The sequence below is a fragment of the Cinclus cinclus genome, chromosome 2, assembly GCF_963662255.1.
Source record: "Cinclus cinclus chromosome 2, bCinCin1.1, whole genome shotgun sequence".
Lineage (NCBI taxonomy): Eukaryota > Metazoa > Chordata > Aves > Passeriformes > Cinclidae > Cinclus > Cinclus cinclus.
Window position 1 is genome coordinate 66,033,479 of NC_085047.1, and position 72,089 is coordinate 66,105,567.

The 72,089-nt window shown below is 35.9% G+C and overlaps 1 pseudogene; it reads left to right on the plus strand.

Moving 5' to 3' along the window:
• The first annotated feature begins 27,925 nt into the window (after window positions 1-27,925).
• LOC134057887 (uncharacterized) lies at window positions 27,926-31,088 on the plus strand (annotated as a pseudogene).
• The last annotated feature ends 41,001 nt before the right edge of the window (window positions 31,089-72,089 follow it).

A 72,089-nucleotide genomic window follows, 5' to 3' on the forward strand; every position in this document is an offset into this window, starting at 1 on the left:
AAAAACCAAAAACCCTCTTATCTGTTTATATAATCTGTTTATCTATGGACACATGACATTCTACTACCTTTAAATACTAAGACACACATGCATGTAGATTATACCCCAAAAATGTGGATGAAGTAGTCATACAGATAAAGCAAAGACACTTTCATCCTAGGTTTTGAAAGCAAAATAATAGAAAACTGTATCACTCAAAATATTCCAGGGAGATGATCTAAACTTCTTCAGTGTAGAAAGACTCAAGTTGCAATATATATGCTAATGCACATTAATTTGTGGCTATAATTGTCAAAAAAGACAATGACTTAGTGCCAAAAATTATGTTGACTTTGTGTTGCAGCACAACAGTAGATGTTTGTGACAAACATGTTAATGAGCTTGTACCTGGTCCTCTACGATGTGCTTAATCTATGATTTGTTCTTCATTTAGCCAATGTTACCACTGAAGTTACTACTTCTCTATTAACTACAGGAAGATCTAAGAACAGAGGTAACATTAAACTTCCGGCTGATTGAGCAAAATTAAACAAACCCATCATTTTCTATTGAAGAAACTAATAGTGCAAAAAACTTCTTGCTGGTTTTATTCACAGAGAACTCAGTGTTCAGGCAATAGATGTTTTCTCAGCAATGCCTCTGGGAAAAGGCATTCCCTGCTTTCTGTCTTTTTGTCTTCTACTTCTCATAAAATCTGGACCACTTCACTATCCCATTTTCACATAAAATAAAGGTGCTATATATTAGCCAAGTATTCTTACACTTTGATTTGCCTATTTTGTTCATTCAGATGCTAAAGATTTCTGGCTATTGAGTACCATTGGAATTCACATACAGTCTTACTCAAGAATAATAAAAATTCCCTTTTTTTATTTCCATTATACACAGCAGTTTTTTAGTTTTAAACAAAAAATAATTTTCTAATTCATTAATTCAAACCCAGAAAAAAATTAATCCCCTCTCATAGTGCGTATGATGGAAAAAAAATTTTATAAGTGATAGGATTGCAAATGCTCTGAGAACATTAACAGAAGGAGTTCACACTTAAAAATATCTCCTTCAAAGTTAAGGCAAGTAGGTAATAATAGGATTAATTATAGATTTTTAAAATAGAAAAATTACAGTTATGTGAGTGAAGTTTTTTTTTTCTGTCAGACTACTGCAAATTTGATTTACTGGTTTTTACTCTCTTATTTTCCCTGTTAGATTAATAGAATTTGTTCAGCGATTGTGTGTTCCAATATTTATTTCCATATTTCTATCCTTTCTTAAGGAAAAAAGTCCTTTCAAGGATCCTTTAAATCCTTTTTTTCTCCTTTTTAAGGAGATAAAAATTATGTAAGTCATGGACCGAAGATTAATAGTTAAGAAACTTCCAAAATTCCATCTTTTTGAAAAAATAAAAAAGAACAATGAAGTCCAAGAAAAAGAAAAAACAGATTGCAATCTTATTCATTGCTTACCATTTCAAAATGGATATCTTCAAAAAACCATCATCAATTTTTGTTTGTTTTGGGTTTTTTTTTTTTTTTAAATGAAGTTGTGTATTTGGAGGAAGTGTTTTGTAAGTCCTTGAAAATGTAATCTAAATTAATGAAAATACAAACACTACAAAACCATGAAATTGGTAACATTGTAAAAATTGTCTCATGCATAGATCTGGAAGCTGCTATGTTCTGAGAAAACCAAAAGATCTTCAGAGCACTGCAAGAAATTAGGCAGACTGCCTGCACTGATTAATGAATTTTTAGTCTCTTCTGATGCCTTAAGTTTTAGCTTTCATATTTTCCAGATTCTGTAAAGCATTAGTATATAACTCTGAACTTCATATAAAGTGTTAGCAGGTTCTCCTCACAGTTCAGTTAGACAGAACAATGCTTTTCCAGCCTGAGAACCAAGGACACCATTACAGCTCCAAGCCCAAAAAATATAAACAAGAGTGAACTGAGAGCAAACAGGGAGGATGGGACCTTCATGACCTAAAGCTGTAACTGGAGAATTGGCCCCAGTATGTAAATGGACCAAAACTTATTGAAGTTTGAAAACTTGTGACTGGGCTCCATCTTGGGTAGAGCCATGGCCAGGGTTTTGTACTGCCCAACGTGTATCCTTTGAAGGTCTTTTTAATAAGTACCTACTTTACTCCTTTAACACTGTCTAGACTCTGTTCCAGGTAGCCTCTCAAGACATCACATCAGGGAAAAGACTGCTTATATTGCTGTGAAGGGAATAACAATAAGCAAAAAGTAGAATAAAATAAAATTTAGAAAACCTTAGGGGGAAAAGAGTAAAATCAGTTAGAAACCCAGCAATGGAGTGGGCAACTTTAAGCATCAAATCCTTTTCATATACAACTAACCATCTCTCATCCAAATAACAGCATAGCAAAGCGTGAAACAAGTAGGAAAATTACCTTTTTATCATGTCACCTGGGAAATTATTAATTATAATCATTCCTTACTCATTTTTGGAGAGTACAAATATCTAATGTATTTGACAATAATAAGCTGCAAAATGTAGTTGGGAATGTCACCAGTGAGCTGGATGAAGGGGCAGAGGTACCCTCAGCAAGTGATTAAAATCTGCTTGCCACTTTAAAAATATGATTGCCACTTTAAAAACACAGCACAAACATAAATTTGACTGAGACGAAAAGAAGCAATGTTTTTAAACTGCAGGAGGAAAGATTTAGACTCACTATAAGGAAGAAATTTGTTAAAGATGGTGAGACACTGGAACAGGTTTCTCAGCTTGTTGCCTTGAGAGGCTGCCTAGGACAGAGTCTAGACAGTGTTAAAGGAATAAAATAGGTGTTTGTTAGAAATTTTCACACATGTATAAGTTTTAGTCCATTTACATGTTGGGGTCAACTGCCAATTACAACTTCAGGTTATGAAGTCCCATCCTCCCAGACTGCTCTCTGTAGGTACACAGTTTGTGGTGACTGGGGATGGGGCTGCACCCGAGCCTCATTCCTGATGGGCTACAACTGCGTAGGACTGGTGAGTAGTATTGAAGGTAAAGAAACATGGAATGCTGAGGTGTACTCACCAACCACAGAAGGGTAGAGAGGGCACACAGGTGTCATACATGTAAGAGGAATGGTATAAAAGGTTGTACTGAAGCACAATAATGTACTGAGGCTTGAAGTCTTCTTCAGTCTCAGTTGTAGTATCTCTGTGGGCTCTCTTCAGTCAGCTCTTCTTTATACTTTTTGGGCCTGGAGCTGTAACGTGGTCCTTGGTTCTCTGGTTGGAAAAGGATTGTTCTGTGAGGAGAATTTGCTACCTTCATGTGAAGTTTAGAGTTATATACTAATGCAGTACAGCATCAGGAAAATATGTAAGCTAAAACTTAAGGCAAAAAGAGAAGCTGTTTAAGCTCCATCCCTGGAAGTATCGAAGATTGGATAGGGCTTTGGGCAATCTGTTTTGATGAAAGATTTCTCTGCCCATCACAGAACCTTTGGATTAGGTGATCTTTAGAGATCCTTTCTGTTCCAAGCTATGGTATGGTTCTATGAAATTTGCTTTCTAGTGGAGAAAATTGGTGAATGCAGAAAAAAAGAAATTACCAAGGAAACAGAAGGAAAATATATTCCACTCTGAAAGTCGTTTTTTTTATTATTATCATATAATTTATCATTATTTTCCCATGCATTGTATTCTGAGTCAGCTCTAAGCAAAGCAGTAGCTGAAGGAAATATCTTAGAAGTATCAGATAGTCACTGTGAGATATATGACAGTATTTTTAGTGAAGATGCAATTCAGTATTCTATTATATCCTACCATCTCCCGAACTTACCTATATTTTTTCCCCAACCTTCCCCTAGATCTAAACGAGGTTATGTGGAGATTATGTGCTATAATTCACAGTATTAGATTAAGGTTAGAATCCAGTTCTTAACACAAAGGAAAAAAATTGTTATATGTATAAATCTACACATTATTCACATTCAGATATGATTTTCTGTTTGCAATTCCTAAGTGTTCTGACTTGCACGATATATAATTGTTTACAAGAAAAAGCATAGGTGTTAAAAATAAAGGTAGCCAAGACATAGTCATCATTGAGAGTTTGCTTCTCAGATTCCAAATCTTACGGAGTAGTCATGGCAGATTTGTTGGGCTTTAGGTATAACTTTTCATATGCTTACTAGTTTTAAAATTTTTTAGTCAAAACAAAGAAAAAAAATCTAAACTTGCAATGGAACAGATGTTCAATACAGTAGTGAGCTATTTCACTATGGATGAAAGGTTTTTACTACAGTACTACCGGGATAGTTGCTTCTGGCCTTGCTAAAGAAAAATCTCTTTTAGAGAACTTCTAGACTCTGAAGTGCATACCTATGATATGCATAGAAATTCCTATGAGCCAGATAGATCAAAAAAGTAGTACCAATGGGAAAATGGAATTGCACAAAAATTGTGTAGAACATGGCACGGAACACCTAAATAAAACACAAAAGATACATAAACATCAGCTGGATTACTTTTATGATTAGAAGCATGAAATTTATCAAGCTTGCAATGAATAAAAATATATGTGGCCTAATTTGCACAAATGTTTGTAACAGTCATAAATTTTATAAATATTATGTGCAACTTAAAGATAGGATTTAATTTCTCATTATTTTTAATGAATGCAACAAACAATTCATAAATAAATTCAATATAACTTGTTTGCTGTTTTCATCTAAAGCAATTAAAGAAAATAAAATACTTTAATTTTCCCAAATAAGCAAATTTTATATGTGAAGTTATTGTTGGACCAATAATTGAAATATTTTGCTCTTCTTCTTGCAAAAACAGGTTTCATATATAACTTTGTTAAGCATAAGCCATTTAAAATGAGAATTTCCAATTAGCATGAAATTCACCAGCTGAATTTATTAGGAAGAAACAAACATGTGGGGGAATAAAATATCAATATTTGTAAGCAGAATTTCAGTCATTTTCACTGAAGGTTTTAATGCTTTAGGTGTCGGGAGAGGAAGGTCTAGCGGAACTACCACTGACATAATTTCTGTAGACTATTAATTCACATAGGTTTGGTCACATTAAAAATACTGGGTTAAGATTTTGAGGTTTTAGGTAGTATTTACTTCAGGATTCGGAAACACCTGGATTATGTGGAAATAGCACATCCTGAGACCTCCATTTGATAAAGAGACAAAGAGTTAGGAGGCTAATCACATATTGTGCTACTGAATAGACTTTCTCAGATGGAAAAGTAAAAGCCTAGCAAGAAAGTAACCTGAAAATGGAGGCATATCCATGGAGGGGAATGTCATGGAGTATGCAGGGACATTGTGATGGCTGAGGCTGGTAACTTCAGCAGTTGAGCAGCACACACCAATGTGACTTTCCTTCTGTCTTTCCCAGACTAGCAATGATCTCCCCTGTAGAAGTATGGAAGATTATGTGGAAGTAAGTGTGCCTTTGAGGAGAGAAGGGATTCCATTGGAAGCACCTCCATAAAACGTATAAAAGACTGACCTCTCATCTGAGTGCAGATCTATAAAGCCTTCTTGAATTCATCAAATTTCTGCTCCAGAAAAACAAATCTCGATACAGCAACACAATGACTTTTTAGTCAAGGATCTCTAAGAGGACTGTGACAAATCTCATTAGGTTTTTAACCAGAATGTATGCCTTATCTTATTTGAAACAGTTTACTCATATCTTGTTCAGTAATATAAACTGTAATTTTTCACCTGATGATAGCACACTTGCTTGTCCCACTCTGACAAGGTAGAGACAGACAAAGTGCATTATTTGGAATTCAGCTGTTTTATTTTAAAATTACATGTTTCTATTAGACATTATATCATGTCAGGGCCAAATTAGTGCCTTGCCTGTGAAGTTTGTAATATGTCTTTTCTTCTTGCAAGTAAGTAAATCTGGAATAAAGCAATTGGCTTCATTGGAAGCAATCACTTTTAAAACAGAATTTCAGTGGCAGCTTTGGGGTGTTTAGGTTGGAGGGAACATTAAATGGATTACTAGCAGTTGAAGGAATAGAATTTTCTTTTCTTTCCTGTAATAGTATCTAAACAGATACTATTTATTGTTATTTATGGTACAGTAGTATTTTTCCTTCAAAATATATTATTTTATTTCTTCCTTCTCACTCATCATTTCAGAGCTTAAACAGTGACAAAATATCCTATCTAAACAGTAAGAGGCTACAGTGGGAATTTCTCTTTAATTTCAGAGAGAAAAAAAATACTTGCAGTTAATGTAGTACAAACCACACTGTTTCCTGATGAGTTTGCTGCTTTTCTGTAAATATACCTCCCTATAAATGTTACTGCATATGAACAACTTAAAACAAGACTTATCTATTAATCAAGCTGAAATTCTACTACGTAGGCAGATATCTACTACGTAGGCAGATTCATAATGCAGTAGATATAACTGTCCTCCCTTACTAGATATTACATTTCCACTTACAAATGAAATACCACAAATGCAATATCTCATACTGAATAGCCACAAACTTATTTAAATCCCAGATTTTAATTTGTCATCAATATTCCATGTTGAATTTAGACTAATTTCCAAGTGCAGTATGAAACTTAAATGAGATCAAACCAAACTACACTGTTTTTTTTCCCACTTGGAAACCTGCTGGTAGGAAATTATGTTCTTTGTATCTGACCCCAAGCATGACATGTTATATATTCCAACATACACCATGAAATTCATTAATATGGAGAGTGTGTTAGGATTAATCTTCTTATATTTTCTACCATTCCCATTGGTACACTGCTATAATTTATATATCTTTGTTCATTCAAGGGAATAAAAAATATTGTAAGCATTATGTACATTTTGTAACAGAAAACTGAACATACAGACAAGTTGCACAGAAAGCTTGAAAATACTGACAGCTAGGGAAAGTCTTGTATTTAATTTTTCATTTATCTAATTGAAATGACATCTCAAACTTTTTACATATAGCTGATATTGCTGTAATAAAAAAATGTTTTCTTGAAAATATGATTTTGCAGTCAGTGAAGGCATTTTCTTGATTTTAGTCCTGTCACATCATTTAAAAATAAAGATAACCTATTTCCATTTTCCCCTAAGATTGCATGAGGTTTAAATGAAGCTGTCATGACAGAAATGTAAAATGTGAAGAATAGTCTAAAAGATTACACAAAACTTTCACTTGTGCTGTGGCTCTGCCATCAAAGGCTATTTGTTCCAATTTTCATACTGGCAGATGATGCAGTGTATGTCACCATGAGTAGGAAAAAAAGCAAAATAGATATGAGAGTGTATGGGACAGGGAGAAGAATAATATAGTAGGACTGGTCTAAAATAAGCCCCAGTATAAGAATCCAACAAATAAATCATTAAAATACAATAACCTCCCCCAAAACTTTCCCTGCTAGCTGTCCCCAAATTGAAACAAGTAAAATTGCAACAAAAGGAGTATTTCTGTCCTCACTAGGTGACCGTCATCAGCTAAATTAATTACTCTCAAAACACACGATTACTTTTCTGACCTGTCTTTGAATTTGGGGAGTTACGATGAAGGATGAATAATACAGCTGTGCCCATCTGGGAAATTTAGCTTTCAGGATGGACTGTCTCACCAAATAGTACAATTCCTGCTTGCACCAAAATGAAACCACCTCTCTGTTCCACAAGCCAGATGCTGCTGTTCCACAGGTCATGCTGTTGTTCTAAATTTGTGAGATAGCTTCAAGCAGCCTATAATAAATATCCTTCATTCTGTGTCTGTAAAAGACACAGATCATTCTCATGCCTAAGCTATCCTCATCCTTATGGATCCAGCAACAGCAGGTAGAGTTTTCCAGGGCAATATTCAGGATCATATGGTATCAGAGGTTTTAAGAAAGAACTGTTGCTTCCTGCAGTTGTAAGGGACGTTGCAGATGGTGCCGTCTGGGACTTGCTGAAGCATCTTGGCCATTGGCATGAGTGTGGTAGTTCTGGTACCTCAGCTAAAGGAGATATTGTCTTCCTGGAGCAGTACCTGTCTTTTCAAATGAGCTCCATCTTTGGTATCTGAAGGGTGACATAAATAATATGTACAAGCCTATATTAAACCAGATTTTATTTGTTTTTCAAATATACACACTATAACTATTAGTAGTAGTTGACAGCATAATTGTTGCTACTATAAAAGTGAAATTATGAAGTGTTCCCTTAGGCCAGGTTTAGGAGGGACTATGTGTTAAGGCAGTCCTTTAAACTGTGGCTATCTTGCCTGTGAATTGAATGGTTTTAAGTTGCAGGAATTCTTAACCTGAAATGTTACATTATTAATTCCAGGTACTATATCATAGAGGATGTTTCCATGGAGACAGGTTTTGGATATTCGTTGCAAATTATACTGCTACTATTCTGTGAACTCTGTGAAAATTATCAGAATTAATTACATGGAATTTTTTTTTGTATTCCTTGATAAATGTGTTATGGTGCTGACACTATACAATTTGCAAGCCAGTATCAGCTACCTTCTTCCAGACTATGTTGATTCCTGTGATAAGTGCTAAGCAGGCACTTGAGATATTGTCTCTTTTCCTTGCTAAAATAGCATAACCAAAGCCTTTGTAGGAGTAAACACTGAGCTTCAGAGTAAGAATGACCTCTCTACAGGGTGCATGTCTAAACCTACTTCTATTAGAGTGTTAAGTTAGTGCTTTTTTTTGGCCATAAATGCCATGAAGGTGGAGAATGCAAAGTTCATCTCTGCTAAAATGGAATTCAGCCATCATATTTCAAGGGATGAAATGGAAATATGTAGCATTTGAGTCAGTGACAACTACTTTTGAGATATTAAAAGAAAAGGAATACTGCACTGTTTTCCTTTCTTTTATGTATTTTCATTTGGGTTGGCTATATAAAGAACATTTTTACTAAACTGGAAAGTCAAAGCTACAAAGGACTCTAACTGATACTTATAATACAATATCAGAGATAAACAGAGTGTTCAATAAAATTAGGAGTCTACATTCTACAAAGATATCTCTTTGCATTCTTACATATATTGAGTTCTCTATTTTGCCATACTTTTCAACTCACTAACTCAATAATTGAAAGTGGCCAAGAACAGAAATGTTTAAAATAAGTGTTGTTTCCTAACTGGTTTTGATACCACCATACATTATTGTAATGGAAATACTTATAGAACTGTGATATAATTGACACTCTTAGCAAAAGGCTCAGATGATAAAATTACCATTTTCTTGAATTTACAAAAAAGAAAAATAGTAAAATAAAACATAAAATAGTGATGTGACTGTCTCAGATGCAATAATAGTTTAATATGTCCCTTGCAAAAGGATGTCATGTCTATTTCCGGTGTCGTATGATTCTTGTCTAGCCAAAAGATTTCCTGAAATGATCATGGGAATACTGAGTAACATTGTTATCCATCAGTACTTTCATTTTATAAGCATTAGTAACCTGTAAAATCAGCTTAGAAATATGATTTATTCAGCAGGGACACTACTAAGGAGAGTAAAAACATTACTGTGAGTGAGAAGTTTTATGAAATGCTTTTTCATTGAACACCAATCTCATTAAAACTTTTGAAATTCAGACAAAAATGACATATTTTCCAGCAGAAAGATAAAAATTTCCTTCAGGATGCATCTCAAACTGAGAAAAACTAAGTATGTGTGGCTAGATTTCCCTTGTGCTTTTAAGAAAACCTAAAATCCAGAAAAAACCTTGCGGATATTTTTTGTTTTAAAATGGAATATGAAAAAAAAAAATCCAGTACAAGAAGTACAATGCAGTAGGTAGATTTAAGGGAGATTGATTGACTTACACCAAATCTAAAAATTATCACAATTAGCATGTTTAGTACTAACAATGAGAACCACATTCTTTAAATAGGACGATAGTTAAGTATACTTACATTTTGATATCTAAACCAGGATTTACTGTTCTAATTCTCTCCTTGGCAAGAAAAACTTGCAATAAATCCTGAAAGCAAGAAGCCTGAAGAAACTTCTGCTGAAATTGCAACTCAAATACATCCACAGGAAAAATAAATACCTCATTTTCACATCACACACAGTGCCCAAATAATACACTTTCCTTATTTTCCACAGGTAAACGAGTACATTTGTCTCATTAGAAGTCTTAAGTTTTGGGGTTTTTTTGTATCTCTGAACCAAGAAAAGTGGACATTAAGCAGAAGAGTGACTAGACATCAGAGCAGTGTCCTTTAATCCACAGTCTCTGTTTATTACATTACTTAAAATAAAACTTAGTAGTATCTATAGCACTTCTGGTATCATCTTCTACTGGATAGCACAGTACAAAGTGTGTCTGCTGCTTTTGTTAAACAAATGAAACAGAGGTTACTAAAAATAAAACTTTTGTGAAAGTTAATATCTATTTCAGACATTGTACTGAATAATTACAGCCTAAATTAGTCTTGATTATCCTTCAGTGTATAAATTAAAAAATGGGCCTGTCAAAAGACTACTTGCAAAATTTAAGGTAAGACTTCCAGTTCTTTTATTGAGCTCCATGTCACCTAGTGAGGACTGGCTGCATGTGTATGTATAAACAGTGTTTATATCATGGATAAAATGTATACGTATTGATTTAACTGATAAAATACAGATGGAAACATTTACCTTCTACCAAAAATTACTTTTAAAGATACAGTCTGGAAGCCTACTAGAAGATTACTCATTCAGTCCCCACAAATGCTAGATATATTTACAGTTTGAGCATGAAATTAACTACTGCAGCATTTATGTTTAATGGCAGTCATTAAATTTAAGTCTTCTAAATGCAGAAAATCACAGAACCAGTATCAGCTATAACTAAACAAGAAATCTTTTTCATACAGACTGTCTTCACAGATGGAGAGTTTGCTTCTACTTTAATGTTTTTAGTACTGTCAGATAAGAAGTGCATAATAATTAGAAGCCAACTCAACTAAATTCTAAAATTTTAACACTAGCAGTTTTAAGTGCTTTTCAGCTCCAAATCATAAACACATAAATTTACTTCCTAAGTGCAGGAAAAGAAAGACATTAAAGAAATACATTTTGCACTGTAACCAGTTGTTTTCTTGGGAAGAATTCACAAAGATAGACACTCTTCCGACATCTTCCATCCTTCTTCTTACTAAGTAACTGGCATTTCTTAGTAGTTAATATAGCTCCTAAGCTTCCTGGGACTTTAATCATACAGAATATACAGGAAATAAGCAGTGTGAAATGAGATCTGAGTTGATCATGTGTTCAGTCATTAATTTCTTCATTGCCATGAAATTAAATGGAAGTGATATTTTCAAAGTATAAAAATTATCTTCATTTAATTTTTTTATTTATTTTCCTTCAACTGGAATTCATTAGACTATAATGATGCTACAAGTCTGTTTAAAATGTATTTGGTTTCAGCAGATTAATTTCTGAAATGTGAGAAAATAGACAAATTATGTATTGTCTTTCAAATATTCTTTTTCAGGACACATTTCTGCTATTTAGATATTTTATTTTTAAAGCTCGAAGGCTGTTGATTGAAAACCTGTATTTTCTATCAGTAATTTCCAAATTCCTTTTCTTTTCTTGTTTTTGTTTATTTTGAAAAGTAATGCAATGCATGTTGAATTTCTTGTCTTTTTCTATGCTTTCCTTCATGTGCCATATTCAACACTTGTTTTTATGATTCCTCACCATTAATTTTTGACATGGAAATAGTACAGGACATGCTCTAATCAGGTTTCAAAACAAGTAGAGAATGTGAACGTAAAATATGTGAAGGAACAACATGTGAGGCATCTTGATTTAATTTATTCCAAGATAAATATATTGACTTTTCAATCAAAAGTCTGCAAAAACAAAATATTTTTAAAATTCCTAAGTTTCCAGTTTAAATAATTAAAAAATATCGCAGTGACTGTGACAGACATCTCCTGGATTAATCTCACACTGCCTTGAAAGCAAACAAGCTGACTATTTTGTCCTGTTGACTGAGTAATATCTTGTGACTATGTCCATTTAAAGCATACATTTTTAGTCACACTAATGTGCAACAGCATGAATGTAAATACATGGAAATACTACCTCAGGAGCAATTTCAACTATTAGTCCAAGTGAGAGTTAAACACAGGGTATTTGGATGTGCAGTACTGCAAGCCTAATTAAACAGACAATTGCCAATGAAGCTTTAAAACTAGTCTTACTGCACATACAAAATAATTGCATACACAATTTGGCTTTGTCTTGCATTGCGCTTCACAGATTTATTTTTAAATAACAGCTCACTTCTTATGGTACTGCTCTTCTCTGAGAAAATTACTAAACATTCAGGTTTAATTTGCTTTTGTGTATTTGGATTTATGATTTTTTTTTTCCAGTTCTTATAAGGGAGTAATTTTCTTCGCAGTTAAGAAAAAGAACTATCAGGGAAAATTTTACTAAATAACTTTTATGTGTATATTTTCACCAGTAATGTTATGACAATCTTCAAAAACCCATGTATTTAGACAGATTTTAACAACAGGTCAATAGATTTAAAAGAAAAAAAAAACAAAGAGAAAACAGCAACAAACCACAACAAAGCAACTAAAAAAATGAATCCATCTTTTTTTTTCTAAATTGGTATTTTGCTTCTATCAGAACACATATGAAAAGCCATGGAAGTAAAGGGAAAAACACAAAAACATTTCAAATCACTAGGAAAAAATAGAGTATCATCACTGAAGCAATATGGGCTCTTCTTGACAACAAAGGTTTTAGTTCAAAAGCGCAGAGTAACCTGGAGAAAGCTGTTTCAAAAAATGTCTTTTTTTGTGCTGGTACTGTGACAAACCAGCTTATCAAGGGGAATGCACCACACCTTTTGTCTTGCCATGGTCAATGCCTAATCACCATGTAATATTCACAGAGCTGGTAGACTAGACATCAGCTCCCCAGAGCTGATCCTCAGTGGAAATTCACCATTGCCCAAGCTTGACTTTTATCAACACCAATAACAATCACTGCTTCAAATTCTACTGTTTTAATATTTTAATTTAATTTGAACACAGATCCTCAGATCCTGTAGGCAATGCAAGGGAAAACAGCAACTGAGAATTCTTCACCCCTCCTTCTGTCCTCCATGGCACTTATGGCACTGATGCCAACATCTTATCACACAGATGGGGCTGCATGTCTATTTTGCTTTTCCAGTTAGATCTGGACTGTGTCTATTCCAGGTTCTGTATTCTAAAAAACAAAGTTTTTTGTTGTTGTTGTGGGTTTTTTGTTTTGTTTTGTTTTTTGTTTGTTTGTTTGTTTGGGGGGTTTTTTTGTTTGGTTTTTTTTTTTTTTTTTTTTTAGTTCTGCCTCTGGAGATCTTGTTTAAACATGAGCAAATTAATCAACCACCTTTTTAGGTAGCAAATGTTCCATTCAAAATTGCCACTGACAAATGTGTTTAAAGAAGCATGGTTGTAGTTTGGGTTGTTTTTCATTTCTTGTTACTTGCAGAAAAGGAAGACAGAGTGAATTAATTTGGGACATAGTAGATGGGAGAGATGAGATGGAGCTAATTTAGAAGCTCTGTAAAAGTGTTTCTCTCTTTTCCTTATGCCACTTATGACAGGAAAGCAAATGCATTTCCTTAGAGCCTTTTGAAGCCACAGATACATGCTCTGAATAAACACAGATATTTGATGGTTTATATCAACTTCTCATGTAGGTTGAAGTAACTTATTAAGTGGAGAAGCTTAATGTGGGGTGACTGCACCACCTCAAATCACCAGTTCTCCCACCTTCCTGCAAGTTACCTCCAAATTAATAATACTGTCTAAAATATTGTAACTCTGTTTCTATTTGAGATTTAGCATGTGCGCTGTAAAGGTTTCTGTTTTCATGATTGATATAATTTTTGTTGAAAATACAGGTTTCAAATATAGCTAAGGATTTTTATTTATTTATTTATTTATCTATGTATAAATGTAGCATTTTATTTGGATTTTATTTTTGAAACAGGAATTAAGTTGGAAAAGCTTCTGGTGGTCAGTCATGTAGGACGCTTCTGTGTTTTGAAACACTGCTAGACATCTGATCTTTACTTGAATACTGTGACACCACTGCTAACATCTCCAGAGGAAGCCATCTAGCCTTTCATCTGAACAACCAGTGCTCCCAGTGCCTCACACCACACAGCCTTCAGCAGTTGCAGCAGTAAGGTCAGGATCTCTCCGGGGTCCTTGTTGCCTCCCTCAGTTCCATGCCAGCGTACCTGGTTTGCTCCAGAGCATCCTCAATGGTACTGGAGGTTAATGTTTAGGCAGTCTGAAGAAGTGCAAATTACTAAAGAAAGGTTTGTGTACAGGAGAAGCATTTAGCTCAGGGTGGGAAATTCTAATATGTTTTGGCTAAGCAACACTGTTTGGGGTTATCTTTCTGTTTAACCCAGTTTTTCCTTATTATGTAGAAAACCTCTGCTTATATTTATTTAGACCACATTCAAAATTCTAAACTTGATGGAGTTGTAGATATTTCTCCATTTGTGTTTGTCCATCAAAGTGTTTAATTTGATCTTTTGAAGGTGATTCCATTTATTATTATTAAAGAACCCCTGGCATGTATTGATATAGTGAACATCATTTGTTTGCCTATTTGTAGTTATTTAGCTCTGTGTAAGATATTCTGTAGTATCCTGGTTTTCCATTTGACCATCAACTTCCTCTCTCTAGGTAATAAGACTTAGGTCTTAGTCTTCAATTTACCTGGGACTGTATTGACACCATTTTTGGTGACTTCCTTGTATATAAGAACATCCAGAACGGTGTGCATTTGAAAATCTACTTGTCTTCTGGTTTTTTTTTTCTTATTGGCTGATATTATATCATTATCTCCTAACTTACTGATGTTTTGTACATAATTGTAACTCTGTGAGTCAAGAAGCTAGATTTGCAGATTCCTAACAAAAGTTGATAGCTAGAAAAGAAATGCTATAGAACATGAAATCATTATTTGATTTTTGCCTTTTGCACACACTTTTCTTGACTTAAGTCTCCTATGTGGTAATATTTACCTTACATGGTAAATAAATGGTGCATTACTTGCTTGTATACAAATTGTTCTGATATCCAGAGACATAAGGATCTCTATGGCATTCCCGGATGATGAAAATCTATCCAAACTCTTTAGGATATGTATGGCAGGCTGGCATTTCAGAGACTGGATAATTATGTTAGAGTTTATCATTGTGATCCACTTAATTTTAATATTAATTTTGGACTGCAAGCTAAAAAAAAAAAAAAAGAACATTTTGTTTAAGAGCTTTAGATTTTTGGGATTTTCCATTTATAAGTAAACAGTTCTCAATGTAAAATACTTTATAAATACCTTAGCTTTCAGAAATTTTTATTTCTTAATTTTTCTCAGTCCTTCAAAATATTACAGTGAGGAATTACAATTAGTGCAGCAGAAAAATGAGTGCTTGTCAAAAAACCTGAGTATAACTCATGTCTTATTCATTCAGAAAGAGCAAGAATAAATGCATTATGTAACCTGTTGTAATAGATATTTACATTTCTTGCTTACATGAAAGTTATATTATCAGGCATTCTTACTTCTTCCAAAAGAGATCATATGTCTGCTCTATTAGAGTTGAATACTTTGAAATTCTGGATGCAAATGACTTCTTGTCAGTTAGTGACTCTGATTTTCAGTGCACTGGAATTCAAAACTATTTTACAGGAGGAATATAAAGATTTTCTAAACCTATAAATGTATGCTGTGTATGTAATTTGAAATTTCTGTCTTTTATAAAATGAAGAGAAATGCAGCTGAATAAATATCTACCACTTGAGAAGAGGAATTTTGTTGTGCCGGTCTATTTATAAGCAATGAATTCCCTGCATTCACAGAGTTACACTATATTATATCTTTGTACTACTATACAGTAATTATGAGCAGGAAAAACTATTTTTGTAAAATACTATTTTTATCAGAAACTGTCAGGAACTGCATCTCTTGCACCTTGAAATTATATTCATCACCTGGCATATTTCTAGATTTAATTCGTTCCTAATTCAATATCAAAATACACAAAAAAAGTCCTAATATTTCTACTTAACTTCTATAATTATTGGATTTTGGTATTTATGTAGCACCCATGATTATTATGAAATAAAATAATCCCAAACTCCTCATAAAAATGATTGTTAAACATTCAGGCTTGCATCAATTGTGTTCAGATGTTCATAAGTTATCCAGCTGTCTGTATGCATTTCAGTCATACCTGCAGCCACATGAGATGTTCTTGCGAGTGGGGGCACCAGCAGACCAGGATCTGCATCCAGTGCAGACAGCAAATGAAGACAAGCCAGATCCTGAAGTCCTAGCAGATTTTATCAAGTTGTATTGCTATTTCCTTTAAGATCATTGTCCAGAGACAAATTGACCCTTATATATTTTGTGCTATAACAGAATCGTGAAATAGAAAAAAAAAATTTCTTTTTACTGTACATGCATTGAAGTTTAATATATTTTCCTTCTTAAGAAGTTATTAAATGCTAGGTTGATGAAGTCGAGTATAGTAACAATTTGAAGAGGAACGCCGATTCATATTATACTACACTACTCCACTTGCATCTGTATAGGTTCAGAGTATGAGATTCACTACTTTGTACACACGTGTCTCTTCCATTGTAGTACCAATTTAAACTGTAGACCCTTGTGCAGTGTGATTAACAGGCAAAACCTTGTGCTTAAATCACACATTTTTATGGGATTCAGCAGAAGACAATTGGCACCACAAGGACAGCATTACAAAACAAATTTTAGCTGCTAAAATGAGTGATAGCTGACAAGGACTACCAGTAAAGGATCCAATCGGTCAAAGAAAAAAATCAGAAGCCAAAGAAGAGAGAACATGATGTAAAGGAAACGGTTGATAAAAGACACATTCTAGCCTTACAGGGGGACTAAAGAAGAATAGAGGAAGATAAAGGCATTTGTTGTTTCTGCTTCTGATAACAGTAGAAAGAGGAAAGTGAGTATGTCAGTACAGCATTTTCAGAAAAAAAATAAAATACAACCATGCTGGCAGCAGTCAGGCTAAGTTTGATATGTTAAGACATTTTAGAGGAGACTGCTACTGAGATTTTCAATATGTTCTTCTGCCTTACAGGGCACAGATAACGTTTTTCAGCATATTCAAACTTTGGCAGGTTTTACAAACCAAAAGGAGCTTGTGGAACTTTAGAATATTACCTGTCTCTGCTTGAATGCTCTTCTTTCAATAGGCTTTGTAACTCTATGTTGATTCCATGTCTGCAACTCAGGATTAATTCACATGGCAAATCAAGGGAACAATTTGGGCAGTGTCATGTAGTCATATGTCATGTAGAATCATTTAAATTACTAAAATGCATGCAACACCTGCATGGGGCTGGAATATATGGCACAGGACCTTCAGGAGAATTGGGAAATTTGCAGCTGGCATGTATCAGCCACATTTTAATATGTAATATCTAAGATACCACCGTGTTCAGTCACTAGAATTACACACCTTTCTTCACTTTTAGTAAGAGTCATGTAGGTAACATGTAAGCCTCAGTTGCTCCCTAAAATCTCCCTCAAAATTAGATTTTCTATCCATGCAAATAGTGACTCTGCTAGGATAGTTCTCTGTGTATTGCATGCACAAGAACGAGATGATAAGCATGCTGCAGTATACTACTAAGACCATCAGTTATCTGCCAGCAGGGTGTTTGTTTTTTTGTCTGCAAGGACCTCATAGGAAAAAAAAACCTCTCTTCAGAAAGCTGGTTGGATTTCAGCTCTAAAGCCTCTAAGGCAACCTTTCAGAGAGGCACAATGTACAGTTGATAGCATGACTTATCTCATTGCACTGTGCTTTAAAGGTGATACCACTGAAACTATTAAGGTCACACACATCCAAGCCACTGGGAGAGGAAAAAATAAAGAGATCTAATGAATTATGTAAAAACAGCATTTCTCCTGGAATTACAGTTCCTGTTTTCCAGGTTACATATTTCTCAACAAACTGCACATGCTTCAAGATTTCAGCAAACTCTGCATGTATTGTCACATACTCCCTTTCTTAGCAGAGGGAAAGAGTTTATTACTAAAAAACTATTTTGCATTCTCAGGGCTACACTGAGCAGGTTATGTGTTTTTTTTTTTTTTTTGATCCAAGCATTTTGTGTCATCTAGATAGTGTTGTAGTTTGATCTTGAAGTCCATTCTACCCCAGTTACTAATGCTGCCAATAGGATATCTCCTTTTAAAAACACTAATTTTCCCAAGAGAGTTAGAGTAATATCTTTGAAGACTGAATTTTACTGAAAAAATTAGAGTAACAAAAAGAACACAAATAAAATAATAGAAGCTTGCCAAGGTGTTTTCTAGCTATCCTAGATGGTTTAAGGATATTAATAACCTTCTGGATGTGCAATATTTGCTCTAACTTAAATCAGGAAAAAAATAAAAATTAACACCTGGTCCTCAATTAGTGAATCATGAGAAAAACCTCTTTAACAGCAGAATTTCTATCTGAAAGAGTAAAGGAAATAATTCTTCACTAGACTACTACACTATTCCTTGTTATAAGCTTTTGCTTTGCTATGACTTCTATTCACGAAGAAGCTTGGGAACAGACAGGAATTTACAAACCTAGGTTGTTAACTTTGAATTCCTTGAAAATACAAGGAATTATTTTGATGCTATCATTGGGATACAGAGAGTCTATATTGATGAGTTTGAAACTAAAATAAAACACAAAGTATATGTTAAAAACCTGTCCTCAGCATCAGGGAAACTGTCTGGGTTGTATGTGTGCTAGCAAACTAAGCTAGCACCTAGACAAACTGCAATAGAGCATCCTATGCTGATGGTCCTAAACTCTGAATTTACGAAACAACCAATGATGAAGTTGCTCTATGGTCCATGCCTAGTTCTGAATTTTACCCATGATCAAAACCCATGCTAAAGGTCCTTTTAAGAGCACAACTGGATAGATGGTCAAATTTCAGCCTGAGAAGATTCCCTGCCAATATTTAATTCATGAGTACAAAAATATCTCAGTTATTAAAATACTAAATGTCAGTGCTTTTCATTTCAATACCAGATAATTGTGAGCAGAGTCTCAAGTCCTGTAACAGTGAAGCTCATTCTGAAAATAGATCCTCAGCTCATTGTTTCAGTTTGTCAAGATCTCTTAGAGCCTTCCGCTCCTCCAGCAGATCAACACTCCCACCTAAATTTGGTGTCATCTTTGAACTTACTGAGGATGCATTTAGATCCCCTTGTCTAAGTCACCAATAAAGATCTTAGTGCTGTCCCTAATACTACATCCCAGGAACAGAACTAGTGACCAGCCACCAACCACTCTCTGGGCCCAGCCATCCTGCCAGTGTTGTGCCAAGCAAAGAGTGCACCCATCCAAGCCATGTGCAGCCGGCTTCTCCAGGACAATGCTGTGAGAGATAGTGTCACGTATTTCACGTTAGATAGACAACAGCCTTTCCCTTATCTACCGAACATGTCATTATGTCATAGAAGCAGAATTTAATACTACTTTCCCCCATAAATTAACTGAAGTATGCATTAATTGAAAGGGCCAGTTTAAGAGCTAAATTTTCATTACATTTAAACAGTTTGTTTAAGAGAAAAATATATACATTAATTAAGGCAGAATTTGCAGACAAATTAATTATATGTAGAAAGGCACAAATATTTCATAGGTTTTTCTGAAGCTAAGTCATGCCTTTTTGTGTTTTCTCTTAGATGTGAGCAGTAAAAAACCCTGGCATAAAGGAGTATGGACATAAAAGCAATGCAGTAAACAGTATAGACTGATTTGAACATAATTATCTCAGGTTTAGGTGAATGAGTTGTTTTTTTTTTTCTATTATCAATCCAGTATAAAACAGAAGAGTTCAAAGCATGGATTCACCTTTGCAAATCCAGCAAGAAAAGAGACTTTGAATTGCCTGCCAGAAGTTTCTCATATTTTTCATGAGATTTAAAACTTCCATCAAATATTTTTTTAATGAAAATCCCACCTGTATACAGCATCCAAATTTGGTCTTCTGTAGACAACCAAGCCTATATTTTCGTGGTCCCACAACTGAGTATCATCTGAAGAAACATTTTGTGAAATACTGAGTTTAGCAAAAAGAAAGAGTTATAGTGATTTTTATACCTAATAGAGTGTTTATGATTTTTTATAACAAGTAGAGGAGAATATTCAGAACTATTGGGAAAATATTATGAGCACATACCTAAAACTGAGCATGTCACTTTAGGTTTCCATATTCAAGGATGAACAGTAAACAAGTGTCACAGCACAGTCCACCCATCAGGTTTAAGGGAATATATACATATATATAAGGGATTTACTCTGGGTGATGCACAGGAAAAACAACAAAATTCTCAGGAGATTCAATAATACATTTTTCTTGCAGCCTTTATAACATTCCAACTGAATATGGCTTGTGTCAAATTTTAAATTAACAATTTTTAACTTATCCAGACACAACAAGGCACTTAACAAGGTATTGACAGGAAATTTTGGATCTGGCTTGCAATATCTTTCAAGGAGAAGATAAGAAAAAGGAAAGAGAGAAAGAGGAAAGAGAGAAAGAGAGAAAGAGAGAAAGAGAAAGAGAAAGAGAAAGAGAAAGAGAAAGAGAAAGAGAAAGAGAAAGAGAAAGAGAAAGAGAAAGAGAAAGAGAAAGAGAAAGAGAAAGAGAAAGAGAAAGAGAACAAGTCACCACTCTAGGATTCAGCATTGTGTCAGCTGTTTTCCAACCCAGAGGTAGTCAAGTGTGCCTCACAGCACACGTCACTGTCCTTTTATCTGTTCTTGTCGGCTGGGGCCCTCCTCCAGGCAAGTTTATGCTGCTTCCAGCACCAAAGTCTTGTGTTGCCTCATTTTACACAGATCCAGAATGTTCCTGGCTGGCCCCGGCAGCCGACCACCCCCATTGCAGTGGTGGTCAGGGCTGACTTTCCCAGTGCTCACACACTCCATAGAGCAGTGGAGAAGGCTCAGGGGTGCTGGGGGGAGCAGAGCGCAGTCCCACCTACACAGGGCTCGCCCTGCTCCCCACCACTTCCAAACTGGTTGTTCTGACCCAGTAGCATCTCCAGTCTCCCACAAGGAGGAACAATTGATACAGTCTATTTCAGATGCCAAATTTCAGACAAGATGGATTACATCCTTTAAGTATCCATTTTATTGTGAAGGGATTCTATGCAATTAATCCAGATGTAGGGTATTTATCTGACTTCAGGTTCTGTCATGGTGTTTATTCAGAGATGCAGATGCAGATGAAGAGGTCTGAGTATAGTAAACTGTTAATGATTCTTAGAAAGTTTATGGGGTTTTTTTTAAGCAAGTAATAATTATACTTTGATTTCAGGTGTATCTTTGAGCAAAGGATCTTTTGCTGTTATTAAGAATGATGAGGAAAGTTCAGCTTCAGCTTGTTTCTGATTGAGCAGGTAGGAGTGGAGGCATGACATGCTCTGGGATGTTAATTCTTCCTTCATATTTATGTCAAATCAAGTTAGGAAGATACTGTAAAAAATGCCTTTTCTCTGTCAGATACTGATTTCGTATGTTCCAGGAAATTAGGTCTTATTCTTTTAAATGACCTGCGTGCCCATGACTATGAATTTCACAAAGTAATTTTCTAAGGAAATAGAAAATGCTATCAACATTTAATTTCTGGATCATTTATTGCATTTTGCCTTATAGAAAGAATGTAATAAAAGAAAATTTCACATTTGAGATGTATGTGGAGGTGTTCTCTGACAGCTGCTTTCTACCTTTATTACATGATGCTGGATTCCAACTACTTTATTTACCTAAAATACAGATATTTATGCTTTGCTAGTCAGCTTGAATTAATTTTAAAAAGTGTCTAGATTATAGTACTGATTCATTTTACTTCTCTGAGATGCCTATGTTAATAGATATATATGTATCACCCTGATGATATGTATTTCTCTGACATGACTATGAAGAAAGTCATTACTTTCTTGGATTTAAATGCTTAGCTATTAGACATCAGAATTTAGGTGAGATAAATGTCATGCTATGTGAGATGAAAATAAAAAAAAAAGACATGAAACCACTTAATTTGTAATTTTTAATCATATATATGATATTGCATGTCTCTATTATAATTATATATATAAACAGTGTATATAAATTTATAAATATGTTTATATTATATATATATATATAGTTTGCAGTTAACAACCAGAAAGATTAATTTATTAACTGTTATTATTTAGGAAGATAAATAGATTTCTATTGCATAATTATTCATGTTAAAGTGCAGCTAAATTCTTGCAATATTCCTTGCTCTAAAACAATTGCATGCGTGATGACACAGCACAGCAGTTCCACCAGGAGCACACCTGTCCAATAGAAGCGGTGGCTGTAAAATACATGTATTTTTGCAGTTGTGATTACTCACTGTCACTCTCAGTCAGTTCACATTTTTCAATGGAGAAAGCTGGTCTCTAGAAACAGACTACTGAGCAGGCTGTCTGTGTACTAGCAGATATACATACTTATTAAACTTCTAAGATGTTACCTCCACAACCACAACAGAGCACAGAAAGACAATAGCAGAAAGCAGAGCCCCAATAATACACTGTTCTTATTACTGATGACCAGGACAAAACAACCTTTGTTCAGCAAGAAGCTGGTTTTCAGCCAATAGTCTGATAAGAAGCAGATCCTCCAAGGTGGGATAGTGCTTTTTGTCATGCCAGTGCTCTCTCTTACATTCATACATAGGCTTGAGGGATTTTACCCCTTCTGATGGAACACAACTGCTTAACTCTGCTGAGGTGAGGGGCAGCTGTCATATCTTAGAAGGGATCATAAATCATCAAAGATCCCTGAAGTGTCTTCAGACTCATTTCTGGGGCCTTCCACCAGAGGACTGCACATTATCCACAACATTGAAATAGATGGTGTAAAACTTTCTCCCCAGGGGAGGTACCTGGGCATTGTCACTTGAACCTTAACCCACTGAGCTTGGTGGTTTGGGAGCTTCCTCAATGCCTGATGGCTCAAGAGTCTGACCAATGGGTACAGAAATTGCAACAATCAAGCTTTATTGCTGGATCCACAGGTGCTGATATCTTTAGTCTTATCCCTTTTTTCTCTTGCTTTATTTTTCTTATATATTTTCTTAAGCGATGTCTTTATACTTTTATATAATTAATAACCTAAACAGTTACATATCTGCTTTCCAGTGCAACCAATTTTTTTCTGAAATAAACCTGCTATACATATACATATATAAACACTGGTAATTCAGTGTCATTTCACTCTCATCCACCCCAAGGGATCTATTATTGACAAGAAGCTCAGTTGCCCCACCTTCAGTGACAGGTCATAGCAGGGCCACATAATGGTTGGGTGGTGAATGTTTCAGCAGTGCACATGACTAAATATGGGATGTTTTGAGGATGAATGAAAGGAAGGAAAAATGGATTTAAGTGATTTGGGGAGGAGCAAGTATGGATAAATAAATGAATAAGGGGGTAAAAAAGCCCTGTCACGTGTAAAGTTTGCTGTTCAGTACATTCAGTATATATATTCAGTATATATATGCATATATATAAATTTTCACCCTGGAAAAAATAAAGTGGGTTTAACCTAATTAGAGCCTTACAGCACCTGAAGGGAGCCTACAACAAAGACAGAGATGGACGATTTACAGGACCCAAGGGAGAATAGATTCAAACTAAAATAGAGTAGATTTAGATTAGATATTAGAAGGAAATTCTTTGCTGTGAGAGTGATGAGGTGCTGGAACCGGTCGTCCAGAGAAACTGTGGATGCTCCATCCCTGGAAGTGTTCAAGGCCAGTTTAGATGGGGCTTTGAGCTTACTCTCACCTAGTGAAAGGTATCCCTGCCCATGGCAGAGGAATTGGAACTAGGTGATCTACAAGCTCCATTCAAACCCAAACCATTCTATAATTCCAAGATATACGTGGTGAACATGTGTGACCTCTAGGTGCCTACTGGTTGTATCTGCTCAGCTTTGCTACAGGTTGCACCTGGGAGCACAGAGCTGCAACAGCCTCACCTCTGTCAGGTTGTTGGATCTGGCCCAGTGTTTTTCTCTTACAATGCCCTCTTACTTACATATGTGGCTTTGAAGGTGAGCTCTGCTCCATGTCTGACTGCTCAAATACAACCAGAATGCACAGAATGCCTTCAAAAGAAAAGTCCAGGTAAGTGGCCACAGCTGTAGCCCTTCCCCAGTAGACCCACTGTTCTTTCTCAGAACTCAGGGTATGCAGTATTTCATCTGCTTTCTACATAGATAAAGTGAGGATGAAGCATAATGAGGCATGACTCAACATTTCTGAAATGTTAACAACATTGCCCTATGTTGTATTTCCATTTGTTTTACAAAAATAACATCTTAAATATCCTAACACTTTTTATAACTAAGAGAAAATACTGCATTTTCTGTCCTTGGGACAATCCTTTCCTCATGTCACTTCATGATCTTCCATGATCTTTAAAATTCAAATATTGGTTCTGTAAAAAGAGTGTTCCACAAATACAATAAAATATTTATTATTCACATTTTAAAGCCTCACGTGAATCAATTAATTTAGATTTATTTTGAGTAGCATATGTTTCTTGAGCCATTGAAAATACAGGAATTTTCATCAGTGTATACTAACATTTCTCAAAAGTCTAAGAAAATAATGCATCAAATACAAAAGAAATCCATAATTATTACTGTTAACTGTTAGTTACTCTATGATTAAAAATAACGGATGTCTCCTACATATTTATAGTAGTGAGTATTATTTCATCACTTATGAATAATAAAAATAGGCGTGTTTCCCATATGGCTGCTATGAATTCATTACTAATCTTGCTAAAATTCAAAATAGGAATTCAGAAAGCTAATTATTATTTCTTTTTCTGCGTTAAGTGCACATGCAGGGATATGGCAGTTACTGCTTTAAGCTTTTAAAGTTTACAGACATTTAGTACAATAACAAATATTTGATACAAGTGCAATAATTCTTGGGAAGAATGTATGTTTTATTCAAATTTTCCTTCTACTGAAATAGCCTCTGCTCTCCCTTCCTCAATTCACTAGTTCTTTTCTTTCTTTCTTTCTTTCTTTCTTTCTTTCTTTCTTTCTTTCTTTCTTTCTTTCTTTCTTTCTTTCTTTCTTTCTTTCTTTCTTTCTTTCTTTCTTTCTTTCTTTCTTTCTTTCTTTCTTTCTCTTACTACTCTCACACTGAGTGGTATACAGAAGTGGAAAGAGGAAGGAAGGAGGGAAGGAAGGAAGGAAGGAAGGAAGGAAGGAAGGAAGGAAGGAAGGAAGGAGACCTAAAGTAGGAAAATAAGAGCTTTCAGTAATGCATAAACCAGGTGATTATTGCTTATACTGCTGTTAGTATTTGTCCATTATTTGTTCCATTAAAATAATCTTATTAGGAAGCCATGACTGCCAGTGTTCCTGGTTATTTCTTGAGCTATCCTAACTGCTTTTGGGACCTGACATAAAATTCTGTATTTCTTTCTCCATCTCATGCAGCTGAGAAGGCATGGAATGTAAATTCCGTGGTTATTGCCTATGGAGAAAAGACATTCATGAATGAAGCAGTGCACTATTAGAAAGTGAATTAACATTCAGGAAGAATCCTCACTGTTATAAACACAAATAACTGGTATTCTTAAAAAAATAAAAAAGAGTGACAGAATGGCAGTATTTTCTAGTGTTTCTAAGAAAAACCAAAGCAAAATAGACAATAAGAGATCTAAGTTTAAATTTACAAACTGTGAAATTCACAGTCACTAAATATTTCACTTTTTTTATGTTTTGCAGCTGTGTTTAAATAAATCTATCTAATTGTAGTGAAGAGTGCATTGTAATCACAGGGTAATCCCATTTGCCTGCCCAGAACATGATAACAAACGAGTTTGACTGGGTTATTAAGATTTATAAATGGGGTGGTTTTTGTATTTATCCTAAAGTTCTCATCTTCCTTCCTTATCTTCCTTCCTTCCTTCCTTCCTTCCTTCCTTCCTTCCTTCCTTCCTTCCTTCCTTCCTTCCATCCCTCCTTCTTTCCTTCCATTTGAGTTTGTTTGTTTTGTTGGTGTTTTTTTTCCGAAATATGATTGGCTTTCTGCTTCAAAAGAATCATGTTTATGACCTTAAACCAAATGTAAGAAAGACAGATAAGTCAACTCTTGACACTTCCCCACAAAGACCAAACCATCTGGACATTCTGTGTTTGTAACAGGTGCTTCTGGGACTTAGAGCCTAATTCTGGCCCAGATTCTGTTCTGTATGGGTGACTCCATTACTGTGTGCAACTGCACATTGCATTAATTGAAGGAACTCAGAAAGGCCAAGTGAAGTAATTAGTCAGTTGGTCATGCAGAAAAGAGACTAGTGGCTTTGTGCCACTGAATGTTGAATGCACAGATGTACAGCACCATCAGCTTTTGCTCTCTGCGGTACTCCACTAATCTCTGGCAGGTAGAGCAAAGATCTGTCTTAGTCCAGGTTTTCAGTCTCCTGGAAGAAACAACATAAATTTCATATCCACTTGGGAGAGAAAATCATGAGTTGGATTGGCCTAAAAAAAAAGCTGCATCAGCATAATATTGTCAAAATGGTAAAAGTGCCAGATGGGCCAAATATGGCACTTAGGTGTTTATGTTCCAGTCTGAAATTTTAGGTTTACCCAGCAGCAACTGGCATATGCAATATAAGCCATAAAATAGGTGTGGTTTTGATTTTATAAGCCTATTTTATGCTGTTTTTATTTGCATGTACTTGACTTTTTTTGTAAGCCTAGCTATTTTGGGGTCAGAGTTTGATCAGAACTGTTAGCTAGTGTCACATGGAAAGTTAAGAAAATATCTGCTCTGCTACTCGTTTCCACTGAGCATTGGAGCTAAATGTGGGCAGTGAGGGTATTCAAAAAGGTTGTAAGTGAGAGTGTATTATAGTTCAGTTTTTGCATAGCTTATAGCAGGAACTCAAATCCTTTTTCTGTATCTTTCACAGATGCTGCGTGTGTGCTGTTTTGCTGTACATCCATTCAGAGTGTGTGTCATAAAAGTGTTTGTATTGTTGCATTCCACTGTAATGTAAAATTTCCAGACTAAACCTCTATTTTTAAAAGTGTAGTTTTTAATTTCTGATCAGAACAACTGAAATTAAGAACTGGTAAATTGAAATCACAGTTTGCCTAGGCCACTATTTTCACTCTTGTGTTAGGTTTTGCACACACTGTCATGTTGAAGTAATCCTCAGCAGCATGCATTGCAATTATATACTCTCACTGCCTTCAATCATACAGCTCACTATAAAAATTACTTTCAGTAGTAAGATGCAGTATTTGAAATATTAAAAGTATGGCTTTTAATCTCTACTTTAGTAATCTTAGAACTGCCTATTCACATTCTCTATATTTCCCATGTACTTTGACAACCAAACAGCAGTGTGATCAATTCCCTCAAGGGCAGAGAGACCCTGCAGAGAAGCCTCAACAAATTAAGAGAGATGAGCAAATACCAACTGTACGAAGTCCCACAGGGTCAAGTGCTGGATTCCTCACCTTTGATGGGGCAATGAGTTTGTGTGAATAGACTGGGGAATGAGAGGCTGAAGGGCAGCACTGCAGAAGGGACTGGGGTGTCTTGGTTGATGACAATTTGAACATGAGTCAGCAGTGCCATGGAAGCAGGAGGGCCAGCCCTGTGTGCTGGGGTGCCTCAGTCACAGCATTACCAGCCGGGCAAGGGAGGGGATTGCCCTGCTCTACTCTGCTCTGAGCTGGGGTGGCCTCACCTTGAATATTGTTTGCAGCTGTGGGTGTCACAATAGAAGAAGGATATTGTGACGTTAGAAAGCATCAAGAGGAGGACCATGAGGATAGTGAAGAGTCTAGAGAGGAAGCCTTATGAGAAGTGGATGAGGTCACTTGGCTTGCTCATCCTGGAGGAGGCTGAGGGGACACCTCATGAGTCATTCAACATCTTCATGATGGGAAGCTCATGGGCAGGTACCAATCTCTTCACTGATGTGACCAGTGACAGGACTCAAGAAAACTGAGTTAGGATAAGTTCACATTCATTTCTAGTGGAGTAAATAATTATTGGCATAATTTCAGCTGCATTTAGTCCAGATCTGGAGTACATCTATAAAATCCCCTCTTTTACAAGCCTCAGATTTTCCTTTCTTTTACTATGTAGATTGAGGAGGAAATATGGCCTTAGTCTTTGTCACATGTTGAAACCTACAGTTCTTTCCTACTACTTACATTCCTAAATTATAAAAGGAGGGGGCCTACATGTTAAAATAACCAGTGTGACTTTAAACTTTACATTTTAGCATGGAAACAACTACAAAAGCTGCCAATTTACATGAACTACATCTTATTAATCACTATGACATTTCTAAAGAAGCTGAAAAAATTAACTGAACTATAATATTCAGACTTGTCTTGGTGATGAGCATGGAAGAAATAAGATTTTAATAGTCTTGAGGAGTTAAAGTGAGGTAAAAAGCCTGGGAAAGATTTATGAACCCAAGATACTGATCTTGTTTGATATTATAGGTTTCAGTATTACTCATCTGCATTGCCTATTTAATTTGTGTGAGCAGGCAGGGGAATCAAATATCCTGGAGAAAAGGATTCAGAGGGCTGATCGTCCTGTAAAGTTTTCCGTGGGAATTGTATATATTCATCTCCTGGGATTATGGAGCATTTTACATGCCATATTTCAGTCCCCTACCTAATTAACATACAGAACTGAGCTGAGAGACAGTACAAAGAGATGATGTGATGTGTGTAGTGATTCAAACAGAATTGCCAAATCTTATTGTAAGCTCACTGGACTTTTTTTAATATCCTGAGCACATAGTGCATGATTAAAAAACCCCTACATATCACTCACTTTGATCGGATAACAAATATTGCAAACAGGTTTATACTTTAGTTGGAATATAGTATTCCTCTGCCCCCCAAAATTCATAAGAAGTAGACAAGCTACCAGTGTAATCTAAGATGTTCATGTGTCTGAAGTAATTCATCCTCTTTTCAAGCAAAGCAAAGTGATTGTCATAGAATTCATGGATCTTGTTGGAGTTGGAAAAAAAGAATGTTGCCTGGGAGGCAATGAAGATTGCAGACACCCTACCATCATGCTCTTTTATGACTTAATTCTCACTTTTCATGTGCATTTCCTAAATATACTCAAATATTTTGAATTATGAATATTAATCCTAGTCTGAATTTGAATAATATAGAGACCATACATGTTCCCATCTATGTAATTTCTTATAATTTAGAAATAACTCTGAATAGAGTAACCCCAAATTTGTGTCAAGGTAGCTAGGAGCAAAGGCCCACTTTCAGAGTCTATGTAAGAAAATATTTCATGACAACCATCAATACCAATGGCAAAAAATAAATTTAGCCAGATGGAAAATAATGTTTTGAATTAACATAATGGATGGAGAAATTAAAAAAATATATTAATGAAAATAATGACTTGCTAGAGAACCCTAGTCATAAAAATCCTCATTACTTACTTCAGATGGACACAACTTATTTGATCACCACTGCCACTTGATGCTGTGTCACTGCTGCTGTGCCATTTGAAATTACATCATTGAGGATAGCCTCACTGACAGAGCTGCCAGATGGCAAACTGTTTCAAGGAAAACACAGCAGTAACTACTGTATGATTTCCTTAATTTATCACAATTTTTCTGCTGGATACTCCACAGATATAATATAGTGTGTCTGAAAGCTGGAATATGTGTTTGTATTTAGCTGTATGTATAAATTATATGACTGAACAGCATGTTAGTTAATTGCTTATTGTTGCTGAGCAAACACCAGGCATATATTCAAAACATGCTTGGTTTTGCAATATTGTCTTTTATATTGAAATTAAACTTATAAAAATTATACTTAGTCTGTACATTTACTCCAAACAATATAATATTGTTGAAGCAGGGTAGAATAAGGAATAAACAATAATAAAAAGTGTTTGAAGCTACCTTACCTCAGTTATAATCAAATTATGTAGTGAGAAAGATTGACAGAGTTTTTAAACTCCAAAAGGTGTTTAAAGAGGAAATAGTATAATCAAGTTAGGCTTGTGAAATTTAATCTGCTGAATATATTTCAGCACATGCAAAACAAATATACAGTTCTTGACAAATGTCAGTATTGATTTACAATAAATTTTATTTTCAATTTAGCACTATATTTACTCATTTACTTACTTATTTGTTGTTCATGGACACTTAACCTCTAGTCTCTGTTCCATGACTTCTGGGAGGAAGGTGGAATCTCCTGGACCATAGCACAGCCCCTGAGGGGTGCAGCTAAGTGAGAAAGTGTCTGACTCAGAGGATAAATATTCTTTGAGGAAAATCAGCAATTTATCACTGCTGCTCCTACTTCTATTTGCCATCTCTTGTCACGTGGCATGATTTAACCAAAATGGAAGGAGAAACTGGTCTTTCAAGAAGAGAATGAAAATCTTCAGCAAAAGAACAAAGTTTTCATGTTGAGAACAAAGCCTACTATCAGGAGAATCAAAGTGCCCACAGGCAGAACAAAGTCCTTTGGGAACAGAATAAAATCCTTCAAGAGAAGCATAGGGACTCTTCAGAGGAAACAAAGAACCTTGAGAAACACCAAAAGGTTCACCAACAAAAAATAAAGCCCTCAGAAAAGAGATTAAGGCTCTCAGAGGATAAGAATGAGCATTTGCATTGAAGGGAAAAGCTCTTCAGCATGAGATTTTAGCTTCATGAGGAAAACACAAAGCCTTCAAGGACCAGCTTAAAATTCTTCAAGAGGACAACAAAGCCTTTCGGTAGAGGAAACAGCTCTTTGTGAAGAAAAAGTTCCTTCAGTGAGGAGAAAATTGCTCTGCAAGTAGGAAATAAGGAAGAGTCCCTAGCAGGTTGGGAGAAGGCACTCCAAGAAGAGCACAAAGACCTTCATGAATGGAATAAGATGTTTCTAGAGAAGGAGCAAAGTAATGTAAGTAAAGAACCAGGTACTTAGGGAGATTTTGCAGCAAGAGTGAAGAATTTAGGCAAAGAGTAATTTTTGTTGTTAGCCATATATCAACAAGTAATGGATAAAAACAGGTATCAAACAGCCTGTAAGCCATAGTGCAGAGGTCTAGCAAAAGTGCTGAGGTATGGATGTTGGTATTTCAGATCCCTGAAGCCCTGTAAATTAATGCTGCAATACATAATGTATATCTGTAGATGTCTGCTTTATTGAGGTATTGAATATCACAGAAAACAAGTTGATAATTTTAGTATTTCAAAGGTTAGATCAACATGTTTTACCATAGAATACTGGGGGATATTAATAGAAAATTAATTCTGATGTAATGAACATTAAAGTCATATACAAGTGAGACTGTGACAGACTCATTTTTTACATCTAGATTAACCAGTAAAATAATATTTCTGAAAATAATTGGTATGAAATACTTCCAGAATATGATAACAAATTCTTTATCTCAGATATTTTCCTTCAAAGATCCATTTTTAACTTGAATTTGGAGGAAAATAATTCAGTATATCTGTGCTATTAAAAAAAATATTATTATGCAATCTTGAACTTTGCCTTCCTGGACAGTTCACCACACTACTTTTTTCTGTTTCTGTTTTGTGCAATTTCAGTGCCAAGACGTATGCATCATTACTGCCAAAAACAATACTTAGATGAGTCAATGATTGTCTTTAATTGTATATTTTTGTCAAATGTCAGCCTTGTAAGCTTTGTACCCTTTGGCACCTGTACATGAATTTATAACACATTTCAGTATCCATAAAAATGTTGCGTTATTATATGATAAAAACACTGCCTTCATGGTGTGCAAAAATATTATTTCAAAATCTTGAAACCAAAAAAAGACACCAGAATAAAACCAACACATTGAGACTACCTGGTGTGCATTTAGGAAATCAGGGACAAGAACTCATTGTATGGATGTGACCAGTATGTTTTTGATAAGTCTAACCATAACCAGACTGACAAAGTGAGTACTTGACACACTACCTTGAGTCCAGGTCTTTGGAAAATATTTCTCGTTCATCCAGAAACTGAGTTAGCAACAAAATGTATTAAAATACAAAATACTTTTTCATGTAGAAACAGTAGGGATAGCAAAGAAAATTTTCTAGTCATGGTTCCAAAATCTCAAGGAGAAGGAGTACAGGCAGTAGAGCAAGGACATCTGTAGCTAGCACCTGAGACAGGCAAATTTACATTTTTCTTTCTTTTGCCAAATGTTAAACTCTTAATATTTATATCTCTGACCTTAAAGACCAGATAGGCTTTGCTAAGTTGAGCACAGCAGTGTACTAGTGGACATCATGCCTAAGAAAACTGATGCAATTTGGAAATATTGCGCTGAAGAAGCATCAGGAGGTTTTCTTGTACTGTTGATTACCCACTGACTACTTTATCCTCAGTTTAGAGAGTTTTGATTCAGCCCCCTCCTTTGGAGACATATACTTTGTATGTTAGAGGCACTGTCAGCAGACTGCTGTCTTGCTTGTAGAGATCCTGTTTGTATGTTTTGAGTGACCACAGAAGAGAGAGCTAAGGAGAGATGAACCATGGACTACAGATCATTACTTGAAGCTTTTTATGGATGTAGGCTAAATTACATACATAATTTATTAATTACACATGTGATGTATTACTTATGTAAATACTGTATAATAATTGCTGAATATCAGGTGATCTAAAAAAAACCCAAAAAAAAACCCCAGCAACAAACAAAAAAAAAAACCTAAAAAACCTCCAAACCAACCAATAAACCTCTATAATTATAGAATGATTTAGATTGGATTTGACCTTTAGAGATCCTTCATTGAAAGCAACACCAGATTACAGGATACTCTACATAAGTGCAACTTTAAGCAATGTTGCCTTAAAATGGGGGAAGGAAAATAAATCTGTCTTCAGAGTTTGTCTGATTCCTCTGCTTGGTTCATTAGTCCAGTACTGGACATGTCTGATGGGTCCTAGTTGCAGAGAGAGGTGACTTAGCCTAGTGCCATGTGGGCATGGCCAAGTTGCTATTCTATTCCTCTATTCCTTCTCTAGGAAGCATGATTTTGGGGGAAGAAAGTGGTGAATGTATTCTGCAAGTGTCCCTCAGTTTCTATGGAGGAGTTTTTTTCTATTTTTTCCATGACTCTAGCAACAGGTGCTCTTTCCTGGGCAGGTATAAATCAGGGCGCTGTGGGCTCCCTTGCCTGCATGCGTGTTTAGTTTAAGATGAGTTGCTTATGGCAGTGCCAGAGCTTGCCAAAGCCAGCTGTGACTAGTTCAGAGTAGTTCAGAGCTTGTCCTCAGAATGCATCCTGCAACAACCAGAAACCCAGCCAGCATACCAGTTACACTCAATACAGTATTCCTGTACTTGCTCTGTCACATTACCAGTATGAGAATGGCTCTGTCCCCAAGCCTGGACCTTGTGTCAGATAACTTTTTCAACTAGGTATAAATTGGATGTGTGGGTGCATTTCACTCATTGTATTTTTTTTTCCACATTGGACAATCAATTGCAGTTTCTGTGCCTTTAAACTCACAAATAGCATTTTCCAGGTAATTATTTTCTTCTGTTCTGCCCATTCAGAATTGCATTGCAACAGGATTCTTGGATAATGCTTCTAATCATGATTTGCAAAGCCCAAAACCTCGCAGTTTTCTTTGCACGGCAGTAAGAAATCCTAAGGATTGATTCACACAGTAGATAGAGGAGTTTGTGACTGCAGTGGACAGAGTTTTACAATTTTAAAGCAGAGACAAAAATTGTTTTCTGGACAAGGAGTCAGGGTAGTAAGTTGGGGTAGTTAAGACATGCATTCTGAGTCAGATTCCTGCAAGCTAGAGAGTCCTGGTTAGTGCATAACTTAAGTGATAGCTTATGCTTTGTCTCTCAGATGGCATATGTATGTAAGGAGTAAACCTTTTCACAGATATAAGACAAAATTTGCTGTTGTGCAGTGGAAACACCTTTGTTCTTTACCACCTGTGTGGTGACCAGCTGAGGGAGAACTACCACTTTCCCCATGGTAACTTGATACACATAGCTGTGCATCCTCTGAGGCACTCACAGAACTTGCATCCAAACTCCCATGTCTGTGAAGAGAAAGCTCTCCCTGTTTTCTGATAGTCTCATATCCAAGTATGTTGCAAGCTCTGTTGAAATATAAGAAGGTGCTCTTCTAGAAATGCTTTCTGTAATCTTTTTCTTTTGGTCCCCTTGGAATTTTATGATGTGTTTACTCAGAATTAGGGACTATGATAATAATGTGGCAAGATTATGTGCTAGTGATGATAATATGCCTTTTGGAAAATAATGCATTTATTTCTAATTACATTTGGGAGTATTTTTATTCTGGGATTGAATACTTATATAATAAAGAATTATGGTGCTTTAATTTGTCATTATAGCATTAATATGATTACATTTACTTGCATATAAATAAATTAATTATTCCATAAATACATTATGTTTAAAACATTACAAAATTATTGTGTGTAATTAAAAACTTCACATATGATTAACAATATTTCAAAGTATTATAAATTAGCTGTTTATTTCCTGTAAAAAACTGAACACCGCTGTGGCATTAGGAACAATGATAAAGCTTCAGCTAAATCTGTATAACGATAGATTGACTTTTTGTGATGCTGAAGGTCTTGGGCTGTAACAAGCAGAATGAAGTCCTGTTGGAGGTGTGGTGGGTTTACTGTGATTGGATGCCAGGTGTCCATCAAATCTGTTCTACCACTCCCCTCCAGAGATGGACAGGGGAGTGGACATATAAAAAGGGTTCATGAGTTGAGATAGGGACAGGGAGAAATCATTTCATTGATTATTGTCACAGGAAAAAAGACACTCAGCTTGGGAACATTCAATTAATTTATTACCAATCAGAATCAGAGAAGGATAATGAGAAGTAAAGCAAATCTTAAAAACAAATTTCCTTTTTCATGGGCTCTACCTCCTCCCTGCCAGCAGTGCAGCGAGATGGAGAATCGGAGTTATGGTCAGTTTCTCACACTCTGTTTCTGTCACTGCAGATGGGAGTCCTTCCTCTTCTCCAGAGCAGAATTCTTCCCACAGGAGACATTTCTCAATGAACTTTTCCAACGGGAGTCTTTCCCACAGACTACAGTTCTTCATTAACATTATGGCATGCAGTCTTTCAGGAGCAGCCTTCTCAATTCAGGGTTCCTTACAGGGTCACAGGTCCTGCTAGAAAATCTTTTTCAGCATGGGCTCCTCCCTTCATGAGTGCACAGGTCCCTGCCAGAAGGCTGTTCCAGCATGGGTTTCCCAAAGGTTCACAGCTCTTTTTCAGGCATCCATCTGCTCTGGCTTGGGTGTCCTCCATTGACCTCCATTGGCTTCATGGGGGCAGCTTTATTCACCATGGTCTTCACACCAGACTTTGTGGGAATCTCAGCTTCAGCACCTGGAGCACCTCCTCCCCCTCCTTCTTCACTGACCTTGTTGTTTCCAGAGTTGTTTCTCTCATATATTCTCACTTCTCTCTTCTCTCAGCATGCTTAAATTTGCACAGTAAATTCTTCCTTCTTAAATATCTTATCACAGAGGTGCTATTATCATTGCTGATTGACTCAGCCTTGACTGTCTGCAGATCTGTCTTGGAACTGATTGGCATTGGCTCTGTTGGACATGGTGGAAGCTTCTGGCAACTTCTCAGAGAAGCCAGTCTGTAGCCCAAACCCTCTACCATAACTTGGCCACACAAATGCAATACAAAGAAAACCCTCAATCCCAAAGCACAGTTACCAGAAGTGTGCATCAGGGATCAATAGTGAGGCTCATGCTGCTTAACAGCTTCATTAATGACCCAGAGAATAGGATGGAATGAACCCTCAGCAAGTTTGCAGATGACATAAAACCAGGAGGAGTGACTGATATTCCCAATGGTTGTGCTGCCATTCAGATGAACGGACTGGAGACTTGGACAGATAGGAACTTAATGAAGTTCAGCAAAATCAAACACATATTTCCACAGGGAAATTCCTGGGGAGGAATAAGCTCATGTACCAGTAAATGCTTCCTGCTGACCATCTGGAAAGCAGCTTTATAAAAAAAATGACCCAAGGCACTGGCAGACATCAAATTGAAAAGGAGATGTCGGTGTGACCTTGCAGCACAGAAAGCTAATGGTATCCTGGGCCGCATTAGGAAAAGTGTTGCCAGCAGGGAGGTGACCCTCCCCCTCACTGTGCATGAGGCCACAATAAAATAACGTGTCCAGCCCTGGACACCTCAGTACAAGAGAGATGCAGATTTATTGGACAGTAAAGCAAAGGGCCACTGTCTCTCAATTTAAGTCCTTGAGTAGAGGCTGGCAGACCTGGAACTGTTCAGCTTGGAGAAGATTCAGGGGAATTGTATGCATATGTATGGAAAACTGATTTGAGCACGGGAGGAGGGCAGTTAAGGATTTGGAACCACACTTTTGTTTGTGTTATCTAGTAAAAAACAAAAGGTCATGGGCAGAAATTAAGATATAGGAAATCCAAGGAAATTTTTATATTATTAAAATCCACACACTTTTTATTGTTAGTTACCAGACTTTAGAATAGGATGTCCAGTGGGACTGTAGAGCCTCCATCTCTGGAGATATTCAAAACTTCAATATCTTGGACTTTTTCCTGGGCAACCTCCTCTAACTTGTTCTTTGAGCAGGGGGCTGGACAACACATTTTTCAGTGGCTCCTTCCAACCTCAACCATTTTGTGATGCTTTGGCTTACCATTCCAGACATCGAGACCATTGATGTGTGCCAAGTACCTTCTTCTTCTTCTTGCCTAACTTGAAGGTTTCTTTCCAGCCATAGGTTTTCTGTAAATTTTTGGTAAGGAGACAAGAAGACTCTCAGAAACAAGCTTTACACTGAAGTACAATGTATTTAAAGAAAGATGCTATTATCAGCAGCATCATAATCCAGTTCAGACCAATTTGATTTGAATTGCAGCTCTCACAACCAAAAAAAAAAAAAAAAAGGTGAAAAGAAAGAAATGCTGCTAGAATCTTTAAATGCAATTATAATATGCAAGGTGTACATTTTTAAGATCTTTTGAAAACAGAAGCCCTTTAACATTATTATTTTTCATATTATTGTTTTATACTTTATCTCTTTTCCTTCTATCCTTCTTATCATTTTCTACCATGGTTAAAAATGTCAGATAGGGGACTACTAACATAAATTGAATCTGCCTTGTAACAGATGCTTTCAAAAATTGTGAAATTTTCAGATCCATAGGTAAACAATATTTATTATGTATTTCCATTGCCATAATGAGAGAAAGAGGAGTTAAAGGGAGAGTAAATGCAGGAAAATAGCGTTGCAATTTCCCTTATCAGGTTGGTAAATTCAGTGTCCTTCTCAGTTTCTTTCCCCCATCTCTCTAAGTTTTTAATGTGCATGTAAATGACTCATGAACTTTCGGAGCTAGCTGCACAGACACTTTTAAAATACCAGAGAGGATAATTTTTGGTAATGCATTGCATGGCTGTGCTGGTTTTGGCTGTGGTAGTTAATTTCCTTCACAGTGTCTGGTGTATGGAGCTGTGTTTTGGATTTGTGCCAAACACAGTGTTGTTAATATAGAGATGTTTCTGCTACTGGTGAGCAGAGCTTACACACAGCCAAGGCCTTTTCTGCTTTTCCTACTGACATGCTGGCAAGGAATGTGAGTGTGCATGGGAGGCTGGGAGGAGACAGAGCTGGAACAGGTGGTCCAAACTGGTGAAAGGGACATTCCAGACCATATGGCATCATGCTCTGTATGTAAAACAGGGGGAAGAAAAAGGAAAGTGTGTGGGGATGTTTGAAGTGATGATGTTTGTCTTCCCAAGTCACTGTTACATGTGATGGGACCCTGCTCTCCCAGAGATGGATGAACCCCTGACTGCCCATGGGAAGCAGTGAATGAATTCCTTGTTTTGTTTTCTTGCATGTGTGGCTTTTGCAGTCCCTGTTAAACTGTCTTTATTTCAACCCACGACTTTCCTAGCTTTTACCCTTCTGATTCTCTCCCTGATCCCACTGATGGGGGAGTGAGAAAGCAATTGCATGGGGTCTGGTCGTTGGCTGGGTTAAACCACAACAATCATGGACATATGGATATACCTGCACAGACACTTTAAACATACAAGGGGGACATTGTTTTGGTTACATGAGCTATGTAAAAGACAGTGCTAGCTACAGAGACTGCAGGCACATAAAACCAAAGTAAATATGCTGTGGATATAAGACAAGAAAAATAATATCAAATGCTAACATTGAAGGGAAAGGTTAAGCCAGTGTAAGATGCAATCTTATTTATGATAATTAAAAAAAAATGTTTGTACTTTGGATTCATTTTCCAATGAAATACATCTTCAGAGAACACTTCCAGATGATGAACAATTCTGTAGCACCAAAACCCTCAGATTTGAAGATTGTATGGTGATCAAAATTATTATAATAGAAGGAAGAACAGTCCAAATTTCAAATATCAGCAAAATCTTATACAACCTGAAGAAGTCTAGGGAGCTCAAAAATTATCTCATTATTCAGAACCCTTTGAGACATTAAAGGAAAGTTAGAGGGCTCTAAGGTCCCAGGAAGGGGTAGCGCTACTAGCAGAATCACAGCAAAAATGCAGAGAGATGAATGCACATCCCTGCAGCTTTACTGAAGGAGCAAACCTGCCAAAGAAGATGAAAGTGCAGTGCTGTAGAGGACTTGTAGGTGTTTTGCAAGGAGTTTACAGAAAAAGTACATCATTAAAATTATGTAGGGGGGAAATCTTCAATAGGGCATTACCTAAAAGCTGGATCTCTTCACATTAGTGAGTTTCAGTCTCAAGCTACTCAACATTTTACACTGTGCTCTTGGTTCCAAAAAACAGAACAAACAAAATCCTCAGCACAGTGCCCACCATGAATGACCTTAGATCTGTCAAGTGTTTGCCATGCAGTAGTGAATCTAATGAAAGTCAGAATCTCCCAAAAGTGAAAAGTAATTGCTAGAAGAGTCTGGAATATGTTATCAGCTGGTAAGCAGGAACAATTCCTTCTGGATTAAAATTGTATGCCTTTCCTTGCACTGTGGAAGAGACCCTCAGTCCTTGTCAGATGTAAGGGAAAGCTGAAGTTAACACAGAAGAAATGTGTTCAGATCTACATTTAGCTCCCACGAAGGAGTCTTTTAAGAAAGTTTGTGCCAGCTTAAGACAAAGCTATGAAAATATGGTTTTGTGTTAATTGTGTGGAAAAAAATATTTCTAACCTTTGAAAATATTATGTTTTCAGTTGCCCCAGGAGATTTTTTTTAAACTAAGTAGATATCTCATTGAAACATCCTCATGACATAAATTCAGAATATTATGTATAATATAAAATAAAATAGAAAATTAACATTTTATATTGTATAAAATCTAAGAATCTGGGGCTCCAGAAGGCATAACTGTGCTAGAATAAGGGTTTGAGGTTTATTAAAAGGATCGGATTATTGGAAGTCAATAAAATGAAGGCAATTGATGTATAAATTCAAAATACAAACTCTTAATATTAGGGAATACACATATCTTGTTTGGCAGAGTTACAAAGCTTCAAAAATTCTCAGAGCCAGAGCCAGATACACAGTTTTCTGTTTCTCCCCTACAGCTACAGACATTGGATATGCTTCAGCTCAGTGTACCCAGCAGTTCGTAGACATAGGCCTTTTTAAAGGCATGCTTTTATAATTTAGGATGAATTTTAAGGAAATGTAAAATAGATGAGTATAACTTTCCTTGAAGTTCCACTTGCTGGTTATTTTACCTGGAGCATAATATTAACAGCATCTCTGGGTGAGGAAAGCTGTTTAGAAGTAAGCTAAATAAGACCAAAAATAGGCAATAAAATAAAATAAAATAAAATAAAATTTAATTATTAATTAATAATTATTAATCAAATTAAATTAAATTTACAGTTAGTCTCATACAGTTCATATTGCTTGAAAATTAAAAACCATGGGGACAAAAAAGGAAGTGCTTTAATCTAAGGCTGCTACAGGTAAAAAGTTTTTCTTAGATCTCCTGTGGAAAAGCAGAGAATTTAATAACTACAGTTCTCTTGCACAATAAGAGGTAGATTGATGAGAAAGTTATCTAGCAGAATTGAGGACATCTAGTCTCTCCACAGTTTCAGGATGGCCCACTTCCCTGGGCAGCTTGCTCCAATGCTCATTCACCCTTTCAGTGAAGAAATTTTCCCCTTACATCCAGTCTAAATGTCCCCTGGTTCACCTTGATGTCATTTTCTCCAGTCCTGAGAGGTTCACCTTAGAAGGATATTATCAATGTATATAAATATTTGAAGGGAGAATGTGAAGAAAGCAAGGTCAGACTCTTCACAGTGGTCTCCACCGTCAGGGCTTCTGAACAACAGGAAAACCTGTTTTACTGTCAGGGTAACTGAGCACTGCTTACAGTCTGCCCAGAAAGGTTGTGAAGTCTCATCTCTGGAGATACTCAAAATCCACCTGGACACTGTCCTCAGCAACTGCCTCAAGGTGTCCTTGAGCAGGGTGGTTAGACCAGGTGACCTCCCAAGGTCAACTCAAACATTCTGTGATTCTGTGAGTGTACAATCAGGACAGCTGTGTCTCGGAAGTTTGAAGAGTAAAATTCAAAGAAGAAATAAAATAAAATAAAATGAAGGGTGAAAACATCCTCCCCAGACCTATATGGAAAGAGGATGAAAAGCTAAATTGGACTAGAGTCTGTGGAGGGGAAGATAAAATCAGGAATTATATAAGTGTTGCCAACCTACTAAATACATGTTCTCTTCTTGTTTCAATAAGGATGATGATGCATGTAACACCAATGGAAATGTAATGTAAATACAGTAAGAAAGAGGAATTAGAAAATCATATGTGAGCTGTGAGTAAATTTTTGTCTGCTTGTAATGACTGCATTGAATAACTGAAAAATCTATGCCCTGGCTACTTAAAGAACTAATGTATAAAATAAAACGTTAGCAGATCCTGGCAATATAGTAGGAGAAAAACACTTTATTGAGATTAAAAAAAAAGAAAATTAAAAAGAGATAGCTGAATGAGACAAGTATAGCCAGTTAGTTTTTTCTAAGGGTCATGTTATGGGGTTTTTTAAATTGAATTTTTGTTAGGGACATCAATATTATCAGAGACAGAAGGAAACGGGCAATGATATAAAGCATAAATGGACTCATTGAAGATATATCACATTACAGTTTTTAAACATCCCGCCCAATAGATTAATTTACAAGACAAGGTTAATTGAAAGGACTTGATATCTAAACGGCATGATACTATCATAAAAAAGTAAGCTATAAATCTTCCATCAGTTAATTAAAAATTTATAAAATGGATAAAAAGACAATTTTTGTGATTATTAAATGAAAATAACTGAAATGAAAAGATTGCAGTTTTTCTTGGGTTCAATCTTGGAATATCTTGCGATTTTCCTAATTGTTTGTAGTTTCAAGCATAGGTCCTGAAGTCCATGCAAAACACAAAGTTGGAAATTCTGCCCAGCCCTCTGAAAGAAAAAAAATCAGAAAGCTCAAGTTCGTACTTGAAGATGAATGAAGAAAGAAAATGAAATGAAGATGAAATGAACATTAATGGAAAATGTATTTTACAATATGAGAATAAAAACCTATGGCTAGCTTAGTCTAGTAAGGTAAGTGTTAAAAAATATGATTCATCTGAGTGGAAAATACAATAGGAGGAGATCTATTTAAGTACAGGATCTGTGAACATTCATTGCTCCTAAACAAATTATTAGCAATTATTACAAAAATGCTTCTCACTGTAAAACAACTCAATGACCTGTCAGGCCTAATAGTTAGATGAAATAAACTCATTGCTTCTCATGTCCTTAGATACCCTTTATATAAATGGACTTTTTATAATTGCTGCTCTTAATAGCCAGTATTTGGGGTTTCTTCTGGCTGCTGAACAGGATTGAGATGCTCTACTCCTTACCTCTCATAGCATAACTTCTCTTTCATTGCACTTACATCACCAGCTTCTACACTAACAAGAGGAAATGTCTAACACTTGATTTCACATTGCAAATTTTTGCCCTTGGACCATATATTTATATGACAGTTTACAAGTAGTCTGTGTCAGCTGTATGGTTCCCAAGAATGACAGATGCATTCTAAAGAGCCAAGCTCTGGAGGACCTTTCATCTCCAGTGCTGATGATGTGCTGTATGTGTCCCAGAAATTACTTTGATTATGATTCCACTAGGAAGGAAATCACCTGGGTGCACCACTGCTGTGCTCAAACACCTACTGAAAGACTACAGATAATAGGTGCAAGGCATATTCACACCTGAAAACAACCTGCCACAGACGCAGCTATTGGGGATGGAAATGTCAGAGCCTGCCCGTAGCTAGAAATCAATGAAGACAGAAAGCCCTGATGTAATTTAGAATTGCTACAAGAATGTTTGCACATATTTTGTAGGTAGGCAGGAGCTTTCTTGACTGGCACTCAGTGTTCTGAAAACAGCTTCTGCTGTAGCTGAAAAAGTACCCTGAAAGCAGGCACAAAAGAAATGACTGGAAAAATAAACCAGACATTCTGTAACTGAACATCTTCAGCATAAACTTTATCAGTTACCATGGTTTAGCCCAACTAGCTTGAAAGAATTTTAAGACTCAGTATTGCATCTATAAAAGGTTTAGACTCACGTCAAGAGACTTTGAGTAGATGTACAAGTGCATATCTGAAAAAGAAAAGTTGCTTCCTTAATTTCCTTAATAATCAAAATGATTTATTTTTTCATGTTGAGTATAAGGAAATATTAAAGTTTTATAAAATTTTCTGGGAAGATAAATTAAACCTGTAATATGGTTATGTATGTCCCATGAAGTTATGGAACATAGATGACATATATAACAATGCATGTTCTATAAATACTTCTGATTAAATGTGTATTTTATTTATGCCTGTAGTTACTGGGTATCATAAAACTTGCAGTTTTGTCTGATGATTCCATCTGCTACTCAGTATTAGTTATGGATTGAAGGGTTTTATTTTCAGGCTTAGAATTTAGTGATCTGTATTTAGTGTGAAGTCTCTATTAGGGAAAATGAAGCCTGGTGATGTTTTATTTAAATGAAAGAAAAATAATCTCTTTTATTTCCATTCAAATGGGAAAAAAATGCCCTGAAAAAAAAGCCCTGAAAAGAGCCCTGGAAGCCAATGTATTGAACACAAGGGTAACTTTAAATACATTCACAATTACTGTGAAATTACATCATTAAGGAAAAACATCTGTTTAAGTGCTTGGAAGAATTGTGGCCACCTTGGTTCTAAAGGGAATGTTCACAATATCTGATCTGCAGATTAAAGGTGCAAAAGTCTTTTCTGTATTACATCAAATGACAACAACTCTCCATCATTTCCATGCAAAAGGGCAAAACTACAAATTCATTCCTGTCTAGACAGAAGAAATAATGGTTTTTTATCTAAATAGGCTTGGGCCACTGCTGGGATGTTCAAGGGAATGCTCTACTACTAATGAATAAAAAGACATTTTTTTACAATTAATGAGTCATAGATATTTTAAGCACTGCAATTTGAGGACAGAAAGCTATTAGATTTAGAGAAAGAATGGAAAAAATAATGAGATCAGAGGGGCGAGCTATTTTGGTACCTGAGAAAGGTTGTTATTCTAATTCAATATTTATCATGCAGTAGCAACTTTAAATTGAAGAATCTAAAGTAAAGATGCTTGGATCTTGGATACCATCTGGAAAGTTCAGCTGAAGAGAATCAGGCATAAGGAAAGTAATAACATTAGTAACTGAAAATATGTCTTTAAAACACATTTTTTTTAATTCAAAACGGGGGGGGGGGGAAAGCAGATGGTGGAATTTGGAAGGGATGATTAGAAATTAACATATTAATGGCCAGATCCTGCAGTGACTGGAATAAACAGGGCCTCACCATTGATTTTAATGAGAGTAGAATAAAGTATTTCATGAGAAGTGGTGAGAAAAGGTTGTAAACATAAAAGACCAGATTCTTCAACTGAGGCAGTTTTCTGCTCTGTAAACACAAATTGAACTTCAAGGGGCTAAACATAACCACAGAACAAGCCCTCTAGTCAGGGGAACAGTTCTCTGGGAAACTGTTAACAAAAGTAGCTTCATCCTTTTGGATTTAAATTATTTTTATAAGGGAAAGATGTGACACAAGCAGATATCCATTTGTAAATCAACTAGGGCAGCACGGTACTTATACCTTCAACAAATCTAGGTAGCTCAAATCAAGAAGGAAGAACTAGCTCCCCTGTAATCCTGTGTTCTCTCTACAAATTTCAGTTTGTTTCTGAAGAAGATAGGGTATCTGTCACCAAGATATAATTACTGTTATATTGCAGAACACCACGGCTTTGCCACTATGTGTATCACACTCTATTTTACATTTACAAAGCACCCCCTTCCAGGACATGGAGAGATATGTCCTACTAAAGGCCCCAAAGGCATAAGCTTGTATTTAAGCACCTAAAAAGGTGAAATTTAACTCACAAAGGGCATGAGAAAGATTTTCTCAGATATAAACCTTATTCTGTAAAACAAACACATTGCTGGGAGTGGTGCTGCATTTTCATATTGAATTGATCTGTTTTGCCTCTAAGGGTCATTGCACTGTGAAAGCAAAGAGCAAGGGATCAAATGTTAAAGAAAATATGATTGCATAATATAGTTTGTTATTTGAAAAACAAATGTAGCTATATGCCTTATTTACTAGTTCTTGGCTTTAATTGAAAACAAATAAAAAGGTGAATATAAATGGAAGTGGGAATACTGTGCTAATTTTCATCATTGTTTAATTTGCTGAAATACAATAATTAAAGTAAACACTAATTACTAAAACTATTTTTCATTTTTAATGTGCAAAATGTACTTATTTCTCAAGTAGTCTTATGTTTTTACAAGAGCTCTCTCTTGTGGCTATAACTGTTTCTGCACTGTAACAAGTTTGGGTGTTTTTGAGGACCATTTTAAAAATAATTTTTACTGCAATTTGAGGTAGTAGGAAAGACAATAACAGAACTCTGTCTAGCCACGCAGCAGATAGGGATAATATAACTATAAATCTGGAGAAATAATTCTTATTCACTAAAGCATGGGCTATAGAAAATAGATTTTTGTATTGTATTGTATTCTAATAGGAAGGCTTAAGGTAACACCCAGCCTAGAAAGGACGGCAAAAAATTATTGCTGCAAAAGCAAAGATTGAACAATCATAATAAACGTAACATATGATCAGGAGTAATGGTCACACAAGACTGAAGAACTCTTTAAAAATAATGAAGGAAAATAATGAAACTGCAATTTCTTATGCTTCTTTTGTGCAGCAATTTACCTCTGATTATCGTCTACATAACAAGGATATACTTGTAGCAAGTGAGAGGTATTCATTCAGAAAGAGTTTTGAGCCAAGCTGTTCTGTGATGTGTTTGGTATTGGTCATCTTATAGCAGGTTTTCATTTAAGTGAACTATGCTGAGGACCTGGTCCACACCATCTACTGACTGCATTCATGTCTGACCCCAAAACTTTTACCTGCAACTGCTTCATCCTCATAAAAGGGGGCTTCTGGGAATCCCTTGTGGTACACCTAGATCTCTGGACAATCTCCCTTTTCTGCTCAGAATGAAGGGATTTTCAATAGCATGCCTGCTGTTTGGGACAAACAGTACAGGGCAAAACAGCTTTGGGAAGTGGTGCCGTAAAGGTACTGCAACTACTATCAAGGATTAGACACTTCATGTTTAATGCAGAACTTGGACACTTGATTAATGGAGGTTAAATCTCTGTAAAAGGGAGAAAATACAAGTCTGGGGTTTAGTTCTAGCTGGAGCTATACTCACCAATGTTTAGCAAGTAGATTAATTACTCTTTGCTAACCTGTTCTCATCAAATGGTGATGAATTGTCTTTAGGCATGCTATGGGACTTGTGTTTGACATGGCTTTTCTGCTTCTCAGAGGCATGTACTGATATGCAATTGCAATAATAATAAATTATAAATCCAGCTTTCAATTTTCCTTAGCTCACTGCTATGCTACAAGGTTTCATTGACTCACTTATTAATGTTTAGGAATACTTTGAGATCCTCAGATGGAAGGTGCTATATCTAAAAAGGTTGTTGTCTCATGAAAGGTATCTGAAGAAATCAAGTTTAAAATATCTGCAAGCCCTTGCATGATTTTTGTATGCTTATGACTTTCCATACAGCTAATAAATATTTCCTAAAAAAGACAAAAATGTACCCTCAGAAACCAAAAAATTTGCTCTTTCAAATTACCCTTTTCAAAGTACACCAACCTCTGGTTTGTATATCACCAGAAGAACGTAATGGATGAAAATCTTCAATCTCAGAAGCTAAAGCTATGTCAATAGCTATGTCAGATTAAACAGATGTCAGAAACCTTTCTGAGCATGGGGTTAAATTGAATGACCCATATCTATTAATAAATGCTTTTAGCAACAAAAAGAGAGTGGCTACAACTAAAGTGCCACCTGACATTAAGTAGGTGGAATATTTAACTTGCTAAACCATATCCATGAATTAGTTAAGAGTTTGCTATTTGGCTGAGGTCAAAAATGTTCATGAGAGTGGTCTAAGAGCTTAAAAATATAGACAATTGCACACCCTGCCTGGTTCTGTTTGAGTTACCAACATATATGCAGTCTAGAAAGTGATTGTGCATGACATAGATGTAAAAGCTGAGGTCACTGAAGAGTGGAAAGAATTTATGGTGGGATTTAAATATTAAAGCTTTATCAAACTAGCTTGAAAAAAACCCACGTCCTTACATTTCTGGCTTAAAATAATTTCTTTATCAAAGTTGGAGAGAAAAAGACAAATAGAGTTAAATCCAACTATTGTTGAGTTTCCCAGTATTAAAAAAATGACATGCAAAACAAGTAAAATTAATGTCACAATTCTTAAAATACTCTCTGATTCAACAATAAATAATAAAAAAACCAGTAGTTTTATTTGAATTAGTAGTTTAATTAGTTTAACTGGCTTCAGAGGCTAAGTTCTTAGAGATTTAGAATGTAAAGGAAGTAAGACTGAGAAGCCTTAGTCCCAAGGCTATAAAGCATAAGGCCGTGGCCTGGTACTACCAGTGGCATTACTGTATTTATTGCACAACAGGATGATGCTCTCAGAATCCACCCTCTGGTCTTTATCATTCTACTGTACCTCTGTGTGGCACCTGCTTGGTGCAGGGAAATCATTCATGGGATGTCCTGATCTCTACAGGAGGGCAATGAATTGACCCAAGCCCTTCTCCCGGCACACACAGCTTTACACTGTTATTCTTTATTTCCAAAAGTGTGACTGATTTACTTTAGAATTGGACCGTAAACCAGGGATTAAGAGCTGGTAAAGGCCATTTCCTGTGAAATGAAGAAATTACATAAAATTTGAAGCTTTTTTGGTTGCTGTTAATAGTGTTTACACTCAATCAAGGACTTCCAGTTTCCCATATCCCATGAGTGACCAAATGCACAAGAAACTGTGTGGGAGGACAGCTAGAACATCTGTCCTGAAGTGGACAACATGTTTATTGACATACAAGGATATCATTCCCCACACATTAACTGGAGAGAGTTGGCCAGAAGGGGCTATTCACCGCTGGGGAATGGCCAGGACATCAGAGGGTCAGGTGAGTCAGAGACTGGTGAGCAGTTGTATTGTTCATTTCCTGTGTTTTCTGGGTTTTATTATTCTCTCTCCCTTTCTTTTCCTTTTTCTTTTTCTTTTTCTTTTTCTTTTTCTTTTTCTTTTTCTTTTTCTTTTTCTTTTTCTTTTTCTTTTCCTTTTTCTTTTCTTTTTTTCTTTTTTTTTATTTTTCTTTATTTTTCATTATTATTATTATTAGTATTATTACTACTACTACTACTACTATTATTTTAAATATTAAATTGTTCTTGTTTCAACCCACGGGTTTTAACTTTTTCCAGCTCTCTCTGCCATCACAGTGGGGGAGGCAGCAGGAGTGAGCCAGCAGCTGTGTAGTGTTCAGTTGCTGCTGGGGTGAAAGCACAGAAGTGCTTTTTGGAACACAAGCTGGGGAATGAAGGGTTAATATAACAACTGATATTTCAAGATCATGTTAAAAGAATCTATTATAAACTTACAAAAGATAACTAGTTGCTGGTTATAATATTTATTTGCTTTCAGAATTGTACTTGTTCTCAGAGCTGTATTTTATTTCACTTGCAGAGCGTGTTCCTTGTTGTGCTATTTACCACCTCTGGGCAGTGGGCCAGGGTTATCATGTTGGTGAACTTCATAAGACTGCCTTATGATATGACGGAATTACTGGTCCTAAACATAACCTGGTGTTTGTACTCTGCATTGACATCAGCTCTGTGCTTTGGGAGCCATCTATCGGAAATTATTAATAATTACACCTTTAAACTGCTCAAAGAGAGTCTGTAGAGGAGACAGCCTCCTATATCTTCCCCTTCTCCTACAGGACAATTGCAATAGTGTTTAAGAATTTTGAAATTTTTTAACATCCTTGGAATGTTGAAGCCAACATAGTCCTATTGCTAGGAACCATGAATGTGTTTCAGATCTCGTTTATAATTAAGCAACTCCTTGTGTCTACTCCAACGCCTGTGACAAGAGCTGCACAAAGCTGCACAAAGCCTGGTGATGAGCACTGTGGTTATTCAGACCCTGGTTAGGGGCATTGCAGCTACTCAGACTCTGGCAATGAATGATGCAGCTGAACCAGAGAACCAATCCATGCCAGTATCGGTCACCTCTCTCTATAAGAGGAAATGGACATGAAAGTCAGCTTGCTACTTACTGAAGGAGAGCAAAGCACGGTCACTGGAAGAATAGGAGGAAGAAGCAGAACAAGAGGCAAACACCAAATTCCTATCTCCAAGTGTGTTACAGGATATATGAAAAAATTTCAGCATGTTATCCCTTAGCTTGTCTGATGCTGTGATAACAGGGCTGACAGCCTGTCATTAGAGGATAGGGAGGTCAAACAGATGGCATCGCTTGCTAAGGAAAGGGGCTTTGATAAGGCAATTGGAAAAGGGACACAAGTCTTGAGTCTCTGGAGGCAGCTCCTGTCAAGTGTGGAGGAAAGGAATCACTTTCAAGGAAAATATTGTATATCACTCAGATAAATAGGCCACAATGGAGAGAGGTATCTTGCATCTGAGGGCATTAGCTGTGATAGAGACGATCTATTAAGATTTAAACAACATGCAGTCACCTTCAGATCCAGAAGTCCAATGCAGATGAACCATGTGGTGGAAATTCAAACAGAGCACAAAATCGTCATGTGCCAACCCAATAGCAGCAATGACCTGGAGAGACAAAGAGTCACCATCAGTACATGAATTGTCTCACCAGCTCTGGAAATACAAATAAAACTTCTCCCTATAGGCTGGCAGCTTGGCTGTGAAAAAACTGCCTAAAAAGTAGGCAAAATGATCCCAGGGGCTCCAGCAAATCAAAAGAGGATATGTCCTACTTCCCAGCTATATGCACTTGCATCTCAGCTATGAACAGTGAGTATTATTTTTGCTCCAGAGAGAGGATATAGAAGGTACACATCATGCAATCTCCTGTGTGGCCATAAATACAACATGAAGAGGTGAAGTGCAAAAACTACCTCTACCCTAGAAGTATAGGTGTGAGAATCACAGGGAAAAACAATCACAAATGGGAGTCCTTCCAGGAAAGTTGTTGCTCCAGTCTCCAGTGGGCAGCAATCTAGAGAGTGTAGAACTGCTGATCTTACTCCTGGTTCTATGGGAAAGAATTCTAATCTGTTTCTACAAGAGGTAATGATCAGTATTACAGAGGCCCAGCCTCCAGCTGGGTGAAGGAGAGGGACAACCAGATTTGTTGGTATGTGTGGATTTGATGGCCTGGCACATAAAATTCAGAGAGATAAAAGAGTCCAGTAAGATACTGGTGCACAGTGTACCCTTATGCCTTGAAGCTATACAGGACCAGGACCCATTTGTATTTCCAGAGTGACAGGAGGATATCAACAGCTAAAGATTTTGAAAGCTGAAATTTCATTTTCATTCTTTATTTCAGATGGATACTTGAAGACTGGACACTTCCCCATGAGAACTGAGTCATAGAAGCCACAGGATACCACAGCCTTTTCTGTGTCATTTTAAACTATCTTGCCAGCCATGATCAGCAGAAGACCTACATCTTCCAGGTACTTCCACTGAATTTCTGACCATGAAAAATAGCAAATAAAAATTCAGAAATAAATGAAATATATAGATTGTTGGCACCTTGGGTTTAAGAATTTGTGTGTAGGGATTTTTCCCTCCATGAGCAAAACAAAGTTTTCTCATTTTCTATCTTCTAAACACCAGATGTTTATAATTTAATACTTTAAATATTACACCTTTGGTTTTATTTTCTGCAGTAGTCATGTAATGTGATCATTGAAAAATAAAGACATGGCAAAACAAAAGTTTGTATTTTTAGACCAGAGCTTCTTTCTGCAATGTAGTTATATGTATTATTTCACTGAATTCTTCTGCTCTAGAAGACATGTGACTACATTAAACTCCTTTTCACATAATGAGCAAACAAAACAGAATAACGACAAAAAACAACTCAAACAATAACCCTCTCTTAAATTCTTCAGAATATTGAACAGAATTTAAAAGTAATATGCCTAATTCAAGACAATTAAAAGATATAACATGTTTTGTAGTCAAGTATATCTTTTCCTTGCTATTCTTATGGCTTTAAGCCAGGAATGTCAGCTCTCTAAACTAACTTTACAATTGTAATTGAATTTACACACAGAACTCTGAGAAACAATCTCCCCTTATTGTGGAAATGGGCCTTAGAATCTGCCAAAAAGGGAAAGCTTGTGAGTTGAAACTCTGTGAATGAAAATTCAGGCTTTTAAAAATTATAATTATATAAGCTACCTTCTAGTCTGAGCAGTATATTTCACCAAGGATAAATAATTTATTAAATCCTAATAATTTTGAAATCTTTATAAGATAAAATTGTCTTTTAAAAGCTGATTCTTATTGCTAAAAATGTAAAAATAATCATAACAAGTTAAGCAGTTAAAAGTGATAGGATATTTTTCTCATGTTATGTAAATGAAAACAGGCTTTTTTATGTTGCATTAGTATATTGAAAGATAAAACATCATCAAAAGTTAAATGGAGGGCACACTACAATAAAAATATTGAGATAGTAAATCCTCTACTTCATATATTTTCTTGCTTGTTTCCTATCAAATATTCAGTAGATTTTTAAAAATTTTTAATAATTGTTTTCTTGATTCTACATAATTTTTAACACCTAGCCATCTTATATATCTTGTCTGTTCACAGAGCAGTTTGTGATGACATATATCATCTGTCATCCTCTAAAACAGAAACATTAATGGCCTTTAAAATACATAGGCAGCAAGTAAGGTTTCTATGCCTCATCAGTGGTGGATGTCGCACTGATTTTATCAGTGTGAAACAGAGCAAAAGAGCAAAAAATATTGCAAATTAAGTCAGAGCTTTGAAGGAATGAAGGTAGAAAAGGAGAAACTCAGCAGTGATAAATGGAAGACCAAAAAGAAAAATTACTTTAGAGTAAGAAACAGACCCCGAACCGCCCCCCCCCCCCCCCAGCCCCACATACAGAGCAGACATTCAAAAACATGCAAAATGAAATTATAGTTGCAAGAGATCATTTTTTCACTTTATGGATTATCTGTTTGATCTATTGCAAGAAGAAGAGGAGAGGAGAGGAGAGGAGAGGAGAGGAGAGGAGAGGAGAGGAGAGGAGAGGAGAGGAGAGGAGAGGAGAGGAGAGGAGAGGAGAGGAGAGGAGAGGAGAGGAGAGGAGAGGAGAGGAGAGGAGAGGAGAGGAGAGGAGAGGAGAGGAGAGGAGAGGAGAGGAGAGGAGAGGAGAGGAGAGGAGAGGAGAGGAGAGGAGAGGAGAGGAGAGGAGAGGAGAGGAGAGGAGAGGAGAGGAGAGGAGAGGAGAGGAGAGGAGAGGAGAGGAGAGGAGAGGAGAGGAGAGGAGAGGAGAGGAGAGGAGAGGAGAGGAGAGGAGAGGAGAGGAGAGGAGAGGGATGTACAGCAACCCTGTAGTCCAGCTGTCTGAACTGTTCAGGGCTGACTAAAAGTTGGAGTATATTCTTAAGAGAATTTTCCAAATGCCTTGTAAAGACTGACATTGTTGGGGCATCGACCACTCTTCTAGGAATCCTGTTCCACGGTTTGGCCACCCTATTAGCAAAGAAATACTTCCTAACATCCAGTCTGCTCCTTCCCTGGGATAGCTTTAAAGCATTCTCATGCATTCTAGCACTGGATACCAGGAAAAGGAGATCAGCATCTTCCTCTCCACCTCCTCAAGAAGAGGAAAGAGCTGTAGGAGCTGTGAGGTCACTCTTCAGCCTCGTCTTCTAGACAAGCCCATAGGATATTCTGCAGCCACTCCACAGAGGAAATTCCTTCCAGGTCTTTTCCTAGCTGTGTTGCCCTGCCTTGGGCACATGCAATGACTTTCACATGCATCTTAAATTGTGGGGTTCAGAACTGCTCACAGCACTCCATGTGAGGCCACCCCAAGGTTGAATATGGCAGTATAATCACCTCTTCTGGCCAACTGGTTATGATTTTTCTGATGCATCCCAGGATGTGGCTTCCCTCCTGGCTTCCAGGGCACACTGCTGGTTCCTATTGAGCTGCAGTCACCAGCAGATTCATCTATTTTCAAACAATATCTGTAACATGATCAGGTGGGTGCTCATTAAGCACAGCTTCATGAACTGTGTAGCAGCCAACAAATGCTATAATGTAGGGGTTTCTGAAGTAGAGATGGGCTAAACATTGTCACATACTGTCAGATGGACATATGTGAATATAGTCACATGTGTCTAAATAGTTTGATCTACTGTTGTATATATTTTAAAAGGTGCCTTTATTTACAAATAAAACAGAAAATAATTAGACTGTATTTGGAATATTTTCTTCCCAAATATCATGGTAGAAACAGAAATCTTGATGTTTAAATCTTTATTGGGGTTTTATTTTCTCCCATAGGTGTTGCTGGAGAGGACTCAGAACTAATGCAGTGAAACCCTGTCAAAGTACTTTTTTGAATGAGCATTATGTAGTCTCTGCGCCTTAATGAAATGTTTGGTCAAACGCCCACCAGATGTCAGTACATACTTGCACAATCACATAGGTTGTGGAACAGAGATGTTGAACGCAAATCTGGTCCTGATACACGGTGCAGAAGTAGCGTTGCATATCACGTATGCTGCTGCTTCAAAAAAGTGCAGATCAGTGGACTTTTAGAAATCCTTATACTTTCTAAATGACAGATAAAAAAATAGAATTTTGATTCTGAATTTTTCTATATCAAGCACTGTGGCTGCTACCTAGTTACAACTGCTCTGAGTTTTTATTTCTGAAAACAGAAATTATGTGTCAGAGAACTGGCCTGTAGATTTTGTGGCCGTTCATATTCTTAAATATGAGAGACTAGGAAAGAAGGACTGAGCTAGACTTCTTCAGTCATAATAAATGAAGACTAAGGAATAATTCTATGGTTGCCTTCAAATATCTATTCTGTCTTGTAGCATGGGAGAAGACTGACTGCTGTTAGACAAGTACAGCTATAAGGTATAGGACAATAGATACCAGTTGCAACAAGGATAATCATGATTTATGTGGAAAAAAACCCATAACCTGCAATTGGGTCACAAAGTGCTTGTTGAATCTGTTTTTAGATATTCGAAAATCAATCAAAGAAAATAATGAGCTGCTTCATCAAATTTTACAGTTAGATCCAGCTTCAGAGTTGGTGTGACAGAGTTTGGACCAGGTAATCTCCAGAGGTCCTCTCCAATCTAAATTATTTTCTGGTTTTATTTCAGTGGTATTTCAGAAGCAGGAAACTTAAAGGTACATAAAATCTCATTAAGCTCCAATCTGTTGTCAGATTTTTTTAAAAAAAATAGTTTCTAGGAAACAGGAAATCAGCCTCCTGACTACAACAGTTAGATATTCCTTTCTTATCAGGTGGTTGGCAGCTGCAATGAGATGCCTCAATGATTTTCTGTATTTTTTGCATGAAACATCTCCATGTACAAAATTCATTATCATGAAAACTCTTCTCAATGACAGTTTAGTTTTTGAATGTCATCATTTGGTTTCATATCATTATGAAGCTGACAAGTTTGTTTTATTTCCTGACATAGTATTAAATACTCCACATAAGTCCAGTGATTTTTTTGATGACAGCTTCAGTTAGGAAGTGTTTCAGTACCTAGTTTGCATTGTTTGAAGAGTTTAATAGTATGCATTGCAACATCACCAAAATAGGAAAAAGTGGGCCTAATGCTATTATCTAACTTAAATAAACAGGCATTTTCTGAGTGCAATAAGAGCAATTTAAAAAATAATTTTTTATGAGAATTACTCTTATTGATCAAATATTCTCTCAGTAATCAAATACATTTTCTTCTGAAAATATATGAATGTATTACAAAATAATTGTATTTCCTTTCACTTTTTCTGTAAAGTTACTTAAAATTCTTCAGATAAAAACTAAAATTTTCAATATGTAATTACTTTCTTATAATTTTCCAAATTCTATGAATGACAGTCCCCTGTAATCCTCAATAACCTTACAATACCTAGCATACAAAGAGAAATTACTTACCTTGGCTTTAAAAGTTGTGCTGTGTGTACCAAGAAGTTTGATAACAACATTTACCTTGGTTACAGCATGGTACTACAAGTGCAAAGGTTGGGTGTTTGATCCCTGTGTGGGCTATTCACTTTAGAGCTGGACTTGATGATCCTTGTGAGTCCCTTCAGTCTCAGAATATTCTCTGGTTGTAGCATTCCTATTGCTTTCAGTTTGCTTTTTATTTTCCTGAATGAATATTTCATGCTCTAGTTAAAATAATACTGCTATTTTATCCACAGGATTAATCAAACCTTACGTGACCTAAGACCTGATACACAACCCCTAACTGAAATGTAAAAGAAATCCAAAGTATTTTCTTCTGGAAAGAAGTGGAAATTGTGTTTCATATATTATATCTGACATATTGATATGATTTGCTTGATTCCTAGAAAGGATACCCTGCTTTCCGATAATGATCCCTAGAGGAGCAAAGCAATGTCCTAAAGGACATTAAGAGGCCTAAAACTACTCAGCACAGTGGTTAAAATGCTTAATACTGGCTGAGAACAGTGTGTTCTCAGGGATGTATACTCCAGGGATGTATTGAAACAGCTTCTAAAGGCTTTTGTTGGCAAGCCTTAGGAAAAAATTGGAAGTGTGAGGCTAGTGTCCTGACAAAACTAGAATCTGCTTCCCCGTAGTGATGGGTCCCCACTAGTGCTGTATCAGACAAGAGACATCTTACCTCATTTATCATGTTATTCTGTTTCTCAGGATTCCAGCTAGTGCCTGTCTGCTGAATAGTCAGCAGTCAAAAGGAGTATGCTTGGGTATTTATATTTTATGGTTTGGAGACAGAAGGGGTTTGGGAGCTGTTTTTTGTTTGATTAACTGCAGTTTTGGGGGGATTATTTTAAATTTTTATATATATATATTTAAGTACTCCACAGTTTTCATTGTTTTCAGCATCAGGATAATTGAAAGCCCACATGATTACAGTTTAGGGCATTTCACCATCTCTGCTTATATGCATTAAAAATTCAGAGTCTACTTCCTTGTTTCACCCTGCAGATAGCAGCAGTTTCTGTTTGAAATGCTTGTACATTTTATTTTGTCTTTTACTTCAGAGCAGTTTGCTTTTACAGTTTCCAAGATCATTCTGCCAAATAATAAGACTCATTTTATTATTTTATAAATACCATCAAATCTACAATATATTTATTTTCTACCAAAAGGAAATATGCTTGAAGAATTTTATAGCAATTACAAAGACAGATGTCTAAACAGTGAAGTATAATTTAGGACACATTAATATTACTTGTTTTTGGGGATATCTTGTACCACACAGATACATTTTATGCGTCTTTACCAGTAATTAAAAATAAATATGTGCATTTCTTAGTGCTAAAGTGAGATAAATTATACTCAATAAAACAGATAACTTAGTCAAAAATTTAAATAATGTTAACTTCATTATGAGAGGTAGTACAGATAAGTCAAAGATAAATATATAATATAAAGATAAATAATAGAAAATATCAATAATAAAGATAAATATATTATATAATAAATATACTACCCAGTTAGTACAGTTGACTGTAATATGAAGACTTCCAGGGCCACATTATGTTAACTCTCAGTTTTCTTTCTTATAATGTAAGAAAGTGAAAATGTGTCTGCATGCTGAAGTAAGAAAGAGGCATTTTTTTATTGGCATGACATTTAATGTCATTCAGTGCAAAAATTATACATATCAATTCTTCCTGACTGCTGAAACTGATGGCTATGTAATAGGAGGGATTGACAGCTAGAGTGAGAAAATATGTATAAACTTTGGGCAGTATGGGTGAAAAAATATATTTTTTTCACAAACATTCTGTGTTCAATAGGATTCCAGCTGTACAACAGCATATTAACAGGAGGATTTGCTTGAAGACCAAAATATCATATTTCTGGTCCTCCAGGCAGAGAGACTGTAACACCAACCAAAGTGAAGGGTTTTCCAAACACCAGTGTGTCCTCCAAAGCATCCTTTTGCGGTTTAATTTGTTTGTTCTGGTTTACTTCAGAATCCATAATATCAAGAATTAATCAGAACCTCAAAATCATGAAGCATAATGAGAGGTCACTTACTGATGCTAGTAACAACCTGTCAAAAGGACGTGTAGCATTCACAGGTTTCATTTCCATTTCTAGATCTACAGAAACAACTACAAGACAGTGCCCATTTACTGTTTCTCATTGACGAGATTTTATAGCCATTGTTGTATTCCACATTTTGTGTCATAAGACCTGAAGAGTGGAGAGGATTAAATAATAGAATTTGAACAATAATAATTCTGTATGAAAATGGGAGAAACAAAATCATTACTGGATGATACGTACTGGATGATTACTGGAAATGAAAATAGGATTCAATAATACCAGATTGGATATAACTATATATGTTTTTAAAAAATTAAGTAAAAAAATGGGAAAAAAAGGCTAAAATAAAATATATGTGATAAAATCATATCTTTCATTACAGATAAAAAAGCAACACAAACTCTAGTTTCACAAGGATATATGTACACAGACACATCTAAATTCTCATGTGGAACTCTTAATTCAATTGGCAGATTACACAAATGCAGAGTACCTGTTCACAGGGATCTGGGACCCCTTTAACCTGGGGGAAAAATAGCAGAATTATTATTGCAAAAAATAATCAAAAGCCATAATCCCAGAATGGTTTTCATGGAATGCAAGAACTACATGTGCTCCCTAGTCCTTTACTGCCAATCTTATACGTCTGTAACTCATTCTTGATGAGACTCATGCTGCCCCTGGCTCCCTCTAGGGCCTACACGAAACTTTAACATAAATAATAGTCAGAGGACTGTATGAGGCTTGGCATTGTCTCTATGAAATCCCTGAAACCTGTCTCTGGTAAGCAGCACAAACCTCTCACACATCAGGTTAGCAAGTAGATGTCTCTGCACCTCTCAGAAGACAGTTGCCTGCTACTATCACTCTAATGATAAAACTAAAATAGAGCTATTTATATGTTTATATAACTCCATTGATTGATGGTTTCATTGATTATGAAACCCACTGTCAGTTCCTACACCATCAGTCCTCACACACTTATCCGCTGAATATCCTACCTACCAACACTTTTGATTTTTTCACTGCATGGAAACATCGGAAATGGTTTTCACATACCAAATTTTAATTTAACACATTCTCTGTTTTCTTGGACTGTATAAAATATTTGATGTTGTGGAACAGCAAAAACTAATGAGAAATGAAACCCTAAAATAAATATCAATCACTTTGAAATGAATAACAACAAAAAGTTTTGAGCATAGTTTTTTGCAGGTATCATTCTTCCTCGGAACAATTGTGTTGAGACAGATCTTAAGATACTGACAAGTGCATGAAGTTGGAGAGGTCTCATACAGGGACATTATTTCAAAGTAATTTATACATATGCATTAAAAAATAAACAGTATTTTAGAATATCGAGTGAGAAGAGAGTAAAACTTAAGATTATAATAACAATAGCATCAACAGCAATAGTAATAGTAATACTAACTCCCAGTTATTTATAGAAAGAGCAAGTATTAGACTGAACTTGTAAAAAATTCCTTGAAAAGGGCTTTCACAGCCAATAGAGTCTCCTGTGGGAAATGAAGTGCATTATTTCTCTTGAACATTTAAAACTAAATCAGGCAAAACTCTATTGAAAACTTGACAAGCGGTAATTATGAATCACCAGACTGATGAGCCATTTGACATAATACATCTTCTCCTCTAGTTAAATTATATTATTCTGTTACTTAAATTATGTTCTTCCTCATTTCTAAGCAGAAATTTTTCTTGTAATGAATGTTTTATTCACAGTGAGGATGACAATTATTTTTGTTTGAAATGGCAGCTTTTCTTATGAAGTCACATTCTTTCACTTATGTATTTGGACTTGGCTGAAAATAGCTTTTATCAATCTATTCATTCTGCAAGGCTCAGCAGACATGAATTTACAGTGCCATATCATGCATGTGTATAAGAGAAGTCACTGTTAAGTATACTATTTGTCAGTCATACCTGCATTGGAAGCAAAGTATTAGATGTTTGTCAATTTAAAGGAGAATTACAAAATAAATCTTTCTTTTTGTTTGTCTTTTTATGCATAATACTAAATCATTAAATGTAACTTTTTGTTGTGTCCCCTGCCCAGTTGTTGTTGGGCAGGGGAAAGTTACAAGGTTTGTGAGTGCTGGCCTTTCAGGCACTCAGTTTCATGGTTTCTCACACAAACCTGTAGTTTCCAGCCAGCATAAAAAGACCAGGAGAGCAGCTCAGACTTTTCCCACAGGCTTTATTATCATCCGTGAAGGGGTCAGGCTACAAATCCAAAGATGGGGGATCACAGATGTACTTTTATAGGGTTTGGGGGGATCACAAGTAAACCAGTGGAAAACAGGGTAAACACATTTTGGCCAACTACATTATCTTTCTTTGTTTGGGGCAACCAATTATAAAGAACCAAACCTAACCAATGATATTCTACAAAGATAAGAAGAAGAGCTTGCATTTTTTTAACATGAGTCATTCTAAGCAAGTAGTTTTTCTTATCTCAAAGGAGGTTCCAGGGGGCTGTTGCAGGACTGTTTGCGGAGGGATTCATCTCCTATACAATTAAACAGGCAATAATTATTTGAATAATTTGGAGATAATAATAAGTCATAAAATGGTAGCAATCTGGTTTTGTTCTCACAAAATCTTTATAATATACTAATATTATCTTTAAGAAAGATCCAGTTTTCAGTAAATCAGCAAAAGTTCCCCAGAGCTTTCAATATATCGAAAACAATAAATGACTGTTGGTTCACTCTAACCAAAGACTGAGTTCAATTTTTTTTTTCTCATTCAATAAATGAATTCCAAAACATGAAGTCAACTGACAAAATTAGATCTTTCTGGGTGGGAATTCATCTTTTTAGAGTTAAAATATTTTCAGTGCATATTCTACATTTAAATCAATGGCTCTTTGCCATTTCACATTTGTCTAATCTACTTTAAGATCAGAGGACTGTTATTCAGTTTGTTTGGCTATAAAAATCAAGTAAGGCAATAAGTTCAGGAATTTATATTGAAAGCTGCTGAAATTTAATGAGAAAGGAAAAATCAAATGGCCAGATATAAAAATGTTCTTCCAGTCTTTTTTTCATAAATCTGGAACATATGTCAGGTTAACAGGCAAAACAGGACTTGAAGAGGTTTCTGGTTCAACCTCATGGTAACTGCAGGTCAACTGTGAATTTACATCAGTTTTCTCAGGCCTTTATTCAGTCAGATCTAGGAATCCTTCAAGGCTGGATACTGCATGATATTTCTGGGCAATGCATTCCTTTGGGAATAGGGAGAAATATTCTCCTTATATTCAATGTAAACCTGTCTCATTCAGATTTATGCCCCTTGTCTCAGATATTGTTCTCATATGCTGTTGTGAATGGCCTGGCTCCATCCTCTCAGTAACCTCCCTGTAGATATGTTTGTATGTAGGTGTCAGGAATTCTGTGAGGTCCTGCCACAGAGTCTCAGAGCTGAACCAGATTCTCTCCCACAGAATCTTCTCATGGGTATGTGTTCTCACCCTGACCAACCCACTCTCCATTGGATAAACTCTCTTCACTTTGCCAATGTTTTTCCTGGAGCCAGGAGTCCAAAACAAATTGCAATTTTCTAAATATGGTCTGAGTGCTGAATATGGAAAATAAGCCCCTCCTGTTATCTGCTACCTGGGCTTCTGCTAATATGATGCTGAGACTGTGGGTTATCTCTGCATCCAGACCACATTTCTGGCTAACATTCAGCCACTGCCTGCCAAGGATCTCTAAAAGCCTTTTCCACAAGGTATGTCACTAGCCTTCCCACAGCCTGTATTGATGTCAGGTCAAGTCCCAGGGGTGGGACTTGACTTCTGTGCTTGTTGAATTTCATTAATTTGTCCCTCCTGTCTGTCCTGAAAGATAGCCCTGCCCTTAAGCATATACGTCCTCCAAGATTCGTGTCACATGCAAACTTGCTGAAAGCGCACGGTCATTCCCTTCAGGTCACTGATAGAGATGCTGAACAGGACATGCCCTAGTACAGGCTTCTGCAGCATTCTGTGATTACTGAGTCCTAGGAGAGTGCAAACAGTTAATGATTATCTGCTCAGACTAATCATCTAGCCAGGTCTTAAGAAGACTTCCCATCCGTGCTATAACATCCTAAAATTGCACCTTCTTCGCTCGCTTCACCCACAAATCCAGTCATTGTGTCTTATGAAATAATCAGGTCATTCAGACTTATTCTTGGCAAATCCATACAAAATGTTCCCAGTAATTTCCTTCTTCTTTGTCACAAAGTGTGTTTGAAGGGATTTCACTCAAATATTCTTCCAGAAAATGAAGTGAGGTTACAAAGAGCAGGATAACAATAAGCAAGATAATGGTTTTACATCTCTCTCTCTCTAAGATATCGCATATCTACATGTGATCTAATGACCTTTGCAGCCAAGGCCTAGAAACAGAAACTCCAGATGATTATTTACATTCCAATGCCTTAGAAGGAGATGAACTGCTCTCCAGAGCTTTCTATTACTCTCTGTTGAATAGAAAAGGACCTTATGTTTTCTGTGTAAGGCAGCTGGTGTGGGATGCAGTTCACAGACTGTCAAAAGTAAGACTGCACTTGGCTCCCTGATTATTTCACTCCCAAGTGAAAATGTAAGAAATCAGTATGCTTCCTCTCATGTAGGGGTATCTTGACATTTAAGGTGTCCTAGGGTATCACGTGGCTATTCATTGCCATGTATAAGGCAGGACTTATTTTTTTGTATTTATATCCCTCTCATGGAAGTTGATGGCCAAGATAACCAAAGGCATCTCAAATAATACTAAACAACAAAGTCTAGGAAATGAAAGGAGTCATTAATCAACAGTTCAAGGATCCAGAGAGCCATTAGCTTAATCTAAAATGTAGACTTCTGTATGCAGATATTGACATTTAAATTTCTAAAATCTGAAGATGCTTTTCCACTCAAATTTTCTCATGTCAAAGTCAGAGCAGATATCTCCACTACAGAAATCCAAAGGGCCATTAATGTCCCATATCAACATTCAACACTTCTGATATGACCTATAACTGAAAATAATAGGTACCATGAAATGCCCATCTCGAGATAATTCCCTCCTTAATTCTCCCTCATGTGAAGGATCAAACTGGTACATACCTGGCTCCACTATTTGGGCAAAACTATCATTTTATGAAATTCAGAAAAGGAAGGTGTCATATAAAATCACAGAGTAATAGAATATACTGAGTTGGAAGGGACTCAGTAGTCAACTGGGTCAATAAAGTCTAACACCTGACCCTGAACAGCACCATCCCCCAGAGTCACACCATGTGCCCGAGTGTATTGTCCAAATGTTTGAACACAGTCAGGTTCGATGCTGTGATCACTTCCCTGGTGAGCCTGTTCCTTGGGAGACTGTTCTTTACCTCTGGGTAAAGAACATTTTCCTACTATCCAACCTAAACCTCCCCTGATACAACTTCAGGTCATTACCTCAAGTTCTTTTGCTGGTAACCAGAGAAAAGAGATCAATGTCTGCCTCTCCTCTTCCGCTCATGAAGCAGCTGTGGACCGTAGTGAGGTCTCCCCTCAGTCTTCTCTTCTTCAGGCTGAACAGACCAAGTGACCTCAGCTGGTCCTCATACAGCTTCTCCTCAAGGCCCTTCACTATCCATTTTTGCCACCCTTGAATGCTCTCTAATAGTTTAATGTCTTATTCTGGAAGCTACAACTGCCGCCAGCACTGTAGGTGAGGTCACCCCAGTGCAGAGAAGAGCAGGATAATCCCCTCTCTTGCCCATCTGGTGAGGCTGTACCCCTGATGCACCCCAGGACACAGTTGCCCCTCCAGGTTTTGTAGCAGTTTGCATTTGGTTTCTAGATAACTGGACAGGGGCTTAAGACTGACAAACATGTAGAACAACTTTCAGATTGTGAACTCAAGTGTACAACCAAGTAATGCAGCTCTTAAACTAAGAAAGGAATTTTCTCTTTAATTTTGATGTTTTACCGTACGGGGGTTTTGTTGTTTTTCTTGGATTTTTTTCTAGTAACATTTTTATGTAGTCTAAATTGTGGAGTTGTTCAGAATTATTTTTAATAAGCAAAAAATTATTTCAGAAGATAATGTGATTTTAAAAAGTCATACAATGTAGGCATGGGTAGTCATGTTCCTGAGATGTTATTGCTCTCCTAAAGAAGGTATTTTTGAGTACAATGAGTATTTTTTTAAGATTTGGAAAAAAATGGTTTAACAGCATGTTTTCTAGCTGATTGTAGACAACAAAAATCAATTAATCAATAAGACATCCTGAATGGAGGAGAATTATGGATCAGCATTTCTTGGGATGTGTTAGCCTAGAAAATGGGCTGATATGACTGATGTGGAAGAAAACTTGTTATCAGAACAGTATCAATCTTTATGAATTTACTTCTACATCATGCAATATATCAGTTTATTCTGAATCTTACCTTGAGAAAGCCTAACTCGCACTTCATATCTATGAAAGGAAGTATGGAAGGCTGCTCTTCTTTATTCCAGATTTCCCTAAAAGACTTGGTAAGCACACTGGATAGCGCCCTTACTTAAAGAGAATAAGGTATGATAGGGTGAAATAGATGTTCTACAATGGCTAGTGAAGAGACTGGAGACAAATTTGTAGGAGTTGATAGGAAGCTTCATACTGAAAGAAATTCACCAATGGAATCCCATTAGGATATTTGGGTGCTGAATATGGGCACATCTAGCAAAATATGCAGTTTATAAGTAATGACCTGGAATAGGACTTAATAAAAATTATCAAAATTAACAAAATTAATATATGTTGTCAAAGGCTAAAGAGTTACTGAAGGATTTTTTAATATGGATTTATCAGGAAATAAAATGGAGACAAAAAAATTGTGAATTTAATTTCCAATAAATTCACATAAAATATACAATCCAGCTTTCTTGAACACACATTGAGGATCTCTGAAAAGGGCTTTTTGACTGAAAGTAAAATTACTTTATCAAGATAAAAAAAGAAAATAAAATATATTAATATATCTATGTTGGTACATAATATAGTTTATGCAGTTCTGATCCTCTACCTTGAATAAAATCCAGAAGGTATGAAAAGATATGAAATATTATAAAGACTAGCAAAGATGAAAAGAGACTTGGAAATGCTTCTGTGAAAACAGCAATTAAAGTAGAACTCTTAACCTTGAACAGCGACAATTAGGAGCTCCCTAAGATCATAAACAAAATGTTGCCATCCATTTTCAGGTTAAAAAAAAAAGAGATTAGTTTCTACTGATCAGAACAAAAATCCCTTATTATAAATACTGTATGTCTTGAAATTTGTTTGGGATTTATTTTAGTAGTATAGGACAGCACAGCCACACCAAACATTTGTTGCTTTAATAAAGTTGATTTCTTAGGGGAAAAAAAAAAATACTGCTATACTGCTGCACTGTCTAATATAGGGATGTACTTACATAAAACTGATAAGAATTAATTTGGTAAGTGATAAAGACTGAGAGAAAGGCTGAGGGAGGTACTTTATGCCTTCTTTTCCTCAGTCTTTACTAGCAAGACTAGTTGCTCTCTGGACACCCAGACCTCTGAGCTAGAAGACAAGGGACAGAGAGCAGAATGAAGCTCCCAACACAAAATTGAGGTCGGAATGTTGATCAGGAGGGTAGGAAGGCTCTGCAGAGGAATCTGGACATGTTGGATCTATGGGCTGAGGCAATAGTATGAGGTTGAACATGACAAAGCGCAGGATCCTGCACTAGGGTCCAAACAACCCAGTGCCATGGACCTAGGAAGGTGTGGCTGGAGGTGGTTGAGTCACCATCCCTGGTGGTATTAGAAGACTTGTAGATGTCACACTTAGGGACATGGTTTGGTGGTAGTCTTGGACAATCGTTTTACTTGATCTCAAATATCTTTCCAAACTAAACAATTTTTTTATTCTATGTGGCGAGGTCAGCTGCAGATCTAGGAAAATCACAACAACACAAAAGGACCAAATTAATTACAGAATACTTCAAAAATTTCTTCCATAGAATTTTAGGCATATATCTTACACACACTTAATTTCATATTTCTATTCAGGTGAGATGCACCACTGACATAGATACATTGCATTGCATGCAAGAGCTTTATGAGGAGCACAAGAGAGTTGCTTTCTGACCCAAAAATAAGGGGAACATAAGTCTCTCCTAGTAAAATGTCCTCCAAAGATGTTCTCAAGCTGAAAACATAAAACAAAGTCTGGTATATTTTTTGTCACTGAAAGTACATTTAGAAGTTATAATGAGTCACTATCCTTCACTTGGAAAAAAATTTTCTTGAGTTCACATTACTTCTATTTTATGTTTTTCTTACAGATAACTCATTATACAAATGAAAGAATAATTTTAAAATGCAGCACAAATTAATTTTGCTCTTTAAAAAATCTGTTCAAAAATGGAAAAGGGAGTTGGACTTGAACGTTTTTTTTAAAAGGATATGTTTATTTTCTTTGCAACAAACTGACTATTTTAACAGGGGTATTTTTATTTTGAATTCTTTACAAGCCTTTTAACAGAAATATTACCAAAAAGCACACCTCACAAGTTTTCTAAGTAATTATAACAAAACCAAATTCTGGTAGAATTAATTCATGTTTGACTTGTTTGACTGAGAAAAAAAATGTGGAGCTGATTTCTTAGAGAGAACAATTATTAAATATTTTACTACTTTGTGATCGGTCTGTATCTCTGCGTTCTCGCTGTAATTATTTTTGACAACTTAATATCTTTTTTATTTCCCTTTAAAAGTGCAGTCTTGAAAAACTCACTGAAGAAAGGATTAGACAATACTCTTAGTAGACAATACACTAGTAGACAACACTTTCACAAAAAGAAATATTACTGTGAAATTTGTTAACCTTCAAAATACAAATTAAGAAAAACACATCTAAAAACGTGTAATTTTCCAAATGTCTCTATTAAATAAAACAAGGAATAACAACATGATTTTTGATTATTTTGTATTTAAAAACACACATGCATATTGCTAATAATTTCACATTATTTTATTTTCCTATCACTGATCTTGAAATTTACTTAATATTCTTTCAAAATCACACAAAATCATACTGGAAGATGGTGAATTCCACTTCAACTACATAATCCTGCAATTTACATCCACAAATTTCTATCTATCTCTGGTTTTTGTTTGGTGGTGGTTTTGGATTTCATAGTTTGTTCCCCCTCCACCCCCACTTTCTAGTTATTTAAGGTTACTGTTCTTTGGAATTAAAATTGTCTGTGCTGACACAGTGGAAAAAAAGCTTATCCTTCTCAAGCAATAACACAAATTGTTCAAGTAGTTATTAGTATTTCTGTACTTCTGAGAAATCCTAGACACCCAAGGCTCTGAAAGCAGTTGAATCATTTAATAGTAACATTTAATGTACTGCTTTGTCGTTCTATAAAATGAATCTATTTCTCACACAATTGCAAATATTGATGGCTCTACAGATTCTTCAATGGCATCTGTAAAGAGAAATCTGGATCTAAAGTAGCAGCTTCTATTTTTGTAGCACTTTAAATAATTAATAAGAAATGCATGAACCGTTCTCAAATATGGCAGTACCGTTCACAAGACCATCCATGTCTTTGTAACTAAAGGCAGGCTGGATAAATCCCTAGTCCTCCAGCTAGAAAGCAGTAGAATTTCTTGTGTCTGCGGTCATCACTTTAGGACTATCAGGGTGGACTGGCCATATTCAACTACAAAGAACTTTCCCAGAGAATCTTTTTACCCTCAGAAGCAATGATGACTTCATCAATGATGATTTCTTCAGTTAAATGCTGTATCACAACTCACTATCACAATATACCAAAAAATGTACATCACATACCCTGAAATTATATTTGAGAGCATGTAGTGGTTTTTAAGGGCACAGTTTGCTAATCTGCACAGTAAAGGGAATAATTTGGGGCTAAGTTTTCCATTTTGTTTACATGGAGGTTGCCTGGGGAATGAAGCTTTCTGAGAACTAAAGTTGTGTTTCCTCTTAAAGATAATGTGATTCTTCATTAAACAGGACATCTTAGGAGTAAATAAGCATACACTGTAGCTGACTGGGAAATGAAAGCCCCAGAGCAGACTACAAACACACATTATTTGAAATAGTATTATGTGGGGATAGAAACCCACAGAATATTTTAAATTTATTTTATGAAATATTAAAGTACTAAGAAATAAAGTAATTTTATTTTCTTTAAACACCATGAAATTATCTAAAATTTGAATTAAATTATTTAGACCATTTTTATTATGTTGTATTTTCTAGTACTTTACCAATCTTTAAGATATTCACTGTACAGAAGTAGGTTATCAAAGTATCCTGGGACTAATTGATAGATTTCATAATTTATATCAGAAAATATTTGCACTTCTGGGATTAATACTCATGATTGGAGAAAGTAACATTAAGTTTCTGAATTGTGTTGAGAAAACTCAGCAAAAAATCGCACAACTGTGTATTATGAAATTATATTTTATTTTTAAAAACACTTTGTGTGAATTTTAGCAAACTCCTGCATTGCAAGATTAGACATTATTTAGTATTTTAATTATGTCATGATTTCTTCTGGCAATACTGTATTAAAATTTTAAATAACCAAAGGATTTTTTTTTCCTTCTTTGCTTAAGTAAACAGCCATCGGGAATTTCAGCAAGACTCATCATCACTTTCATTTTGTGAAGTAAAATCATTATTCAGTGCAGCAGGAGATGTAGAACAGGAAAGCTTCTGAAGGCTTCTCCTCAAAGAATGAAAAACATTCAGCATGCTTTGCAGTCACTTAATCACAGTGCTAGCTATATTGCAAAATGCATTTTGAAAATAGGCACCTTAGAAAGACATGACAGAATACTTAGTTCTTAAACATGATCAGACTTCCTCTCCAACAGAAAACCATATCTCAAAGTGATAAATGTGCAAATTATAATGCTTACAGATCATTATAATGCTTTTAGATCAGCCTGACTATTATAGATAAAATCTGCAAAACTAACACAGCATGTAACAAAAAAGCCAAGACAACCCTCAGAATGGTTGGAAAGTATACATCAATATTTGCTTATCTGGAACTTTTGTGTACATTTTTTGACATTGAAAGAGCTCTAGATAAGGGCTGGAAGTTATTGTGTATGCTAAAGAATATGAAAATTTTAGGTTGTAGCAGTAAGTTTATACAAATGAAATCAAAAAGGAGAGTGTCGAATACATGACAAGTGTGAGTCATTCAAACTTTATGGTGCAACCATGAGATCTTTCTGGATTTTCTTACTATATGGTTAGATTATACATAGATTCAAGGATATTTTACATGCAGTGTGTCACATGTGTGGGGTTTTTTTTCCGAGGTACCATAGTGAAAAGAACGGCATGGATTGACTGGCATTTATGGATGGAAAAAATACAAGCTGTAACACAAAATGCTCTGCAGCTCTTAACCATGTTGCTTGACACCTGCAGCTGCTTGGGATTCACAGATCTGCAGGGAGCCTCTCAGAGATGTAAGGATCTTCTTCAGCGCTTTTCATTTTATCATGACAAAGGAATCAGGCTGAGCAGTTATTGCCTGTGTATATCTAACAGACTCAACAGACCCACTGCTCATTTTAACTTGATGACAGAAGATTGTCTCACCAAGCTGGGGTATGTGCATCTGAAGGGCAGATATCTTATTCCCTTCAAAGACTATCATTTCTTTCTTCGCTACTTTTATGGATAAAGGGTGGCAATCTATGCATCTCTAAGGTAAACCTTTATTTGTTGAAATAATATCTTCAAATTATTTTGGATATTAATTAGTATCCCTATGCAATATTCACTACAGCTATATCTGTACTGATAAAAGAAGTGAACCAAAGGGGTTTCTCCTCACAGTCTGGCAGATCAGAATGGTTTCCAGACATATTTCTCAGGCAATCTCTAAAGCCAGATGATCAAGCTACTAGACATTTCTTCCTGAGTCCTCTCAACCTCATGGCTTTCCTGGGACCCTAAGACATAACTTCTTCAGATTAAAATATCTAAAATAATGTAACACATTTCCTCCCTTCCTTGCTGTCTTCCTACTTCCTCTCTGTCTGTTCATCTGCCTGTCTTTCTATCCATGTGTCTTTCCTTCCATCTTTCTTGCTCTCCATCTGTTTTTCTTTCAATCTTTCTTTCTTGTAATTTTTTTCTTTCTTGTCATTTTTTCCTTTCTGTCTTCATCTGACAGTCTGTTACCCTTTTTCTCTTCTTGATTTTCTCCAGTCACCTGCTTTTCCTTCCTTTCTTCCTGCACAGCACTCTTACTTGAGAGGTAAAGCATATATTTAGTATTCTGGGGCAGTTTCCTAATGTAAATCCATTTGTTTCTTTTCTCAATGACTTTTCTTACTGTATTTCTAGGAAATCGTGGTTAATATTGTAGCAACAAAAAAAACCTACACCAGGTTGAACTTCTTTTTACTGATTTTAGAGAATAATTTTTGATGTGAGCTATGTCCTCAAAGTCATCTTTTTGTGATTTGTTTTGTCTTGACGCAAACTACCACGCATGCAACACGGATGAGGGATTGCTATCCTCAAGAAGGACGATTACAATGAAGAAATTTAACAGCTAGTATATGTCTAAGTTATCCACCCTAGTTCCCTGTAGGCAGAGTGTGATGTTGTCAGCTGGGACATGCTATTACTCTGCAATTCTAGTTTTCCTTTCATGGAATCTGTAACAGGGAAAAGAGAAATGGATAATGAAGATGTGGAGTCGGGACATTACCAGCCATTGGAAACACTTAATCCCAAATAGCTGGAAGTCCTGTGTTGGTTTGGTATTTTTTTTGTTCTTCTAAGTAAACTTAATGCACAAAACAGATTTACAAAAACTACATTTTTTTTTCTTCCTTCCTACCAATAAAATCCTTGCTCGTAAGTATCAAACTTCTGCCTGAGGCAACTATCTGAGATTTCAGCAAACATTAAAGGATCCAGAAGTAGGAGAAAATATCATTCCAACATTGCTGGCTAAACTGTGAGGGTTTCTAAATTATTTGATTTGTCTTCTGACATATCCCACAAGTAAAGTAGGGTTCAGGCATCTCAGCAGGAAAGATAGTGCAATATATTCACCCTGTATCATTAAAACTTTGAAACAGTGTATTCTTTTACCCACTCTTGGTCCGTGATTAGAAAATGTATCACTTCTGCAGATTCCAAGCGCTGAAGCTACTGTTCTATTCATACCTTGAAGCTTTCTGTCCCTGAGGACACCTTCTTTACGGAAACTATTGATTTTTACCTTCTGATGTACAGTCACTCACAAAGTATTCCAGTATCTGTTTGCCTGCATGACTTTTATTGAGGGAGCCATTGATTTTATATATATATTCTTTTTTTTTTGCAATAGGTTTTTAAAATAGTTCTTTTAAAAGTTACCTTTCTTCCTCTTCTGTGTCAGTAAAAAGAAGAAAAGTAAAGCATATAGAAAGGAACTGTGTTGTCATTGAATTTATGATGCGTGTGGGATCCATATATACAGACTTTATAAACTGTTACACAAATTGGTTGCAGTTCCCTGGAAAATGGCCTATTTTTTGTGGAAAGTATTCACTAGAAATAAAAACGAAGTTAGCCATTTGCAGACATTCTTTTAATTTTTTTTTTATTTTGTAGATTTTGTAATGGTATTAATAAAAAATACTTAACTTTGTATAGTTAAGACTTTCTTATTATAAATTTCTATAAGTGAAGTTTTACATCAAGACTCCTGTTAGATAAAACTCAGAACTGTGAGCTTATGTTCAATTTTATGTCATGAAAACCACAATCATTTTTTTTTTCTTGTGGGATTTTTTTCCCAACACTATAGAATGTCTCTTTAGAACCAGTGACAGCACATTTTTCTATTGATTTTATTCTCTCTTGGCACAGATCAGCAATAGCATCTTTTGAAAAAAGTTCATGTGTACACACTATTTTGTGTACCAATATGAATATAAGCCTTTAAGTAATTTTTTATTAATTACTTTCTTACTTACATGTGCATGTGTTTACATGGCTGATTTATTTTGTACTAACTAGTTTTGTTGATGTATACAGACCTGATAGTTTAGCAATATTTTTGGTATATGAGTGAAGAGGAAGGATGAAAATCAGCTGTTTCATATTTCAGAATCAAACCCCGAAGATTAATCTAGTGGACAGATTGAGCTCCTTTTACACTTATTTCTAAGAGGTTTTAAAAATAAGTAATGGAGTTCTTATATATAAAAATTGCTATTTATACATTTTAAGTATTTCCCCAGCCACTCCAAAATAATATAATAAACTTTAAAATAAGTAAAAATGTCATCATGAAGTAACATTTTTTTAGAAGAGTACAAGTTTAGTCAGTTTATTTAGATGAATTATTGTGCTGCAGCAGATTACTGTAATTTTCACATAAAGTTTCCATGAAGAGTATTCTTATTTGGAATTGAATTCCATATTCTGTTAATGACAATGAGAGTTTTCATATGATTTGCAGAAAGTTTTATTTGAGGGTTTGACCCACTGCTTGTTTATCAGTTAGCTATGAATATGATCTGAAAATTCTGTTGCAAAAATGCATATGGCTCAGAGTTTTCAAGCTTGATAAAAAGGGAACTGACTTAATCACAGAATTGAGGATTTTTCATGCTTACCTGACACTTTTATATGAGAACAGATATACACAAAAAGATTAGGAAATCCTTTAAAGTTCCTCCAAAAATAGGCTGAAATACTAATGAATGGATAATTTAAGTGCAGATCCTAAGTCTGTAAAAAAAAGTGTTTAACTTGCAAATGTAGTAAAAGGAAAGAGACACACGTCTTTGATGCGTGTCTTTGGTGACATTTAATGGGAAAACCTAGCTTCCTATTTGTATTTTTTTATTGTTATTTTTTAAATTTATTTTATTCCTACATTAGACATTTTGGGTCAAGTGAAATGGATTTTTATAACAGAAATTGAGTTACTTAAGCTACAAATTTTTGACCACGTGATACACTATTTCCAGCCTTAAATGTTCTAACTGAAACATTTATGAGATGTCATAGTAAAAGTGGTACAGGAAATGATAGCTTTCTCCTGGGAGAAACAA